The sequence below is a fragment of the Tenrec ecaudatus genome, chromosome 4 (assembly GCF_050624435.1).
Source record: "Tenrec ecaudatus isolate mTenEca1 chromosome 4, mTenEca1.hap1, whole genome shotgun sequence".
NCBI lineage: Eukaryota > Metazoa > Chordata > Mammalia > Afrosoricida > Tenrecidae > Tenrec > Tenrec ecaudatus.
The window spans coordinates 199,975,612-200,047,700 of NC_134533.1; the positions used below are offsets into that span (position 1 = coordinate 199,975,612).

Here is a 72,089-nt window from a genome sequence, read left to right on the forward strand (position 1 = left end):
CAAGAGTTGTAAGAACCCCCAATAAAATGATTAAAACAAATTTTTTAAAGGCAACACATTTAGAAAACTTTCACATTTGAATACGTTATCAGTACATTTTCATGAATAAATGGCCTAAACACATAAAAACAAAAAAGAAAGACCAACATCCTCATAACTGGACCCTCAGGCAACATCGTGATAAATGGAGAAAAGCTTTAAATTGTCAAGGATTTCGTCTTGCTTGGATCCACAAACAATGCTCCTGGAAGCAGCAGTCAAGAGAGCAAAAGCCACGGTGCATTAGGTAAATGTGCTGCACAAGACCTCTTTAAAATGTTGAAAAGCAGGATGATACTTTGAGGATGAAGGTGGGCCTGGCCCAAGCCATGGTCTTTTTTTTTAACCTGCCAAATAAGTTTAATAATCATAATAATGCTTACATCATAGGTAGACATCATGGAAATGAAAAGATTGTTGCAGGATCTGATACCTAGTAAACAATCTACATGTTTTCCTGTTTTGTTTGCTTTTGTTTTCCTATTCTTCATTTTAAAAAAAAATCATTTTATTGGGGGCTCCTACAACTCTTAGCACAATCCATACAAGCATCCTTTGTGTCAAGCACATTTGTACATTTGTTGCCATCATCATTCTCAAACATTTGCTTTCTACTTGAGCCCTTGGTATCAGCTCATTTCCCCCCTCCCTCCCCCTCCCCCTCCCTCATGAGCCCTTGATAATTTATCATTTTTTTCATATCTTACACTGTCTAACATCTCCCTTCACCCACTTTTCCATTGTCTATCCCCCAGGGAGGAGGTCACATGTAGATCCCTGTGATCAGTTCCCCCCTTCTACCCCACCTTGCCCCCATCCTCCCGGTATCGCCACTCTCACCACTGGTCCTGAAGGGATCATCTGTCCTCAATTCTCTGTGTTTCCAGTTCCTGTCTGTACCAGTGTATATCCTCTGGTCTAGACAGATTTGTAAGGTAAAATTGGGGTCATGATAGTTGGGGGTGAGCAGCGAGCATTAAAGAACTAGAGGAAAGTTGTAGGTTTCATCGGTGCTATACTGCACCCTGACTGGCTCATCTCCTCCCTGCGACTCTTCTGTAAGGGGATATCCAGTTGCCTACAGATGGGCTTTGGGTCCCCACTCTGCACTCCCCCTCATTCACAATGACATGATTTTTTGTTCTTTGATGCCTGATACCTGATCCCTTCAACACCTCATGATCACACAGGCTGGTGTGCTTCTTCCAGGTGGACGCTGTTGCTCTGAGCTTGATGGCTGCTTGTTCAGCCATGGTCTTTTCAATTGCCTCGCATGCATGTGAAAGGCGGACTTTGAAAAAGAAGACCAAGGAGGAGTAATGGATGCTTGTGGATGGCGGTGCTGGAGAAGAGTCCGGAAAGTGCCACGGGCTGTTAGCAGGACTGCCCGATCTGTCTTGCAACAAGCACAGCCAGAGCATACCTCAGAAGCAAGGACGTACATGGGACATGTCGTCAGGAGAGGCCTGGAGAAGGACATGGTGGTTGGTAACGTGGAAGGGCAGCGAAAGAAGAGGATGGATTGACGCTGGGGCTGCAACGTGGGCTCGGGCCCAGGACCCATTGTGAGGATCGTGCAGGCCGGCGGCGTTTCGTTCTGTTGTGTAGAGGGTGGTTGTGGGTCGGAACCGACTCAATGGCACCCAACAGCGACAGCAGATAGGTGTGGGTGTAAATTGGTTCAGTGTTTGAGAGAAATGGATTTGACAATATCTAAAATGATTACACACGTGTTTCCCGTCACTGCCCTCTCCTGAGAGGATGGGTCCCATTCAGGAACAAGGCTGTGAAATGCTGTAGTGTCACCTCCACAAAGAAAAGGCCAGTCCAAGAAGAGGCTGGTTAAATAGCGGATGTTCTAGTCACACAGAGAGGGGAGGCCTGGTAGCATTGTGGGTTACGCTTTGGACAGCTAACCACATGGTCAGTAGTTCAAAACCACCAGCTGCTAGAGGAAAAACAACAACTAGGTTTTAAAGAGTGACAGTCTTGGAAACCCACAGGGGCAATTCTGCCCTGTCCTAGAAGGCTGGCGTGAGTCAGAATCAACTAGACAGCCGCGAGTTTGGTCTGCTGTTTGGTTTTATTTTCAGTTCTATCCACACAGAATGCACGCGGTAGTTTTCAAGTCTGAAGAGCAGCTCTAGGCGCAGACACAGAAGGGTCTTCCAGTCATGTAAGTTAAAAGAAGAAGAAGTGACTGAGTACCTATATTGTTGGGCTGTTAGCAGTCCATGAGCGGATTCGGACTCCTCGTGGCCCCAGGTGTGCACACTAGAAGTGCCCCAGGGGGGTTTCCAGGCCGTGCCCTTTAAAAGCAGTATGTTTTCCAAAGCATCTCCTGTCGCTGACATTTTGGCTAGCAGCAGCGGGGCACTTAACAGTTTGTCCCACTTGGGGACCCAGGCACCAAACTCACTGCCAACGAGTCAAGAACTGCCATGGGGTTCCCAAGACTAGTTATTTACGGGGCGGCTGGTGGTTTCTAACCGCTGACCTTGTGATCCCCTGTCTAACATGAAATCCAGTATGCCACTAGGACCCCTGTAAAATCCTCTTTATTAAAAATACCCAAGAGTGCGTAATATAAGGATGTTAATATGGCGGTTGGGCTGCACAAGAGCACTGGATTCTTCACGTTGAAGTTGTTGGACCAGAGAGGGTTTCGTGGTGTATATTTTTGCCTCAATCAAAAAAATAATTACACGAGTAACAATGAGTACAAAGAAGAATAAAATGTTCTGAAACTGATTGTCATAATGGTTGTTCAGCGCTTCTCAATAGGACTGAACTATTGAGTTGTGGGCTATGCGGATGAAGTGCCAATTGAACGGTTTGTTTTTTTAAAGGCTGCTAAGCGATTCTCTCTAGGAGGAAGGAGAGCAGGGTGGGCTGTGGGGTGGATGCCACAGAGAATTGTTTTCTTCCTCGCTGTTTATGTGTGAACCGTGGAGGTGTCGTGGGTTATGAGAGGACACAGGTGGCAGGCCAAGGTTCCTTCCCTCTGCCCCAGCCCCGCTGCTACAGCAAAACAAATGACCAGCCCAGACTCCAGGGAGTCTGCTGGCCCAAACCAATTCCAGGAGGCCCTGCCCGCACATTCACTCAGCCCGGCCACAACCAGGGATGAGAACAGAGCCAGCTCATGGTCACACAAGTTTAATCCACTCTCTGGTCTACAATAGCAAAGCCCTTCTAGGCCCTACTGCCCTGCTCCAGGCCCCCCAGGGCCCAGTCATCCATCCTACCCCTCCCCGCTGGGGTGTCCAAGCAGGACCCAAATCTCCTGGGGACACTCCTTCTCCCCTCTGGCTCCTGTTGAGTGCAGACACATGGTCCTGGTCTACCTGTGATGTGGGGGGGGGGGGCCCTTCGGCAGAGGGTGCAGAGGAAGGCAGAAGAGGCAGGAGGAGAAGGGAGTGTGGGGGTGGGGGTCAGGGGCCCATCTGGAGCTGCAGCAGCCGGGACAGAAGTAGGAGCCAGGGGGAGGCCCGGGGGCTTGCGAGCCCCCCAGCAAGCTGATTGCTGATCCACCTGCTGTATCTGGTGACCCGGATGTAGACGCCTGGATTCTTCACTTTGGAGCAGGCCTTTTCCCAGGACAGCACCCCGGCCAGGATCCATTTGCCCCAGACTTCGCAGGCCAGTGGTCCCCCAGAGTCTCCCTAGGCAGAGAGAGAGGGGAGTGGTGGGGACTCTGGGGCCAACTGGACCCACCAGGCCTCAGGGGGCACAGGCTGCCCACTCCGAGTGCTGCTGAGAAGACACATTCAATCCTGGAGCTCCCGACAGATGGAAAGATTTGCCCCTGGGGGGGGGGTTTCCTTCAACTCCTCAGCGGGGGGCCCCCATCCCAGGCACTGACCAGCAGCTCTCATTCCAGAATATCAGGCAAAGTCAGGCTCACAGTGCACAGAGCACGGTGAGGTGGTGGGGACAACGAGGAAGGCCAGCGGGACGCCTCCCTGGGGTATACTCCCCCCTCTTTACGGAAGTCATGCCCAACAGAAGCGAATGGCCCAACCCTCCCCGAAACTTACATAGCACAGATTTTCCCGGTAGTCGGTGGCACAGACCATGTCCTCCATGACCAGTGGGATGACGCGGGGGTACAGGGACTTCTTTTGGTAAATCTGGTCGCACCTCTTGTTGTCCATGATAAAAACCTCAGCCTCCTGCAGCTCAGGGCTCAACGTGGAGTCAGCTGCAGGGGCGCCCCAATGGGAAAGTTACTGGGTCTGAACTCACCCCCCAGCCTCGACCTCTGCCCAGCCTCTCACCTCAGGCCCCACTGCACCCCTTCCTACTCTATCCACCCCTTTCACTGGCGGCCTTGCCCTCTCAGTCTGTGTTTTGGGGACTTCTTTTCTGGGAAGTTGTCCCTTCAGGACCAAGCAGGTGGCTATCCAAGTTCCAGTGAAGCCACTCAACCATGTACAAGTTGAGGCCCAACCCCTCCCGCCACTGCACTTGGCCCTGCCTGTTCCCGGTGCCAGCTGATGGACACGGGCTTCTCCTGCAGGCACCTCAGGGCAGCTGCCCTGCCCAGAGCTCATCCTGGGTCCTTCACGGACCTCAGGACCGCAGAACCAGATCGTGGCCCCTCTCCGACTCCAACCCTGTCTCCAGTCCCCTGGCAGGCAGGGCATGAGCAAGGAGGCTTCAAAAACGGCATGGAACGATAGGTTGGAAAGAGAGTGGCATTTGCCCACGGGCGTCCTGAGGCCCCTTTGTGGTCTCGTGGCCGGGTCTGTCCAGGGAAGGAGAGAGTTAGCGAGGGAGTGAAATGGCCACGCTCTGTCACTGAGCTTCCGGAAGAAGAGAACGTCGGGCAAAGCCGGGCCAGCACAAGGCGCCCACAGGTGTAAACTGTGATGGCAGCGGGCATGTGAGGAGTGGTGCTAACACACCTGGAGAAGTCAGGGCCCGAGGGATGAGCCGCAAGCTGAGAGGCTCCATGGCTGGGCCCAGACAGAATCATGTGCCCTGCATTACCCCCACCCCCACCTCCCACCCTATCCCACTCACCTGAGAATCGCTGCTTAATCTGGCCCCAGCCGGTCACCCAGCACGGTTTCCCGACTTCCAGGTGGAACTTGGGCTCTGGGATGCAGATGGGCTGCACGTACTTACTCAGGTTGGCAGGGGTGTGGAGCTGCAGCAGGGCCACATCACCCATGATGAAGGTCCGCCCCCAGTACTTGGGGTGCATGATGATGTCCTTCACGGGGATCAGGAGGGCCTGGCTGGAGCCCTGGGGCTGCAGCTCCGAGGTGCCGAGCATCACCGAGTACTCTTTGGTGCTGCAGGAAACACGAAGACCAGGGAGTCTCCAAGCAAGCACTGTCCCTGCCTCCCCCGAGGACCCCCTGACTCAGCAGAAGGCCTGCCCGGTCTGCTCTGCTCACCCATCGTGCCTAGTGTGTCTGGGCATCTCAGCCGTCAGGCCCACACCTGCCTCCTCTCTCCACGCTGGATTCAAGGTGCTATGTGTGCGGCGGGAGTGTGCACAGAGGCCCTCTTGGAGGGGGGAATGGGCTGTGTGGGCTCGATTTTCCTCGCCACCCTGCTTGGCACTTGTGGCAGTTACATAATCAGGGGTCGACTTGTGAAGGGGTAGGGGCTAGCCTGTCAATCAGGTCGCAGCTTGATAACCTCATTTGGAGGCACCATGGAGATAAACAGCTCACTGGAAACCAGAGACACACAGACTCTCTGCTTGTATTCCTGATGCTAGAGCCCTGGAGTTGAAGGAGCCACGTGGAGACCCATGCCAGCTCTGAGATGCTTCCACTGCCACTGGATCCACAAGACTTTCCACCCACTGGCCTGTGATCTTCCTGCATTTGGCATCATTGCATGTGTTGCATCAGTCTGAAGAGGAATTCATAGATTGGTATCGGACATATGGGCTAATATCAGACTTATGGACTTGATCTGGACTGGGCTGGGATGTTTTCTTAATATTCAATTGTTCTTGTATGTAAAGCTCTTTATTGTACACATGAGTTTCTATGAAGTTGTTTCTCTAGTCCACCCAGACTAATACAGCACTCAAGTTTTTGTCACTCTGGGCTCTCCCCAGCACAGACCCTGGTTCCTGGGAGATCCCAAACATGACTCTTTCCTGTTCCACAGCCCCCTCCTCCCTACACCCATCTCCCCCTGGTTTTGCGGAAGGAGCAAGGTGGGGTCGAACCACTGCCGCCCTGGATCTCCGGGCCCTGGACACACTCACCTTTGGATGCAGTGGGCAGCAGTCACCACCCAGCTGGGGTCAATGAGGGACCCTCCACACACGTGTTCATTGTTCAGCCGCAGGCTTGCCTCCCAGGGCCAATGGCGGTGCGCGCCCACATCACTCGGCCACCAGGGTTTGCCGCAAACTTCAGGACCAAGCGTGCCGGGCAGACGCGGCGGCCGCAGAGAGGATGACAAGAATGACCAAGCTCGTTTTCACAAGCTTGTCGCCTCAAGGGCCTGTCCTCATCTTACCGAAGGGAAGGCTAAGTGGGAGTTTGGGGTGGGGGTAGGGGTGGGGGTGGCTTATCCCAAAGCAGTGAGCGGGACAGAAAGCGACAAAGACAGATGACAAAGCATCAAGACAGAGACACAGAGACGGTGCCAGGAGAGAGGGAGGCATGCTGGAAGGCACGGGGAGCGATGAGACGGTGGCCTGGGCTGTGCGTTGTGGGTGCAGGGATGCAGGTCTGGGGCACACAGGTGTGGTAGTGGACAGGGGGACTGAGGTTGGTTAGGGAACGGTTTCTTGTGAGTTGGGTGATGGTGGACGGAGCAGGGCAGGTTTCCACGTCCCAGATCACACGCCTCCGGTTTCACCTCATTGATCACTGTGCCCTCAACGCCGGATGGCGAATCCCACGCCCTCCTTCCTGGGCGTCTCCTTTTCGCTTCTCCTTCCCTGCTGACCCTTCGGAACGTTGTCCTTGTGTCCGTGCTGCCCTACTGGTCTCAAGGGGTGGGTCTCAGATCACCACCCTAGGAACGAATGGAGCTACGGGGACCAGCGTCCTTCCAAACTTGAAGGGTGACTGAGGGCCGGAGGCTCGGAGGTTCCCCCAATCTCATCTCGCCCATCAGCCTCGTCTTTCTTTAATGGTTTTGATCCATGATTTCCTTCCACTCTATGCAGGGTCTTCGGATGTGATCCTTTTCAGAGGAATTGGTGGTGGTAGCTGGGTACCGCCTGGTTCATCTGGCCTCGGGGTCAGGGGGACCCCCACTCCAAGGCCCGTTAGTTCGTTGGACTAGTTGTTTTCATGCATCTTTGATTTTCGTCACACCGCTTCCCCCCACACAGGGAGAGACCAATAGTGGCCCCTTGGACGGCCACTTGCAAGCTTCCAACTATAGTCAGTCCTCACCCAAGGGGGACACAGCCCTGGCTCTAGGGGCTGTGTGATGCCAACTGACCTCGCTGTCCCCCAAAACCATGGTCCTGAGGTCCCAGGCCCAGCCACTCAGTGCTTCAAGGTGTTTGCTTCATTTTAAGAAGTTTTCATAACTTTGTCCCTTGTGTGCTCCGTCCCCTTCACTGACAGGTTTGCGGCAAAGGTAAATATTCATGAGCAATGTGCTCCGCCAAACTGCTGTGTGCTCATGGACCCAGTCTCTCTCCCCCGCGGCACCCATTCTGCCTTCGTGTCCACCCCAGCATCACCTGTCCATCACTGGGAGGAGGGATTTTACTTACTAAAATTTAAATCAAAATTTTAAAACGGACTTTACTTTTAAAACCAGGAACATTGCTCTACACCAGCCCAACTAACTAGAAAATGGATTCAGAATCAGACAAGGAGGAGGCCGCGAAGGAATCACAAGACCAAGAACTGCATTTTCTTGTGCCTGAAGACCCGTCCGTGGTGGTGTTCCTGAGAACTACCAGGCTTGCTGTGTCTCTGAGAGGCCAAGGCCTCCAACCCTCACGCTGTCCCGAAGTCCAGAAACAGACCCTCTAGCACGGAACCCCCGACTCACAGCTCACAGGCTCTTCGCATGCACATAACTCTAAACCATCACGCTCTGAAATCCTACTTCCAGAGCCCATCCAATTGGGGGCAGTCGACCAAAGGGATGGCTAAGCACGGTCATAAGAACAAGAGGAAAATCCGAAGGTAAAATGAGAGAAAATACAACTCTGAAGCACAGATCTAAGGAGCCCTGGTGGCCTAGTGGTTACGAGTTGGGCTGTGGTCCACATGGTTGGCAGTTCAAAATCACTAGCAGCTCCACAGGAGAAAGACTGGGCTTTCTGCTCCTGTGAAGAATTACAGCCTAGGAAACCCACCAGGGTGGGGGCGGGGGGGTCACTGTGAGTCACACGTCCTATGACATTAAAGAACAGGCAAAATGAATCCATGCTGAATGTTAGAAGCTAGGAATAATGCTACTTCACAGAAATAAAGCAGAGGAAGTTACACACTCTGCTGTATAACCATCAGCCAGGCCACTGATGACATGTGGAGATGTTTCCATAAGATTGCCGCCTTGGGAACCAAATGGGGCCACATCCCCGTCTCACTGGGGCGCTGTGCATCAGAATCAGGTCAGTGGTAATCGCCGTTGCTGTATTGCTCTGTTTCTTGACCTGAGTGATGGCTGCCCAGTGTGTTCAAGGCGAGAATTCTTTGATCTGGACACTGGTGGCTTGCACACTACTTGTATGTATGTGTGTGTGCACATGTGCACACATGAGCATCTACTCATATGTGTATTCCTTAGACTATTTTCATGTTTGCAATGTTTTACTTAAAGTAATTTCCAATTAAAACTTTGTTTTCACTAGGGTTGGATGATGAGAGTAAGGACACAGAAAGATCTGGAGCAGATGCCACGCATGTCAGTTAAAAACACAGAAACAACAGCATATGTGTTTAGAGGAACACGTGCACACAGAAAGCTCCTCCCTGGACACAGAAGAAAAGCTGAGTGGGGTGGCAGGAGGCATGGACATAAGCGGGAATAAGTAACTTCATCAATTAACCAGCAATCAATACCAAATTAGGATGGACCAGTGACAATGGAGACCCATGAACCCAAGAGCTGGAGCAACCCAACTCTCTCATTGAGGTCGAAGGAGAAGGAGACAGAGGAGCTGAATTCTACAGACCCAACTGAAGAGGGGTCCAAGTGCACCTGAGGGAACAGGTAGCCCAAAGACTCTTCTGTGGGAAGGGTCTTTGTAAGCTTCTTGGACGGTTTATCTGCAGGTGGGCATCACATCCTGCCCAGATTGGCTCAGATGAAGCCTGCGCTGAATTAAGAGGCTCTGCCTTCCCACAAGAGGTTCAGGGACTGGTGTCCCTGTATGTCCTGGCCACCCCAGGCTGTTCTGTAGAAGGCAAGCCCCACCCCCATTCCTGTCTCCCCAGACCCATAATCTATGGTGTAGTGAGTGACAAGCTGAGCTGCTAACCACAAGGTCAGCACGTTGATCCCACCAGTCGCTGCAAAGGAGCAAGAGGAGGCTTTCTGGTCCCATAAGGATCTACAGCCTCAGAACCCAAAGGGGTGGTTCTAGCCTGTCCTATAGTCACTGTGAGTCGGGATCAACATGACAGCAAGGAAAGGGAGTTTTCAGGTCCAGAAACTATTGTTGTGTCTATGTGGTCCTTTTGAGAAAAAAAAACAAAAACATCTGGGCCCATGGCAGCAGGGACTCACCCAACCCACCTGGCTGGGTTTTGTCTTCTTTGTAACCTGCGGGAGAGAAGAGGTGCAGAGATGAAGTGGGCATAGAAGTATTCTTTCATTCGTCCATAGAATAGTAAGTGCCCATTCTGTTCCCAACCTGAAGCCTAAGGCTTGGGGGAGAGATGTGTCCAACAGAGCCTGCCCTTGAGGTTACATGCTGCACAGTAGGGAGACAGACGTGAACACCCAATCACCGGCATGAGCTGAGTCTGGGGATGGAGTCGTAGGTGTCAGGTGAGCTCAGGAGCAATGTTGCACAGGAGAGCCTTCTGGGAGAAGGTATGATTGTGTCAAGACTTGAAGAGGAGAAAAGTAAAGCAGACATGAAATTGGAAAATGGCATTCCTCGCTGAAGAAACACCACAGTGTGTCTGGCTTCTGAGGGCAAAGGGTCAAAGACCAACCACGGAGGGCCTCATAGGCTGGACAGACTGGACAGACATCTGACAGAAAGGAAGTCAGGAGAGGTCTCACCTGGTTGGGTCAGGGCTGTGTTATGAAGAGGGCATGGAGCACCAACAAGGCGGCCAGGCTGGTGACAGTGAGGTCTAAATGGAGATGCTATGTGACCCAGCCAAGAAATTAGGAGACCCGGAACATGACCAAGAGAGGGCAGGGAAAGGGAGGCGGCTAGGACGACGCCCGTTTCTGGCTTTGGAAAAGAGTGGAGCTCATCTTCCGAGTTAGGGAACAGACTAAGATTTGTAGGAAGATGAAAGCTTTGGTTTGGGGCACCAGGGCTTGAGATGTTTCTCCGCGTTCAGGCGGATGTGTGCAGCGAGTCGGCACACAGCCTTTTGGGAGGCCCCGCCATGACCATGGAAGCTCAGTGCCCAGGGCCAGTGAATGCCCGACTGCAGCAGTGAAGAGTGACCAGCAAAGGCCGCCCAGGCAGCGCCTAGGGGACCACCACACCCATCAGGGATAAGGGCAGCATCGGTGGTCTGGGAGGGGCACAGACAGACGGATGGAAGAGAGAGTTAGCCTGGAGGTAGAAGCCTATGAGAGAGAAGCCCAAGGGCCAGAGAAAACCAACACGGAGCAAACTGCAGAAAGGTCCACTGGCAGTAAGAACAGAGGCACAGCAAGAACGCGCTGGGGATAACGTGGGAAGTGAGGCGGTGGGGCGTCTTCCTTTGAGAAGACTGGCTGTGAAGCGGTGGGAAAGAGGGTGGAGGACACAACAAACAGAAAGGAGGAAAGATTTATGCCAGAGGGTAGAAAGCGCCTGAAGAGTAGGCTGACCTTGAGGGATGCCCGTGTGTCGGTCAACAGTAGGAGAGGCGGATTCGGGAGCAGCCAGGTTTGAAGAGGTCCTCCCTCGCCGCCCCCTCCTCCCCCATAGTCAAAGGAGACAGTACTCCCGGGCCTCCGTTTACAAGAGAGTGGAAAACAGCTACTAGGGAGGTGCACCGGGTAGGGATTGTGGGCTCGGACAGATGGCGACTTTAGAGAGCCGTGGATGCGGTGGATGGACAGACGCAGGGCAGGCCGAGGCTGGAGGTGTGGGATGTGCTGCAGGTGAAGATGCTGAGATGTTGGGTTGCCCGGGGTGCTGGGCAGTGGGGGTGCTGGAGAGAGGGCAGCCCAGGGTTTGGGGCGCCATGTTCAGCGTGTCCCAGAGAAGAAGCCGAGGCCCTGGGGGTGCGGTGAGGGGTGGGGGGACTACGGGTCCCCAGGCGGCTGCAGGGGAAGCGGGGTCCCAGGGAAGTGGCAGAAGTTGAGCGTCCCCGGAATCACCTCGCGAAGCCCTGGCGGGGAAGTGGCTGGGCGGTGGGGACGAGGGCACAAGGGACAGCCCAGCCTGCGTGGCGGAGAGGCAGGGGCCCTGGGTGGGTGCGGGCGGGGAGCTGGGGGCGCCCCCGCCTGCCTCACCCGGGTTCAGAGGCGGCAGGAACAGCAGAAGCAAGAAACGGCGGCTCCAGACCCAGAGCGGCGGGGGCATAGCCATGAGGCCCCCCCACACCAATCAGCTGCGGCTACAGGCCGGGGGCGGCCCTTGACGCCCTTCCGGACACGTGACAGGCTCAGCACGTGACGAGCTCGTGGAGGCTAGGCACTGAAGCCATCCTTTCTGGGCTGTCAGAGCTGTGCACTTGGGGGGATGGCGCCACTGCCCCGAGCCTGATTGCTCCCGTGTTGACCTAGTCCATGATGCCCCCCAAAGTGCCCAGGAGTCCTGACCCTTTGAGTGCCCACCCTGGCTCCCTGGAGTGGACACATGGTCAAACGTCAGGGTGCATAGCGATTTGAGAACCAGGAAGGATGGGGGAAGCACAGCAAAGAAAAGGAACTGGAACGATCGGGAATCAGAGAAGACGTCTTTGAGAGTGCGGCATTTCTGGACCTAAGCCCTGAACAGGGAGCTTCGGGGTTGATATGAGGAAGGAAGGGCATTTCTGGGACTTGACCCTGGTCCACAGGCCCCCAGCAAGGTCCCTCCCTTCAACTGAGAGGGATTGGGGCTCGTGCTAGGCCTTGAACGTTCACAGGTACCTCGTGGGCATTTTGCAGAAGGACGCTGGCGTTGGAGCGGCTAGCAGAGGCAGGGAATGGGCAGTGAGGAGCAGGTACTCTGGGGACCGCGATCTGAAGAGAGACCACAGAATGAGCTCCCACGAATAGGAGGGAAGTTGGGTGTGGCCTCTGTGCCAAGGCAATCAGGGGGTTCCCTTCTCCCTTTTCTATGTCGTTGAACTTTCCATAGGGAAGGCTTGAACCAGCAACAGTATCACCAGGGAGCTTGTTAGAAATGCACATTTTCGGGTTCCATCCCAGACCAAGCAGATTGAAAACCCCCAGGATAGAAACCAGTAATTTGTGTTTTAACAAGTCTTTCAGGGGCGATATACTGAGAGCCTGAACCAGTAGGAGTCAGATGATGGAGCGACGCTGCCTGCTGACCAAGCGTTAGAGGCTTCTAAGAGATAGTGGGCCTGGCTCATGCCCGAGAGTGCCACTGAGCAGGCCTGCCAATCATTGCAAGTTGAAGCTAAGGCCTCCGTGTCTGCGGGCCTTCTTGGGTGCAGGCGGACTGTGTGAGGTCTATGCTCCATGGAGGGTGAAAAGAGAAGAAACTGGAAAAACTAAACTACTGGGAAGACATCATAAACCAATTTTCATCAGTGAAAGTAAGGGACCATCTCTGGCTTTCATATAGTGCCATAATGTGTTCCGTCACAGATGAACCACCTGACTTGAATTTGTGAGCTGATATTCTAGGAACATTGTCTAAACGGTGTCAGGTGTATCGCACGGCCATCATAGTGACCCGAAAGGGTAGAACTATAACTCTTTTCTAATTTACTGTCATTCTTCATGAGAGTAGAATGGAGCTGGTAACCACAAGGTGAGCAGTTCGAAACTACCAGTCGCTCCATGACAGGAAGAGGAGGCTTTCTGTTCCAGTAAACAGTTACAGTTTTGAAAACTCACAGGGGCAGTTCGACCCTGTCCTAGAGAAGTCAGGATGAGGCAGCCTTGACTGGAAGGCTGAGTTTTTCCTCCCTCAGCGTGGCTGGTGGTTTCAAACTGCTGACCTTAGAGTTAGCAGCCCAATGCATAACCTCTATGCCACCAGGGATCCTGTCAGATGTATAGACAGGCACAATTCCAGTGCTTGCTGTAGGGCTGTAGGTGCTATTTTCCATAGAGCCAACTCTGCCAAGAGCACTTGACCAGGATGTTACAGGAACAAGAAATTAAATCTATTTTGCTAATCCATGAATATTGCTAACCCAATGGTATGGGTTTTGTTGTCTGGTTGGTGGTTGGAAAATAGGTTCTAATTATATCATTTCTCTTAATTCACTGGAAAACAATTATAAAGATTTTGGATTACAACCTAATTTTGTGGGTTTCAATGCACTGCAATTATGTCCACTGTGGTGGATAGAAAAACATGGCCATCATATTTGGCATCTTCTCCTATCACAAAGTGGAGTTTCTTATTTGCAAGACCCCCATCCCCACCCCAGAGGAGCAGAGATGCAAACACACGGGCAACTCTCCAAGTATTTATTCAGGTAGCATCTTAAATCTCTACATTAATGCCTCAACACACATTGGGGCATCACTGGATGTGAAGAACAGGGTTCCCAGGGAGGTTGTTCCAGGAAGGCTTGTGGGAAGAGGCTGTCCACTCACAGAGAGTCCACCATAGCAGGTACGGGAAACTTCTCATGGCTCCAGACAACTGCCTCAGATGCAGAATCCCCAGGCCTCGATCCTCAGCAGGGGCATGGTGACAGCCCCAACGCTCTCACTGGACACTTCCAAACTGACTGCTTCCACAAAGTCTTGGGGAACCAGGGCTACTGCTGGTTTCCGCACAGATGACGTCCAATCAAGCCTCCCTCCTCTGGCCGGTGTTCTCCAAAACATCAAGGAGCCATCCTGCTTCACCAGAATGACCATCCCTCTCTTTCCCAGGGTTCAGGCCCACAGTCAAGGTTTATCCAGGTGACCAGTGCATCAGGCCAGGACCCTTTCTGGGCTCCAGAATCACTGCCAATGGCTCCCAATTTGAAGGCAGGGCATTGAGAAGAAAGGGGAGATTAAAGGAGATGTAAAGTGAAAGGCTCAGAGACAAGAGGGGCAGAGGCAGTCACAGGGTCACCAGGATCCTAGAGGCAGCACCGGAAGAAGCAGAAGCAGGATGAGGAACGTTCCAGGGTCCAGAGAAGAAGTTTGATTCATTTGACCAGCGAGCCAATCTCTATAGTAACTAACTTCTGTATAAACTGTAGGAACTCCTGGATAGCCACAGCCAATGCCCCAGCTCACGATTCCCACCTGCATCCAGGTGTGGTTCAATTCACAGACTAGGGGTCCTCCAGAATCTCCCTGGAGAAAGAGAGAAAGAAACCACAGGAATGGGAGAGGATCCACATCACAGCAGACACACGGGGGCTTCCCCAGGTTCCCCACGGGCCCTATCAGACCTTGGTTTCTGTGAAAATGCGACCTGAGAACTGACGTTTTTCACATAAAAACTGTCTACACGCTCGAAAAATGGTGTACAGTTAACTTACAACTTGTGGCTCATTTCCTCTTTGGGGCCATTGCTGAAACCGCAGCAAACAAAATGAAGTTCTGGCCCTTTGTGACTTCTGATGGGAGCAAAAGCCGTAAAGCGCTTATCAGGGCACCTTCCCACACTCGCAGGAAGGTTCTGCCTTCCCCTCTCCCCTGGGATCGGAGACAGAAGTACCATGTTCTGTCCATGGCCATCCACAAGGAGGATGAAGTGCAGGCTGTACCAGGACAGTTCAACGGCCAGCAAAGTGGGGAAAGTGGCCCAGGTTGACAGGGAGAGCGGTGTCATCCCCCGTGAGTGGGGGCAGGGAGCAAAAGCTCGTGGCGCGATTGTCCAGGTGGGAATCCCCCCCAGCCAGGGAGTTATCTCTGGCCTAAAACCGGACAATGGCCACAAAAAGATCCCTGAGCGGAAAGCCCACTCTCCTCAAGTAGAGGGGAGAAAAGGCCTTAAAGATAAGGAAGAGACTGCCTTGAGAAGGTGCCAGAGGAAAGCCACCTGGAACACAATTTCCACGAAAACCATCAACACACAAAAATGTGTGTAGTAGTTGTATGAGACAAAGGAACATGCACATGGTAAAAAATATGAGTAACATGCCTTTCTGAGTTCACTGCCTGCCAAAAAGAAGTCAAAGAGATGAAACTGATGTTAGTACTACTATTACCTGCCCAGATCTCCATCGTCCCCTCTCTAGGCAATATCACTAGTTCTCTTGTGAAAATGTGGGCGGACGAGTTCAGCAGAGGCTGGATCGTTTGCCCAACTTGAAGAAACAATGGACGGTGTATTATCAAATAACCCAGGCCCATCGGCCTCAACTATATGACCCCATGAATTTAGAGACCATCTCACGAATAGATTTGGCCCCCCGAACACTAACCATTGAGCACCAGATGAGTTGTGGAGTAGTATCAAGATCATCATCCATGAGGAAAGCAAAAGGTCACTAAAAAGACATGGAAGAAAGAAACGCTCCCACGGAGGCCAATCTTAAAACTGGTCCTGAGCATAAAGAAGCGAAAGCAAAAGGAAGGAATGACGAAGTAAAAGAGTTGAACAAAGTGCTTCACGGGGCAGCTTGGGAAGACTGCAGTCTTTTAAAATGTGCAAAGACCTGGAGTTGGAGAAGCAAACGGAAAGAGCAGAGTGTATCTCAAGCTGAAAGAATGGAAGAAAAAAAAACTCAAAGCTTTGAGTCACAGTGTGGAAGTGCTGAATCATACCGGAGACACGAAAAGACAATGGAAGGAATACAAAGAGTCACTGTACCCAAAAGAACTGGTCAATGTTGCACCATTTCAACAGCTAGCATATGATCAAGACCCAATGATAACGGGGGAAGAAATATAAGTTGCACTGATCACATTAGCCAAAAAAAAAATAAGGCTCCAGGAAATGTTTCAACAAGCCGAGGAAGCGCTGGAGACAATCAATCATCAATTCCAAGACATTTTAAAGACAGCTACCCAGCCAATCGACTGGAAGAGATCCATATTGGTGCTCATTCCAAAGAAAGATAACTCAACGGAACAAGGAAATCATCAAACAGTCTCATTAATATCACCTGGCAGTAAAATTTCCTGATGATAATTCAGCAAGGGCTGCAGCAATATATCCACTGAGTGCTGCCCAAACTCAAGTTGGATACAGAAGAGGGTGTGGAATCCGAGCGGACATTACCAACAACAGATGGATCCCGGCAGAAGGCACAGACTACAAGAAAGATGTTTGCAACAAAAACAATCATTGTGTGAGCACCTTCCTCACATAATCGCTGAAGATGAAAGTGTGCATAAGCAAGTGTGGTGAAGAAGGCTGATGGTGCCCGGCTACTGAGAGATATAGTGTCTGGGGGCTTAAAGGCTTGAAAGCAAACAAGCGACCATCTAGCCCAGAAGCAACAAAGCCCACACAGAAGCAGCACACCAACATAGGTGATTGTGAAAGGCAGAGGAGACCAGGTCTCAAACAACAAAGGTGGGGTGGTGGTGAGAATCACATCACCGTGAATGAGGGGGAGTGCGTGATGGGGACCCAATGCCCATCTGTAGACAGCTGGACATCCCTTCCAGAGGGGTAGTGGGGAGGAGATGAGTCACTCAGGGTTCAGTGTAGCAACAATGAAACTCAAAACCTTCCTCTAGTTCCTGAACGCTTCCTCCCCTCCCAATTATCATGACCCCAATTCTACCTTGCGGACCTGGTTATACCAGAGGATGTACAATGGTGCAGTAGGGATCTGGAAACACAGGGAATCTATGACGGACGAACCCCTCAACACCCGTGGTGGGAGTGGCGACACCAGGAGGGAAGGGGGTGTAGAAAGGGAGAACCAATCTTGGAGATCTATGTGTGACCTCCTCTCTGGGAGATGGGCAATGGGAAGGTGGGTGAGGGGAGACACCGGGAAGTGTAAGATAAGATATAATAATTATTTATAAACTATCAAGGAACCAGGGGGAAGGGGGGAAGCAGGGAGGGAGGGGGAGGGGGAAAAGAAAAATGGAAACGGAGCTGATTCCAGGAATCCAAGTGGAAGGTGAATTCTGAGAATGACGAGTGCAACGAATGTATAAGGGTGCTTTGCGCAATTGATGTATGTACGGATTGTGATAAGAGCTTTATGAGCCCCAATAAAAAGATTTATTAATTAAAATAATAATGAAAGAAAGATGTTTGCTTGTGTTTTATTGATTGTGCAAAGGCATTTGACCGCGTGGATCATAACAAATTGTAAAGAACACTGCAAAGAACAGGAACTCCAGGACACTTAGTTGTGCTCATGCGAACCCTGTACATAGGTAGATAACGGAGCTCTGAGTCGAAGAAAACAAGTGGACACTGCATGGTTAACAGTCAGGAAAGGTGTACAACTAGGTTGTAGCCTTTCACCATATCCATTCAGTGCGTATGCTGAGCATATAATCTGAGCATCTGGACTAGATGAAGAAGAGTGTGGCCTTCGGATTGGAGGAAGGCTTGTGAACAACCTGCAATGTGCAGATGAACAACCGTAAGTGCTGAAAGCCAAGAGGACTCTTCAGTACTTGCATAGGAGGAACAAAGACGATAGCCCTCAGCATGGATTACACATCAATGTAAAGAAAACCAAAGTCCTCACAGCTGGACCCGCAGACAGCATCGTGATAAATAGAGGAAAGATCCAAGTTGTCAGGGGTTTCATTTCACTTGGATTCACGATCAACACTCATAGAAGCAGCAGCCGAGAAATCAAATGACGTATTGTGTTGTGCAAATCCCCTGCATAAGACCTCAAAGAGCAGCGATGTCACTGTGGGAATGAAGATATTCCTGATCCAAGACTTGTCATTTGCAGTCCCCTCATAGGCATGTGAAAGCTGGCGACAGAAGAAGGAAGACAGGAGAGGAATCGCGGCATGTGAATTATGGTGTTGTGTGGGATACAGAAAGATTTCTCCCAAGCTGTCTCCCCCAAATATATGCCAAACCCAAGATGCTGCTTGCTACACGTGGTAAATGACTATACACTAAGAGGTCAATGAAAGCAGGTCAGAGGTCATTCTCCTTAAGAGTGTCTAGAGCTACCAGGCTGTATAGTCTGACTCACCCTCAGTAGGGCCCACTCCCTTCTGATATTGCTCCTTAAAGGAGAGCCCGAAGGCAGGCCTGGGACCACTCAAGGATGACTGACGTTAGGCTACTATATTGAGTCTAGGGTCCGCCCATCTTGCCACGTATGTACCCCTATTCCCTCCCTTTACTATTGCGTGTACTCCCCTAGGGCACCCCCCTCCTATTGCTTGTATTGCCTGTGTTACAACCTCTTCCTATGACATAGATTGTTATCTGTAACCAGAGAACTTGAATGCCCCCAAAGATATATAAACTTTGGTTAGAAATAAAACCTCATGATGCTCTCTCTCCTGCCCGCTCATCCCCCACCTCCACGTGGACCACCCAGAGGAGCTGAGTTGAGCATGCTACCATGAAATGTGCTGACTTCTTTGTTTTACTCTCTCTCTCCCATCTCTCCCACTCCTCTATGACTTTACTATAATCTTTTTCTATCTTAACCGTACAGTTGCACCTACTGAACCCGCGATTAGTTGTGGGAGGCTGGCTACCCCCACGGTGTTGGTGAAGAATACTGAACTGCCAGAACGTGTAAATCTGTCTTGAAGGAAGTCTTCACAGAATGGTCCTCAGAAGCCAAGTGGGAGAGACTTTGTCCAGCATGTCATCGGGAGAGACCAGTCCCTGGAGAAGGACATCATGCTGGACAAAACAGAGGTTCCCCAAAATAAATGAATGAATGAATGAATGAATGAATGAAAAGAAAAGAGGAAGCGCCTCAATGAGCTGGATTGACCATGGCTGTAGCAATGGTCTCAACCGTAATGGCTACGAGGACAGCAACGGGTACGGAAACTGGTCCTGCCTGGTCCTGCCATTGTTCGCAGGCTCCCTCTTGTACACAGTGTCACCTCGAGGCTTCCAAGCAGCGGCCACGACCACCTCAGACAAGGAAGCTGGGAGAGTTAAAATGCAGGAGTGTCAAGGAGTGTGTGAACCAACCTGGCACGAACTCTTTCCTCGGTTACTATAGGCGCAGATAGCACCTTTCTGGACCAAGGATCCACTCAATGCCACGTATTTCTTGAGGATCCTATTACATTTCTCGTGGTGAATAATCTTTAGATCAGCCTCCTGAAGTAGCATAGGTCTGAACGTATCTTTTGAACCTGCAGAGAGAAAGTTAGCAGTGGATTTGTATCCACTCTGGGGCTTCGACCCTGTGTTCATAACATACACCCCTTAAGGCAGTGGTTCTCAACCTTCCTAATGCCTTGACCCGTTCATACAGTTCCTCATGTGGTGGTGACCCCCCCCCCCCCCCGCCAAGCATAACATTATTTCCGTCGCTACTTCATCACTGTCATTTTGCTCCTGTGATGAATCAGGCGACCCCTGTGAAAGGGTCATTCGACCCCCAAAGGGGTTGCAACCCACAGGTTGAGAACTGCTGCCTTATGGGAAGGCAGGGCAGTGGGTGGGCTTCCCATTGGATATGGGAAGAAGTTGAGGCACAAAGCTGGCATGGGAACAGGGAATAGGATGCAAAGCTGGGCTGGGAAAGAACAGCCCAAGAGGGAGAGGCAGATGGAAATCTCAGTCACCCAGAAGAGCAGGGGCAATGGTGACAGGCTCTGGGCCTCAGCGAAGCACCTCGGCCTTCTAAAGCAGGGTCCCAGTCTCTAGGCTGACAGTCCTCAAAGATGCCAGCCACATCCAGCCCCTTCCCACAATAGCAGGTCCAACATGCTTAAGGACAGGGACCCTCTGCATCTGCCTGCACACCCACGGCTGGAAGCTCCCCCACCCACTTTCAGATACATTCACTAACGGGCCATTCTCACAAGCAGACAATTTGTGGTCTGCATTGGAATTCACCGTGGGAAGAATCCCACTATCCTTGGGACCCAATGCCCAGGCCCTGGCTTATAATTTGTAATACAACTGATAAATTAACCCCTGCATCGTGGTCTTACTCCACCCTCCTCATTCATCCACTAGGAACTCTGCTCCCCTGCCCCCGGCCCCTTTAGCTTGCAGGCCAACCCTAGGGCAGCTTCTCCCCTGATTGAGATATCTGTAGTCTTGCTTTGCTGACTCACCACTTTCTGCTAGTAGGCCCCATCCGGTCACCCAGCACTCAGTTTCAGCTGGCACCAGGAAAGTCTTTTCAGGGAGACACACGGGCTGGATGTGTGTGGTGTAATTCACAGGGAACTCAAGCAGCACGAGGGCAATATCGTTTTTAATTTTACGAACCATACTGAAATATTTATGGATAACGATGTCCCGAACTGGAATGCTTACTGCCATGTGAGATTTGTGGTTCACGTGAATGTCTCCAAGCTTCACCGTGTAGTTCAGGAAGCTGTAGAAAGATCCCAGAGTGTTTCAGCTCCATGCCCACACCTGCCAAGCAGTTCCCATCTGGCCCATCCTCCCATGAGAGAAACACAGCCACCTCCCTCTCTCTAAACCAGGGGTTCTCAACCTTCCTAATGCTGAGATCCTTTAATGAAGTTCCTCAGGCTGTGGGGACCCCAACCATAAAATTATTTTTGTTGCTACTTCATAACTGTATTTGCTATTGTTACGAACCACAATGTAAGTATCTGATACGCAGGCTGTATTAGGTGACCCCAGTGAAAGGGTCATTCGACCGCCAGGTCCATACGCACAGGTTGAGAACCACTGCTCTAAACCAAGTCCTTTCCCAGGTCCCCCACTCAGCTAGCTCAGTGGCTCTCAAAGAGCAGTCCCCTGGGCAGCAGCATCCATGTCACCTGGGAAGTTTCTAGAAATGCTAACTCTCAAATCTGGGAGCTGGACACGGGCCATCTGTGTCTTCACAGGCCTCTGGAGGCATTTCTCGTGCTCATTAAAGTTTGAGACCCAACGATCTAGCCTCATCGTTCCACTAAACACCATTCCCCTGAAGTCTCCCTTCTCAGCCATCTTTTCCTGCCCACCATCTCCCAGCTGACAGTTTACCCCCACTTACCACTTGAAGGCTAATCAACTGTGCTTTGGAACCCACCTGGGGGCCTTGACCTTCTGGGCTCTCTCTCCAAGGGCTCTGCCATCACCTGCCACTGACAACAGCCTGCAGCGAGGGGGATTTCCCAGCCTCCCTTCCTCCCCACGAGAGAAGTGGAGGAGCAGGAAGAAGCATGCAGACTAGTCTCCGAGTGGCACCGACTCACCGGGCCGGCCCTGGCACCAACACTCACCCATGTATGCAGTGGGCTGCTGTCAGCACCCACCAGTGGTTGATGAGGGACCCTCCACACAGGTGATTGTTCCCAATCTGTAGGCTCGCCTGCCAGGGCCACTTCCTCTCTGCAGCCGGCAGGCCACCGACCACCCTCAGGTTGGGATGGCCACAGTCTGGGGCAGGTCAAGGGAGGGAGGGGCTGGAGGTTAAGGCTCTGGCCTCTCAGCAGCCCACCACCCCCGGCCCAGGCCGCCCAGGCAGGCCTTGTCCCTGCAGAGCCGCAGGGCACAGCAGGGGGCTGTCCACTGAGATGTCCAGGAACGGACAAGGGCATCGCCCTGAGACTCTCCCTGGCCCACAAACCTCCTGAAGGCAAGGCTGCTTCTCCCATGTCGCCCGCAGGTGGCTGTCCGTCAGGGCCTGATGGAGGACCAATGACGGGACCTGAGGGGGATAACGGCTCCGAGGGGCTTTCTGTGCTCCTGCCCAGTGCAGGGGCCTCCGTGGAGCTTGGCCGGGCAGAGCCAGCAGGGGCGTTCTGTGGCCTTACTCCTGGGCCCTGTCGGCCAGCCCCCAGCAGGGCCCCCTCCTCACCCGCCTGGGCTGCGCTGAGCAGGGCCCCGAGGGGCAGGAGCGGGAGCAGGAGGACCAGGGCTCCATGCCCGCTGAGGGGACAGTGCAGGGACGCCATGGGCGCTGTGTTGGAGGTGGGGAGGGGCAGTGTAGATGCAGGCTGCTCCTGGCGCCCCCTGGCGGGCGTTCCTTCGGTGCAGGGGGCGGGGCGTGCAGGCTGCTCCTGGCGCCCCCTGGCGGGCGTCCCTTCTGTGCAGGGGGCGGGGCGTGCAGGCTGCTCCTGGCGCCCCCTGGCGGGCGTTCCTTCTGTGCGGGGGTGGGGCGGTCCTGAGCAAACCCAGGGGCCCAGGAGTTATGCAGTGGGCTGTGATCCTCAAGGTCAGCAGTTCGAAGTAGCAGCAGGCCCATAGGCAAAAGACGAGATTTTCAACTCCCCTCAAGAGTTAGGCTCAACGACTCACAGGGGAGTTCTACCCTGTCCTATAGGAGTCCCTATGGTCCAGCACCCACTCGACGGCAGCGTTTTTGTTTGTTTTTCACTCCCAGTCTTTGGCTATCTCTGCGTGGACTCGCTAATGGGGGCTACTCCCGTCCTCTCGGCGTCCTCCGGGCCTGGTCCCTGGCCACACTGCAGCTGCTAGTAGGTGCCACCCGAATCAGATGTTCGCCCAGACAGCTGTCCAAATCTCTCTGTTGCAACACGGGCCTTCCCCAGGGTCACGGCCATGGCTGTCCGGTGCTATGGCGTCAGCTCCCCTTGTACAGGCGACCCTATCAATGAACAGCCACCGCGGGTCCATCTCCCCAGGGTCTTCCTCAAGCACGAAGCCCTTGTCCAAGAACTGGCCCGACATGGCACAAGGCCACAGCCGTGAGACGGGTCCCCGTGCTCCTTCCTGTACGGAGAATGAATGCTGACATACTCCCAGACGAATTGTGGTCCCTCGTTCTCCTCTTCCCCAACCTGTTTGCAGTAATGTCGGCTCCTTAGCATGAATGTGGCAATGAATATTACTAGCATTCTGTTAAGGACGCGAGTACTCCCCTTTAAAAAAATCATGAAAAGATAGTCAGCATCATTAACTATTAGGAACATGCAAATTAAAATTATAATAAAGTATCATTACCTACCTATCCAAATAACTTTTTTGAAAGGTTGGGGCTTTTTGTTGTTTGTTTTGAAGATCTGAGAAATAGGATCACTCTTGGACATATTGCTGGTGGGTGTGTAAAATATTCCAGTCACTCTGGAAAACAGATTGGCATTCTATTATAAGGCCAAATGTTGAATCACCAAATGACCCAATCCTTGCCATCCTGGGCATTTATCTCAGAGAAATGACGACTTAAAGGCACACACACACACACACACACACACACACACACACACCTTGTGCAAATGTTTATAGTAGCTCTACTCATAAGAGTCAACATCTGGAAATACCCTTGTGGTGATATTGTGGCTTCTCAAATATGTCCAGTTCATAAACCCCAGCACCCATAAATAAGTTAACTTTACAGGGCACAAGGAATATAATTATTAAAATAAGGATTTGGAGATGAGTAAATTATCCTGAATTATCCATTGTGGTCCATGTAACCATCAGATCCTTGGCAGAGAGAAAAGTAGACTGGGACTTAGAGGAGACTGGATGACAGAAGCAGAAGTCAGAGTGGAAGAGAGACCGATTTGAAGATGCTTCCCTGCCAGCTTTGAGGATGGGGGAAGGAAGTAACCCAAGCCATGGCAACCTCTTGAAAATGGAAATGGTAAGCCAAGCGACTCTTCCCTAGGGTCTCCACAATAACCCAGCCCAGCCAGCACCTTGATTTAGGGTTTTTAACTCTCCAGAACTGTCGGATACTAAATTTGGTTCTGTTTTAAGCCGTGCAGACTAGTGGAGATTTATTGCTGTTATGACAGGAAACTAAGACAAACCCAGTTGTTCCTCGGGGAATAAGTGATTAACCGAACTAAAGCACATCTATCCCATGGGATTGCTTGCTGGCTCGAAACCCTGACTCATAGCAACCTGTGTACAATGGAAGGAACCACTACCGAGTCCAGCGACATCCTCACAGTTGGTCGTGTGTTTGAGCCCAGTGTTGCAACCACTGTGTCCATCCATCTTGTCAAGAGCCTTCCTCTTTTTAGCTGCCCCTCGATGTTCCCAAGCATGATCTCCTTCTCCGGGGACTGGTCTCTCCTGACAACACGCCCAAAGTACATGAGATGAAGGCTCCCCATCCGCGCCTTCGAGGAGCATTCTGGCTGTACGTCTTCCAAGACAGATTTGCTTGTTCTCTTGACAGCCCAGGGTACTTTCAGTATTCTTCCCAGCCTCGTCCTGCAAACGCACTGAGTCTGCTTCGATTTTCCTTATCCAAAGGCCCCTGTCACATGCATTTGAGGCGATGGAAAAGACCATGCCTTGGGTCAGGTGCACCTTCTTCCTCAAGGTAACTTTCTTGCTTTTCAACACTTCAATGAAGTCGTAGGAGGCAGATCTGCCCAGTGTAGTACATTGCTTGGTGTCTTTACTGTCCCTTCCGTGGCTGATGGTGGGTCCAAACAAGGTGAAATGCTTGCAATTTCCATCTGTTATCTGTTTGTCAGGATGTTGCCTATTAGTCCAATGGTGAGGATGTTGACTTTCTCTGCACTGAGTTGTCATCCATCGGGACGCCTGCACTCCTTGATCTGCATCAGCACGTGCTTCAAATCCCCCTGACTCTCAGCAGGCAAGGTGTGTCATCTGCGTATTGTAGGTTGTTAATAAGCCTTCCTCCAAGCCAGAGTTCTCACCAGCAATAAAAAGCAACAAATCATTAATACGTTGAACAACTTGGAGGAGTCACCAGGGAACAATTCTGAGTGAAAAGGATTCCATTTTTGAAAAGACTAAGCTTTGGGTTCCCAATCTCCTCCATGGTCTTCTACAAATTTTTCACAATTTAAGCTCTAATTTAAGCCTCTAATGCTTTTTCTATCGTCATCTTTGGATCACACAAGTTGGTGTATTTCTTCCATGTGGACTGATTTGTCTCTTCCCTTAGATGGTCGCTTGTTTGAATACAAGCCTTTAAGACCCAGTCACTATTCCAATTGATAGCCTGGCACCATCTGCTTTCTTCACCACACTTTGCTTCGGCGCCCTTATCTTCAGTGATCATTTCATGAAGGTGAATCTTGAGCAGGCCCATGTTATCAGAACTGACTGTTCTTGGGTTGAGGCTGGGGTTCAGTGGGGCCCCAGAATCCATCTGCTTGTCCAGGGGTTCTGTAGGACTCTGGTTTACTTTGATGGTTGTATTATGACAAAAACCTAAACCCTTAAGACCAATTACATCAACAATAGCAACAAACCGACCAGCAAACAAACAAAAGGCGGTAAAACAAACCCCCATAGAAACAAAAAAGAAAAGCATTGTCAATCACCCCCCGGATATAAGACAATTGCATTAATAACACCCACAGTTTTCCAAGGACACAGCTCTCCAGACACTGTCAGTATGAGGAGTCCATCAAAGTACAGCTCCACCGTGAGCTGCAACCCCTGAGTGTGGCCCTGCACAGTAAATCTCCTGCTCCATTGAGCTCTGTTTACCCTAAGATGGGCATTGGTTCAGGGGTAACTTCCTGATGAAGTCTCATAAGTGCAGATCCCTACCCAATTGATCAAAATTTGTTGTATCGATGCAATGGGAGCATCGAGATACTAAATATATGGTGATTCTGGGTCCCTTTCCATTGGAAGGAGCCCACCTTCGCAAATAACAATGTATCCTTTCAACAAATATATCTTAAAACAACAAGCCCCCCCCCCCAAGTCAGCTTCATGCCCAATGGATCATCTTTCCCATCCCTCCCTGTAAAAGAAGCATCCTGCAATGCGGTCTGACCTCAACTTCCAAGCTCTAGACCTCAAGCCTGGTTCAGGCAAGACTTCTCACACTCTGCTGTTTTCCTTCTCTGCATTCGGTGAGTTCATCCCAATTACAGACTGTGGTACTTACATAATCTGCTATCAATCTGAGACTCAAGAGTGAAGGGGTGGAGTTTAGCCTGTCAATTGGATCACAGCTTGAGGTGCTAAAGAGAGAAAGAACTCGCTGGAGGCGGGACACTCACACACTGCCTGCAAGACATTCCTGTGGACAAAATAGAGATACGCTAGAACCCTGGGGCTGAAGGAGCCAGGAGATCCCTGCCAGCGCTGACATGCTTCCACCGCCACTGCATCCACAAGACTTTCCACCACTGGCCTGTGAGCTTCCTCCATTTGGCATCTTTGGATGTGTTGCATCAGTTGAAGAGAAATTTATAGATTGGTATGGGACATATGGGCTAATATTGGACTTATGGACTTGATCTGGACTGGGCTGAGATGTTTTCTCAATATTCAATTGCTCGTATATATAAAGCTCTTTCTTATACACATATGAATGTCTGTGAATTTGTTTTTCTAGTCAACCCAGGCTAACACACAGACTTATCAAAGAACAATCTTACTTTGTTTATCAACCACCATAACCACATGGAAAATGATACTTTTTTAGATAGGGGATAAGCATATTGACCAATAATTGTAATACTAATATAATAAGTCTCCTCAATAAAAGATATACTGACTATATTTGGGAAGCCATTTTAAAGCAATTGTCAAAATTTAAAATATCCTCTTATATAGAAGTTCTGCTAGCAATTTATTGTATACAATAAAAAAAAAAATCCAACCGGCTGACATTGAGCTAATTCTAACCCAGGCCGATCCTATGCACTTCCAAGTGGGACTGCACTCCATAGGGTTTTCAGTGGCTGTGGTCTTTCAAAATCAGATCTCCAGGCCTTTCTTCCAAGGTAGCACACCAAGTGTACAAGAATGCGTGCATGCCAAGTGTACCAGAACACACAGTGCCCTTAGAGCAACCATTTGTCAAAGCGAAACACCACAAACAACATATATTTTTATCAATAAATAGCAGATTAAAAGGGAATGTCTTCAGGATCATGGGTTAGGGGATGATGCCTTTAAAAACCAACCACAAGCCTTTCAATTGAAGGTTAACCAGGTAGATTGGTTTTCCATTCAACAATTCATGCGCCTTTTGGTTCAGTCATTGCTTGCAGTCCCCACAATGTTGCACCACGTATCCCACTTTTCTGTGTTATACATTTTCGCTGCTCCTTCTTTCCTTATCCTCCTGACCTCTGTCCTGAGGCAAATGTGGCTCTTTTGAGCTCCCCTGGTTGATGATTCTAATGTGAGCATCCCTCATGAGGGATACAAGGGGACTGAGTTCATTTCCAGACATGAAGCGCAACTAAGGGCCAGAGTCTCCGTGGTTCTACCAGCCTCTATTTAACTAATGAGCTTGGTCGGCTTATGACTTTGAGCTCTGCTCTAAACTTTTCTCTCACTCTCGCAAGGACTTGCTAGTATGAGCAGTTGGTGGTGGTAGCTGAGCACCACCTAGTTCTCTGATCTCAGGGTCACGGAGCCTGACATTCACACGGTCTATTCGTCCATTGGACTAATCATTCCCATGGGTCTGCAGTTTCCTTCATTACTCTTTCCTCCAGAGAGGGAGAGACCCATAATTGTTCTTGGATGGTTCTAAGACCCAAGTCACTACCCTTCACCAAAGTAAGACATGTAACACTGTCTTCGTGTTCTCTGTTATGCCATTTGAGCTCGGTGTCCACCAAGCCCATGGCCCTGAGCCCCCAGCCCTAGGACTTGGGAGTGATTTCTTAAACAAGATACAAAGGCAGTAAATATGACAAAGAAAGACTCAGAGGTGGAAGCATTCGGAAAAAGACAGTTTCCTTCCAGGGTGCAAGAAGTCCGACTCCAGAAGGAGTAACTTGCTGAGGCCCAAACACAAGTGCTGAAAGGAGAAAGCCCACAAAACTGCCAAGACCGCCAAGTTCACATTAGTCTGTAAATGGCACCTTCCTCACATGCTTGATATGTTCACAAAGGCCAGAACGTCTCTGTAGACATCAAGAGAGTAAAATGGAGAGAGAAAATCATTTTTGTGGTGGGGCCAAGACTTATAGGCGTTTTCAATGGGCCTACAACCATTACACTTGGGCTTATTTCTAGGGACAATATGTTTTTATTCCTGTGCTGTGTAAGAGGTCCTGTGGTGTAGTGGTTAAGCACTTGACTGATAACCAAAAAGTCAGCAGTTCAATCCCACCAGCTGCTCTTTGGGAGAAAGACGAGGCAGTTTGCTTCTATAAGGATTTGAGCCATGGAGCCCTGAGGGGGCAGTCCTGCGTGACCGCACAGGGTCGCTGTGGGTCAGGTTTGACTGGACAGCACTCACCACCCACCTTGCAGTGAGCGGTCTTCCCCTAAAGCAGATTGACCACACGAGTTACTCTGCGATATTCTGAGTGTCCTTGCTTCCGTCCTTTGTCTTTTCAGCCAGCTCATTTGCATAGGATGCCCAGGAGGTATCATTCACTATATAAAGACCTTGGGGCGGGGGCGGGGAGAGGGCTGCAAACATGGTCACGATACTTTGCAGTTGCCCCTCTCAAGCGATGGAGTCAGGTCAGGGTGTCAGTAGGGTGGGTGCCACCCATGAGACTTATGTAGTCAGACCACACAGAAGCCTTAGTCATGGCTATAACCACTTTTAACCCTAGAGCAGTGTGTGATGAGTATGGTTACACCTCTGTGTTGAACAGCTCCAAGTTCAACCTTTCCATTACGCGAACAGCGTGAATAGTTTGAAAAAAATCTACAAAGTTTGAAAAAAATCTACTCGGTGTTTGTAACTCAATAGTCTAACCGAAAAGATGACTTATAAAAGCCTGCGTGGGTGTGGGTGGGGGGGTCGTGGATGGGATGAGGAGTAGACCTCATTCTGGTGTGCCAGTCCTTGAGGGCAATGTTCCTGCTCAGAGCAGCTCGTTCCCAGAACGAGGGCTGGTCTCACCTCTTGCCGGGCCGGACTCACCTCTCCCTAGATGTCAGGACTGCAGATACAGCTCGGGGAGAGTGACCATTCTGACATGCCCACATGGGGGCAAGTCAAGAGGGGAGCAAACAGACCAGTGATGGGAGCAAAGTCACAACGTCACCAAAGAATCCTGACCTTAGACTTCTGACTTGGGGCGGACAGCACTTGGCACCCCATCTGAACTGGTTGGGGATTACTCATGGGGGGCCACACTGAAAGCCTAAAGGTGTAAATCTGAAGGTGTGATGGGGTGGTGGACGGACACTGGACCACTCCATCCCTGATGGCAGGAACACCAATGGGGACCTTTAGGATGCTCGCCTTTTACACACGATCGCTGAAGACTAAAAGGGTGGATGTTGTTAGGTCAGTGGGACCCGGAATGGGTAACCCTGAAAGTGATGGGGACTAGATTGATGGTTTATATGATGTACTTCTCTCTGTTTAAGAGAGAGATTCATCTGCTCTACGTCAGGATCCCTGTGAGACTTGTTACAATCTGTCTGAGTGCTTTTTGGTGTTTATCTACACAAGAAAGGCAGGATAGGCAATCTTACGGAGACAGCGACTGAACCAATGGTTTCTGGGGGGCATGGAAGGTGAGGAGTGGGGGAAGGTGAGTGGGGATCCAATATGAATGGGTCCAGGGAACAGTAAATGTTCTAAAATTGATGGCGAGGAGGGTGTAGTTTCTCTGGTTGAGTTTAATCAATCAAATTATATCCAAAAGGAATTACTGAGAGGGGAGTGATGGGTAAACATAATAGTGAGTAGGAGTAAAGAAAAGAAGAAAGAAAAAATATAAATGTGTGTGTGTTTATGTATATATATGCAAATGCAACAAGGAAGCAGATGGACTTTGGGCCTCTACTTAAATCCTATCTCTGTATAAGAACAGTCTGTTCTAATACTGTGGCATTGTATGATACTCACCTTCCTGACATAATCGCTGAAGACAAAAGCAAATGTGGTGAAGAAAGCTGATGGTGCCTGGTCGTCAAAAGATAGAGAGTCTGGGGTCTTAAAGGCTTGTAGTTAAACAAGCGGCCATATAGCAGGGAAGCAACAAAGCCCACATAGAAGAAGCACATCAGCCTATGTGATCATGTGGTGTCGACAGGAAGATGTATTAGAAGTTCAAAACAAACAACCAAATCTATGTGAAGGGGCTTGGATGTAGTGAAGACCCATAACTGACCTGTGGATAATTGGGCAGTCACTCACAGAAGGACCGCACGGAAGGGATGATAAATCCAGGGTCCAGTATGGCACTGATGAACCACATAACTATCCTCTAATTCTTTAATATTTCCTCCCCTTATGATCAAGGTTTTTACTTATTTTACCTCATTAATCTTGCTAGATTGTGAATGTTCATTTGTATATTTAAGATCATTCGGTTCATGAAAATCAAGATAGATAACCCATCAGAAACAGTAACAGGAGTAATGGGTCCCTGAGGGTACAGGAAGAGAGAGACGGTGGGGGGAAGAAGGGGGATGGAGAGCTGACAGCATTGAAGACTGTATAACCCCACTCGATGAGATCGAACAACAGAATTGTATGTGAACGGATATATTGGATTGTGCAAGATATGGGGGGAAAACTATTATATGTATATGCTTGTGTGCAATAAGAGTTCCTGGGGGGCAGGGGTAGGGAGGGAGGGGAAAGAGATCAAGGAGTTCAAGAAGAAAAAATTTTTTGAAACTGTGGTAGTTAGCGTACAACACTGCTAGATGTGATTGAACTGTGGGATGTAATGATATCGTTAGGAGCTCCCAATAAAAGGGTTAAAAACAAAACCCTGCACAGGCTGAGAGTGAGTCACACGTGCAGTGTCATCTCAGACATAGAGGGTGATGCTTCAGGCGAAGCGCTGCCCTCCCTCAGGGAGCATTTAGTGCTTGGTTAGCGTGTCCAGAGTGGTCACTGCGCTTTCTTTTCCTTTAGCACTTATCTGCATGAAATATCGTCACCATGGCTCCCAAGAAAGTGAATGATCCCAGCAGTAAAGATAAGAGGACAACCGTGAGAACCGCGAGACAGTTAAAGAAAGGCAGCATTCGGTGCCCGGCTGTCAAAAGATACAGCCTCTGGGGTCTTCAAGGCATTTTTAAAACATCATCTGCAAAAAGCACATTGGGAGGTTCAAAATGCATTCGCATCGAGTTTTAGCCTCGTGGGTATAGTGATACATGTAAGCTGGGTTTACATGTATGTTTCGGTTGTCATCACTCATTACACGTGTTTTAAAATAAAAGACAATGAATTTCTACTGGAACACCGAACAACAATATTCCAGACAGTATTTCGGTGCCATGTCCTCTGATAGTGCCACCAGTGTGGTCTGCACCCCCGCAGCACAGGTGTCACGCCACTGCGAGACAAGCAGCCTTGCCCCTCGGGCCATGTGACCTGGAAGAGCCCTTGGTGCTAGAGATAGTTGGTGGCACCATGATTATATCAACCTCCTCCCATCCTTGACCAAAAACCACCGCCACCGAGTCAAGGGTGCCTCACAGAGACCCTGTAGGACAGAATAGAAGTGCCCCTGTGGGTTTCCAAGGTGTCACCTTTACAGAGCAGTGACCCACCTTTCTTACCAAGCTGCTGGTGAGCTCACACCACCGACCTTTTGGTTAGCAGCTGAGTGCTTCAACTTCTGTGCCACCAGTTTAGCTTGGCCCTTACTCCCTTTGCCAGCGACACTACCAGAGAACTCGTGGAGTGCCTATTTTATCATCAGTGAATCCTGCAGAGCATTGCCTTCAACCGAATGCAGGCTTTCTGTCGAGAAGGTACAGCAGCAGGCACTTGACCATCGGATCTACCAGATCTATTACAAACCACATTCTACAGAGCCGGAGGCCGGGTCAAATATGGGAATGGCCCGTGTTCGTTTTTCTTGATGTGTAACAAACTTAGTGACCTAAAATCACATGCATGATCTCGGCTTTTGTTGGTCAGGAGTCGAGGCAAAGCTTAGCTGGAGGCACAATTGTTGAACAGTTAGCTCCTAACCAAAAGTTCAGCTGTTCGAACCTGCCAGCCACTCCCTGGGAGAACCAGGGGCAGTTGGTTTCAGGAGAGAAAACCGCAGCCGTGGAGACTCCATGGGGTGGCTCTTCTTTGTCCTAGGAGACGGAATCGGCTTGACAGCAGTGGGGCAAGCTTGGGTTTGGGTTTCCAGATTGCAATGAAGACGTCCCCAGTGCTGACGTCTCAGTGGGAATCTGGTTGGCTGACTGGCCAGCTGCCTGGGGGAAGCGTACTCTTCCAAGGCTCTCTGGTTTTGCCTGAAGTCATTTCTTTGTGGATGGAGGACTCATGATGGCTTGCTTCTTCAAAACCAACAACAGAGCAGGAGTCTAGGGTGAATCTGATAGCAAGAGCCATCACAGATTTTAATGAGCCACATCCCACTCCTGGTGGGTATGAACTAGGGGTCAGACTCACTCTTAAAATATCCTTAATGGGAAAGGAAAGAGTAATAATGTTATTGTGGGCTGGCCTTTAATTCTCATCTACATAAGAGTCTGTGTCATGAAATGAGAATATGCACAGAGTATTTGTGCTACATACAGAAGGATAGAGAATGATGTTGCCTCGGACAACATGTGCAGTTGTGAGGTGGACTGGCTGTTTTTAATCATAGAACTCATTTTTTAATGACTAATAGTCAAAGTTGGGTTATTATTAGTCATGGGCATTTGGAAGATATACCCGCCCCCCCCAAATAAATAATAAAGTTAGAGTCTGCGCCTTTAAGAAAAACAACCAATAGCATTTGCCACCAATGGTAAAATGTAAGCTTTCGATTGAAAATTTGAATTTTGGAACATGGGTATTTACTACCATGCGCCTCTCCGATGACAGTGCTGGTAATGTGAGTGGATGTGATTTTGATATATCGAACGTGTCGACATTGGGACTGTGGAACCAGTATTTTCCAACGATTTCAGAGCATTGTACGTGGATAAGAGATGCCTCCAAAGCTCCCAATACACTGATGGACAAACTGGTCAAGAAGTTTCCAGCAACAAGTACCCTTCTCGAAGTTATCACTTGTCACGTTGTAGTGCCGTGAGTAACAATACAAAGAGTACACGTCGCTGTTTGAAAGGCTATGCAAATAGGCCTCCCTTTCCAACTGAATTTCTGTGTGAGGACAAGTTTCTCCGTGCACATCAACCCAAACAATAAATTAAATGCAGAAGCAGAAGAGAATACAGCTGTGTGCCATTAAGCCTAACATTAAAGAAATTTGAAAAATTATAAAACAATTCCACTGTTCTCACTGATTTTGCCCTTTAGGAAAATAAAGTTCTGTTTTGTGTTGGTTCGTTTCACAAGCTGGGTCCCCTAAAACAGATCTCTGGGGCGCTCAAGCACCTTGAGAGCGTAAGGTGACCCTGACACCAAGTAGGTGGAGGATGTCTTTATTTCTGTGCAGACACTATTTCATTGATTTTCACTCTTGCTTTTAGGTCTCCTCTGCTTCATTTGAGAAAAGCTCCTTCCTCTTTTTTTTAGCGTCTCTAAGTAGAAGCATAGATGATGGGTTTAAAATCTTCCTTCATTTCTGAATACGTATTTAAAGTTGTAAATTTCCATCTGGGCAACTGTTTTAAATTCATTCCACAACATTTGATAGGTCATGTTTTCATTATCATTCAGTGCAAAATATTTTCTAGTTTCCCTTGTGGTTTCTTTCCTTTTTTTCTTTTTAAAAAGCTTTTATTATGCTTTCAATGAATTATATAGCAGTTAGGTTCGCATTCAACAATGTTTATACATGTTGTTCAGTGACGTTGGTTGCATGCTTCAAAATGTGTGGACATTCCCACTGTTTCTTTTCTGGTTATTCTATCTCCATTAATCTAGTTTCCCTGTCCCCTGAGAGTCTCATTGTTGTAAAGTTATTGATGACTGTTTGGTCTTACACAGGTGATTTTTAAGTGGGAGCCAATTTGTTATTTAACTACAAGATGACCTTAGGAGTTTGTTTCAGACTCACGGTTTGGAGAGGACCTCAGAGCAATTGTGTTGGGGAAGCCTTCCGTATTGAGCAGCCCAGTAGGTCTGGATCTTTTTCTCTGTATGTCTATGCTATTTTTTTTTTTAGAAATTTGAGAATCTAATTCACATTTTCTTCCCATTCCATCAGGCTCCATCTTCTATGGGCCTGATTAGAATGATGTGGTAGCCAGAAACCATCTAGTTCATCTGCTCTCGGGGTAGATGAGACTGTGGGCAGTGTAGACGACTTGTTCTCTGGATCCGTTCCTTCTTTGAGTGATTAATTCTGTTTTCTCTTTTGCTTTGGTCAAGATGATTGATTACGCTACCACCGGGGTGAGTTCAGTTGCAGACCTGAAGGGTAATTATGGTAGAAAATTCAGGGGTCCCACCTGTCTCTAAGCCTGGTCTCATGACTTTGAATGTTTGTTCCACATGCTCTCCCACTCTACCCAGGGGATCCGTTCCAGTGCAGTTGATAGCGGAGGTCAAACACTGTCTGCCTAGTTCCTCTGGTCTCAAAATTTTGGAAACTGATGTTTGCAAGGTCCACTGTGCCCTTGGGCAATTGTTTGTATCTTGGATGGAGAGGCCAATAGCTGCAGCCTAGAAGACTGCTCACTAAGCTTTTTTAAGACTGCAGTCACTATGCTCCAGAGTAGGCTATCAGTTATGGTGTATTTTTCATACATGGGCTATTTAGAAGTTTTTCATATAATCTCCATACATTTGAGATTTTCTAAATATTTATTTTATTCCTTTGTCATCAAAGAATGTACACTTTATGATTACCATCACTTTGTATTTATTGAGGCATATTTTATGTCCCATGTGTACTTGAGAAGAATGTGCGTTCAGCTTTCTGGTAGAATATTCTATACATGTCAACCGAGTCAGTATCTTCACAGTACCACTCAAGTCTTCACCATCCTTAATGACTTTTTTTGTCTATTTGTTCTCTCAATTATTGAGAGTAGAGTACTGAAATGCTCTGCTCTCTCTGTGGATTTGTCTATTGTTCCTTTCCATTTTGTCCAATTTTTGTGTCATCGATTTTGAAATTCTGCAGTTATTTATATTTGGGATCGTTCTGTCTTCTTGTTGAATCATACTTCTTATCACTATAAAATGTCTCTCCTTATGTAGTACCAAGCCCAAGGAGCTTCACCTGCAGGAAAAACGTCAGCCGAGACCATTTCTCCCTGTAGTTCTGCTTTTGTGTTTCCATTAATCATGACTCAGGTCAGCTTTTTCACCCCCTCATATTTAATTGCAAATAAATAGCCGACAGGTTAAAGAAGTTCACTAGACTTTGAAACCCGCATTAATGTTTGGTGGATCTATGGTTGCATAGATTTAGTGAGTCACAGCAGTACTGTGAGGAGACATAGGGCTTCCTGTATTTCTGTAGACTGGAAAAGATGAATGACATTCATGTGGCAGATGGCCGATGACAGAGGCTAATAACTCATGCAAAGTTCTTTACATTGGGCATTAACATGATATATAGGAGGGGGGTTCTTATTTTTAATGATTACTTTTATTTGAGTGACATCTGAGTGTCCCTTGTCATTTTTGATTGCCATAGTTTACAAATGTCACTGAAGGTAAATGTCAGGCTAACCCTGACACCTGCCGGGGTGAGTGATGCAGACCAGTTGCCTTCGTTCCTTAAACTCGACTTCCTAGTGAGCCTCGACTTGGCTTTAGAAAGGTTGAGGGCAGTGGTTCTCACACTTATTGGCCACGGGACTCTTTTACCCTCTTAAATATTCTGGCTTTTGTTCACATGTTATCACAGTAGTTGTCATATTCAAGTTTAAAATTGAGAAATGTACTTTAAATAAGTATTAGCTTATTTGAAAATAACAGTGAACTTATTCCTGTTCACATAAAATAAATTTATAAAGTGCATGTACTTCTCTGAGATGAGTACCCTGAAATCCTCTTTAAGCCCGAAGCCAGTATTATGCCCTGAAACCTGCTTGAAACCAAACAATTCAGTGACTGAGGACTAGCATTCTGCTCTTAGAAGATCTAGCTATCGAGCATCAAACTGACAACAGCAACTGGGAAAATTAAAGCAGAGCCTTAGGGGGCAGTGAGTTTATGTGACCAGAGGGAAACCCACTCAGAAAAGGCGTACAAGAATGGTCGTGCAACTCAGACCACGTAAGCCTGCCCTGACTTGTGCATGTATGAACTGTCGGATCGGTGTGTGTTTTTGCTGAGTCTGTTCTCAACAATAAAATAAAATATTAAAACAATGAATAGCAACCAAGTTACATTCGGAACTTGTACATGGGTCAAGAGGCAATTGTGCGAACAGAACAAGGGACTACTGCATGGCTTAAATTCCGAAAAGGTGTGCAGCACGCTTATGCCATTTACCCTTCTTATTCAATCCGTATGCCGAGCAAATCATCAGAGAAGCTGGATTGGATGAAGAAGAGTGTGGCGTCAGGATCAGAGGAAGGCTTATTAACAACCTGCGGTGTGCAGATGACACAACGTTGCTTGCTGAGAGTTGAGGACTTGAAGCCCTTGCTGATGGAGATCAAGGATTGCAGCCTTCGGTATGGATTGCAACTCAATGTAAGGAAGACCAACATCCTCACAACTGGATCATCATGATAAACGGAAAAATGGGTTGAAGTATCAAGGATTTTTGTCTTATTTATATCAACAATCAATGCTTGTGGAAGCAGAAGAGATCAAAAGACGTATTGCATTAGGCAAATCTCCTGCCCTAGCCCTCTTTAGAGTGCTGAAAAGCAAGGATGTTCCTTTGAGGACTAAGGTGCGGCTGATCCAAGCCATGGTCTTCTCCGCTGCTTCCTATGCATGTGAAAGCTAGACACTGAGTAAGGAAGCCCACAGAAGAATAGGTGCATATGAATTTTGGTGCTGGAAAAGAATATTGAAAGTACCATGGACCGCTAAAAGGGCAAACCAAGCTGTACGGCAAGAAGTAAGGTCAGAGTGCTCCTTAGAGGTCAGGATGGCAAGACTTCATCTAACATACTTTGCACTTATTATTAAGAGAGACCAGTCCCTGGGGAAAGGCATCATGTTTGGTAAAGTGGAGGGGCAGCAAAAAAGAAAACCCTCAACGACATGGACCGACACAGTGGCTGCATCAATGGGCTCAGGCATAGGAGCAATTGTGGGGATGGCGCAGGGCTGTGCAGTGTTTTGTTCTGTTGTGCACAGCGTCACTCTGGGTCGGAGCTGATTTGATGGCACCTAACAAGTTACCAAAAAGAAGGCTCTTTTGAAAAGACAATTATAGAAGAGTGGCAAATAAATATATAAACTGCATGTCCTGTACTGCTTTATTCCAAATCTGAAGATCTGTCTTTTCATTGGATTATTCAGACCATATGCACTTAAGGTTAAGTATTGATATCCTTGAGTTCACCCTCTACTTGCCATTTGTTTTCTGTTCTTAGTTCTTTAGCTTTCCTCTTTTCCCATTTTTCCTCGTTTCCTTATTTTGAATTACCTAAGCCTGACTTCTTTCCTTAGTTCCTTCTTTTCTTTCTGTGGATTCCAATTTATATTTCCACTAATGGTTTATTTGATATGCCTTTTATTTATCAATGGGTGTTGTGGTGTTTTAAATAAACATTTATTAATTATCAAAGATTACCATCAAATAATATAACATTTCACATGATATCCTATCTTCAAAAAATGTCAAGATGAAAATTTTTTTAACAAAGTTCATTTTTTCCATCTGATGTCATTTTCATCAACCTAAAGAGCTTTAAAGAATTACAGTCTCAGAAACCCATGGGGCAGTTCTGTCCTGTCCTATAGGGTCGCTATGAGTTGGAATCAAATTGGTAGCAGTGCGTTTGGTTTGGGTAAAAAACTAACATTACCTCAAGTGCACACATCCCAACAAGAAATTTCTCTCTGTCCGTGTATATGTAATGCATCTTTGTCCCAGCTGCGTTCAAAGTCTGTCACTCTCTTTTTTAGACACGATCATGTCTAGCAGTGTGGGTTTTCTTTGTGTTTAATTTGCTTGAGATGTTGTGCTTCACTTAGAAATGTAAACCAAGAAAGAAGTTTGGGCATCCTAGTCCTTCCTTCTTCCTCACCACTCCTCTGAGTACTCAATATACAAGTGACTGGTAGCCCACAGCTTTACAATTGTCCTTGTTTGCAACTTAGAATCTACAGAGGAGTAAAATATGCCTGAAAACAAAGCCAGATTGTAATGCTTATGCTGTTAGCACAGGGGAAGAACCGTAAAAGTCACTGAGTGAAGATATAGCACCTACATCAAAGATGTCAGAAGGTAAATGTTTAAGGATAGTCCTCCGTCAGCATCTAGAAGGTTCTAAATTGTCCTTCAACTTGGAAGACTACATACAGCCTAAATTGAGGGGATGGGTACCTCATTGAGCCTTTAAGTATTAAAACAACTGACGTGACCAAGCAGAAAAAAAAGACTTTTCATGTCTATGTATATAAGACAGGCAGGATAAACAATCTTGAGAAGAAAACAACAGTACCGATGGTTCCAGGAAGATATGGGAGAGGGCGAGGTGGGGCAAAGGGTGGGGGGAGCCACAAACCCAGGAAGAAGGGAACAACAAGAGATCTAAAATCAATGGCAAGGGGATGTAGGATGCCTGGTGGGGTTGATTTGATCAAGTGCAATGTAACCAAGAGGAATTACTGAAAGTTGAATGAAGGTAGAACATAATAGTGGGACAGAAGGAAAGTAAAAGAAAATAGAGGAAAGAACTAGGAGGCAAAAGGCATTTGTAGAGGCATAAATACAGAATGTATTTTTGTTTTATATTAATATATAATGATAGGGATATAGGCCTATGTACATATAGTTATATGTTACGTATCAAGGTAGCAGACGGGCATTGGGCCTCTACACAAGTCCTCCCTCAATGCAAGACACTTGGTTCTAATAACCTGGCATTGTGTGATGCTCACCTTCTCAATACAATTGCTGAAGACAAATGGGTGCATAAGCAAATGTGGTGAAGAAAGCTGATGGTGCCCAGCTATTAAAAGATATAGTGTCCAGGGTCTTAAAAGCTTGAAGTTGAGCAAGCAGTCATCTAGCAGGAAAGCAACAAAGCCCACCAGCCGGTGTGATCATGAGATGTCAATGGGATCAGCTATCAGGCATCAAAGACCCAAAACAAAATATCACATCGATGTGAATGAGGGGGAGGGTGGAGCAGAGATTCAAAGCCTATTGGTAGACAATTAGACATCCCCTTACAGAAGGGTCAGAAGGAAGAGATGAGCCAGTCAGGGTGCAGTATAGCACCGACAAAACATATAACTTTCCTCTAGTTTTGTAATGCTTCCCACCAACCCCCAACTCTACCTTACAAATCCAGCTAGACCAGAGCATGTACACTGGTACAGATTATAGCTTGCAACACAGGAAATCAGGACAGATAAACCCCTCAGGACCAATAATGAGAGTAGTGATACCAGGAGGGGAAGGGGGAGGTGGGAGGTGAAAGGGGAACCGATCACAGTGATCAACATATAACCCCCTCCAAGGGGGATGGACAGTGGAAAAGTGGGTGAAGGGAGACAGCAGTCGGTGTAAGACATGAAAAAAATAATAATTTATAAATTATCAAGGGTTCATGAGGGAAGGGGGGAGGGAGAAATGAGCTGATACCAAGGGCTCAAATAGAAAGAATATGTACATACGTACAAATGTACTTGACACAATGGATAGATGTATGGATTATGATAAGAGCTGTAAGAGCCCTCAATAAAAATGTTTTTTTTAAGATTTCCAATCTCCCTGCATCTTCTCCAACATTTGTTTCTGCTTATGTTTTTTAATTGGGCTAACCTAGTGGATGTAAGATATACCTCACCATTGTTTTGGCTTGCAGCTCCCTGATGACTACTGATTGTGAGCATTTCCCCGTGTAATTTTTAGCTATTTGGCTGTCGTCCTTTGTGAATTGTCTGTTCATATCCTTTGACCCACCTTTTAATTGTATTATTTGTTTTTCTTTTCTGATTAAGGAGTTGTAGAACTCTATAGATACTAATAATTTATCCTTTTTCTGTTATGTCACTGCTACAGATTTTTTCCCAATCCGTGGATGCAGCCTTTTGATGTGCATAAGTGTTGTATTTTTATGATCAGAGTGGATTCATCAGAGGCTTAATCAATATGGGGATCTTGCAAATGGATTTTGCACTTCCACTGCCATCCATGGCCTTCTGCAAACCAGCTGTTCACAATTTAAGCTCTGATGCCATTCTCTCTTTGGATCACTCAAGCTGGTGTTCTTCTTCCATGCGGACTTAGTTGACATGTCACTGAGATGGCTGCTTGTTTGACGATAAGCCTTCAAGACTTCAGATGCAAATTCTTTCTGGTAGTAGGACACTATTTGGTTTCTTCACCACACTTTTCTATAAGATCTATATCTTCGGTGATCTCTTCATGAACAGAAGTATGAAGTGAGGCCGTCTCTTAAGAATTAATTGTTTTTAGGTTGGGGCTAGAATGAAGTGCAAGCTTAAAACAAATTCATATATCTCTGCTTTACATATATCTCTGGTTCACTTTAGACACATTATCATTTTATGATAGAGAATATTATAAAAATCATCCCCCACAGACATACGGTAATTCTATTGATAGCAATATTTAGCCAATGGTATAGAATTTAAAACATGGTTGAGAAAAAGAACTTATACAAGTATGGATTGATTTCAGATTGCAATAAATGAATTATTGACGGAGAGATAAAATCCTTAAGTAACTGGACACAATTTATACAAACAACGGGGGTTGGTAATAGGGCAAAACTTTTAATAACACTCATTTATAAAGGCAGAGCCATGCCTGCCAGACTAACACAAATCATAAAAGAGCAAGGAAGGAAATAAATTAGTAAATACATGGTAGTCCCAGGCCACCATTCATTGGGTACCCTGAAAGCAAGAGCTATGAATTGAAGCCCAACAGAAAGAATAACGTGAAAAATAGTGAAGGGCCTTATTTGCAAAGAAAGCTGCAAATAACTATATGTGTCGAGCAGTGGGCTCCAAGCTGGCCTAACTGGACATGTCTTTAAAGTCAGTGACTTACGACTTCCCACCTTCAGCTGGAAGCTAAAGCCCTGGCAAAGGACAGAGATGGATAAGATGTGTATCTAGCCCAGGTCACTGTGGGGCCCTATGTCACTGGAAAACTGGGGGAAAGAACCCATTGCACACACTCACACAGCGAGCCTCTGTGACACTCTCTACTTTGAGAAGTCAGCTCTTTGAATTCAAGACCAAGCCCCTGTTGTCTCCTTAAGGCACACAGAAGCAGGACAGTAGGGAGCGGTACTGAAGGGAAAGACTGTGTCATGCCCTAGCCTCAGGGACTTGCTGTCCTGTTCCTGTTACTGAGGCAGGTGTTGATGTCGACAATGAAACACAGGCAACAGGACCCACTGACTAAAGCCATCTCTCAGCTTTACATCTGGTCATGCAGGCTCCTCATCTTTTGGTCTTCTAGAGTTTAGGAGAGAACATAGATATTCCTTAGCTACATGGGACGTGAGTTTTTTCAGAGTGTGTTATTTGGAAACTCACCTCAAGATGAGCAGAGATGCGAACACACAGGCAACTCTCCAAGCATTTATTCAGGTAGCATCTTAAATCTCTACATTAATGCCTCAACACAACCTGGGGCATCACTGGATGTGAAGAACAGGGTTCCCAGGGAGGTTGTTCCAGGAAGGCTTGTGGGAAGAGGTTGTCCACTCACAGAGAGTCCACCATAGCAGGTACGGGAAACTTCTCATGGCTCCAGACAACTGCCTCAGATGCAGAATCCCCAGGCCTCGATCCTCAGCAGGGGCATGGTGACAGCTCCAACACTCTCACTGGACACTTCCAAACTGACTGCTTCCACAAAGTCTTGGGGAACCAGGGCTACTGCTGGTTTCCGCACAGATGACGTCCAATCAAGCCTCCCTCCTCTGGCCGGTGTTCTCCAAAACATCAAGGAGCCATCCTGCTTCACCAGAATGACAATCCCTCTCTTTCCCAGGGTTCAGGCCCACAGTCAAGGTTTATCCAGGTGACCAGTGCATCAGGCCAGGGCCCTTTCTGGGCTCCAGAATCACTGCCAATGGCTCCCAATTTGAAGGCAGGGCATTGAGAAGAGAGGAGAGATTAAAGGAGATGTAAAGTGAAAGACTCAGAGACAAGAAGGGCAGAGGGAGTCACAGGGTCACCAGAATCCTAGAGGCAGCACCGGAAAAAGCAGAAGCATGATAAAGAACGTTCCGGGGTCCAGAGAAGAAGTTTGATTCATTTGACCAGCGAGCCAATCTCTATAGTAACTAACTTCTGTATAAGCTCCAGGAACTCCATGATAGCCACAGCCAATGCCCCAGCTCACGATTCCCACCTGCATCCAGGTGTGGTTTAATTCACAGACTAAGGGTCCGCCAGAATCTCCCTGGAGAAAAAAAGAGAGAGAGAGAGAGAGAGAGAAACCACAGGAATGGGAGAGGATCCATATCAGAGCAGGCACATAGGGGCTTCCCCCAGTTCCCCACAGACCCCTTCAGGCCTTGGTTTCTGAGAATATGCAACTTGAGGACTGCCTTTTTTCCCCATAAAAATTACATTAAAAATTGTACAGAAGAAAGAACAGGTATCTAGTTGTAAACGACATGAATAAGGTGTGTACTGAGTTCACTGCCTGTCACAAGGAAATGGTACTTCTATTATTATTATTACCTGCCCGTATTTCCCTAGGCCTCCCTCTATGCAATGCAAAAGCCCTCCTGTGAAGGGCAGAGCAAGTCAGGTCCGGACAGCCTCAGCAGTTTGCCGAACTTGAAGAAGCAGTGAATGTTGGGATTATCAAATAACCCAGGTTTATCTGCCTCAACTATATGACCTTGATTATACTTACTCCACATGATTTTAGAGGTCATCTCAAGAATAGATTTGACCTATTGAAAACTCATGATCAGCAGTTGCTCAGCACTGCATTTGTCTCGGGCACAAAGCTCTGCAAGCTAACCATGTCTATGGCCAGTTGTCAAGTCTTCAAGGCAGGTGCCACTTTGGAGACCAGTGCTGGAATGAACATCCTGGTGCCAGGGGTGCAGCCAGGAGACAACAGCGACCTTGGCATCAGCCCTTAGCTAGTAACAGACATGATGGAATACTCCAAACCAAAGGTACTCCAGTGTCAGCCAGCCATCCAATTTCTCCAAATCTGTGCCATGGCGGGTAAGTGGGGGCAGCAGAGATCAAGGGGAGTCACCACTATGTTCTTCACAGTTTCCAGACAGCCAGCAATACCAACAGGAGGCAGTCTCTCAGAACACATTCATGTCACTCAGCAGAAAGACAAAAAGAAACTTTGGAAGGAATTGTACATCAAAGATATGGAAGTTTGTGAATCATCAGGGCAGTGGGTGGTTTCTAGTTACTCACCAATTAAAGATAAACCTAGTATTCCAGGCACTTATTGTTATGAAATTCTCAACAAAGACACCTGGAAACTAGAGTTAAGTTTTCTCAATGGGATAAAGGAGAAGATTTTAGAAGAATTTAGAAAATCAATAGAAGAGCAAAGAAAAGAACTGAGTAAGGAGATAGAAACCTTAAATAAAAAGCAACTAGAAATTCTGAATCTTAATAATAAAATAAAAGAAATTAAAAGCTTCTTAGAAGAATACAGACGTGAATGAAAAACATGGAATGAAGAATCAATTAACTAAAAGACAAAGACTCCGATTATTCAGGTTGAAGAACAAGTGGATAAAAATGAACAGGCCATAAAGGTTCTGTGGGACATGAAGAGAAATAATATATGCATAATAGGAGTTCCAGGAAAAGAAGAGAAGAAGAAAGTCCAGAAGATATTTTTAAAGAAATAATCACAAATAATTTCCCAAATATGGAGAATAAGATTCTCATCTTGGATTATCAGTCACAATCCAAGTCCATATAGGTTAAACCCTACGAGAAAGGGCCTAAGATATATCATAATTGAATTTAACAGGGACAAAGATAAAGAAAGGCTTTTGAGAGCAGCACGAGATAAAGGAAGTGTCACTTACAAAAGAGCATCAATAAGAATCAGTGCTATTTCTCACCAGTAACTACACAGGCAAGAAGGCAATGGGGTGCCATATACAAAGCCTTGAAAGAAAGTAACTATCAACCAGAAATAATATATTCAGAAAAATTATCATTCAAAAGTGAGGGTGAAATTAGGCTCCACCCCATCACTCAAGTTGACAAGAGATTATGTAACTGCCACACGGACAAAAACAGATTGAATATCAAAGGCTGGCAAAAAGCAACCAACCCAATGGCAAATTTTAAAAAGCAGGAGTTGCAATCCTAGTCTCTGAAAAAAATCGACCTCAAGGTTCAGGTCATAACAAGACATAAGGATGGGCACTATATAATGTTTAAGGGATCAGCAGACCAAGAGCAGTGAGCATAATAAATATATGTGTGCCCAATGAAAGACCTGCTAAATGCATCCATCAAATCCTTCAGAAGATGAAAAAATAATCACAGGTTCAACAATCATAGGAGACTTCAATACACCACCCTTCAAGAAAGACTGATTAGTGGGAAAGATGCTCAACAAGGAGGTTATAGATGTAAACTCTACAATTAGTCAACTTGACCTTATAGACACATTCAGAGATCCTCGCCCAATGGCAAAAAATATTCACATTCTTTCCAAGTGCAGATGGCACGTATTCAAGATAGACCACATGCTGGGGCACAGGTCAACCTTGTGTAAATTCAAACATGTACAAATCACTAAGACTTCCTTCTTCTGACCACTACTCCATAAAACTTGAAATCAACAAAATAAAAGATTTAAAAATCAAGAGCAAATACTTGGAGGATGAATAAATTTCTTCTTCAAAAGGACTGGGTACTGGCCGAAATTAGAGATGAAGTAAGGAAGTTTCAGAAACCAATGAGAATGAGAATACAACATACTCAAACCTACGGTATCCAGCAAAGGCAGTTGTTAGAGGATGTTTGATAGCGATGCATGTACATATGAAGAAGGAAGAGAATCTTACAGTCAACACTCTATCACAAACCTTCAGCAATTAGAAGAGAGTCAACAGAATAATCCTTCTAATAGCAAAAGAAAAGAAAAGCAAAATCAGGGCAGAGACAAACAAGTGGTAAAACAATGTAAAAAAATCAACTCAGTAAAAATGTTGGTTCTTCACAAGTATTAACAGAATTGACAAACTGTTGTCAAATCTAACCAAAGATACGTAGGCACAGACATTAATATCAAGGACAAGGGATGAAACAGGGGAAATTACAATGGACCTTAATGAAATTAAAAGATTAAGTACACAGTACTGTGGAGGTCCGTACTCCACTGAATTCAACAACTTGGATGACATGGACAAATGCTTTGAAAAACAACCCCTCCTCAGATTTTCTCATATAGATGTCAAGAACCTGAACAGACTCATAGCAAAAGAAGAAATAGATATGGTTATCAAGGAACTACAAACTAAAAAATGTCCTGGCCCAGATGGGTCCACAGGAGAATTCTACTACACATTCAGGGAAGAGCAGATACCAAGTCTACATAAGCTCTTCTAGAGAATAGAAAAGGATGGTAAACTCTCAGACATATTCTATGAAGCTAGTGTAACACTGATACCAAAACTGGGCAAAAAGTTCACAAGAATAGAGAACTACAAGCCAATATCTCTAATGAATATCGATACAAAAATCCTTCCAAAATGGTGGCCAATAGAATACAAAACTATATAAAACAAGTAACTCATCATGACCAAGTGGGATCCATACCATTGATTCTGGGTTGGTTCAACATCTGAAAATCCATCAACAACCAAGAAGAAGGACAAGAATCACATGATTATATTTGTAGACACAGAAAAAAGCATTTGACATTCAATACCCATTCCTAATTAAGACATGCAAGAAGATAGGATTGGAAGGAAATTGCCTCAATATATATGAAAAACAACAGCTAGCGTGACAATCCATGGAGACAAGACTAAAACATTCCTACTGAAAAGGGGGACCAGACAAGGATGCCCCTTGTTCCCATTTTTATTCAACATCCCCCTGGAGGCCCCAGCCTAAAACATAAAGCAACGGACCTACATCAGAAGTATTCATCTGGGGAAAGAAGTGAAACTAGCATTATTTGCAGGTGATATGGTTTTATATATTGAAAACCCCAAAGGCTCCACAATAGGAACGCTGGAAGGATATAGTCGAGTGGCAGGAGACAAGATTAACCAGCAGAAGTCAATTGGGTTGCTACATACAACCGATGGGATTACAGAAAACAAGATCAAGAAGGTAGCGCCCTTCACAGTATCTGAGCATGAACTGTGATATCTACAGATATAAAAATAATCAGTGTGACTCAAACTATAGACATTAGGACAAGAAATCAAAAGGCACCTTCACAAATGGAAGAATATCCCATGCTCGTGACTCAGAAGACTCAATACTGGAAAGATGTCAATACTATCTAAGGCACTATGCAACACAATCCTGATACAAATACCAGCATCCTTTTTCAAAGAAACAGAAAAACTTACTATCAACTTCATATGGAAACAGAAGAAGCCCAAAATGGGCAAAGAACTCCTCAAGAAGACGAATAAAGTGGAGGGCTTGCATTACCTGACTGTAAAGCTAATTATACAGCCACAGTTGTCCAAACAGCATGGTACTGCTATGATAGATATGGACCAACGGATAGGTACAGAAAATCCAGAAATAAAATCAGTAGCATACAGACAACTGATCTTCAATAAGGGCCCAAAAAGTATCATGTGGGAAGTGGACGTCCTTTTTAACAAGTGGTGTTGGAAAAACGGAATATCTATCTGCAGAAAAATGAACCAAGATACTTACCTAACCCCATACACAAGAACAAGTTCAAGGTGGATTACAGACCTCCAGGTAAAACCCCAAACTATCAGGATCGTCGATGAGAAAAGTGGGACAAAGCTAAGACCCGTAGAGCAGGGATTACATGGGCTATCAGAAATAAGGAAGGAGACACATTCAGAGGAAGATAAAATAGGCCAGTGGACATACTACAGATAAAACACTGTGTACAACAAAAGACGCCAACAAGGGAGTAATAAGAGAGACCACAGACTGGGAAAAGATATTTTATCATGACATATCAGACAAAGGACTTAAAATCTACAGAATCCTGCAAGTTTAAAAAAACTGAATTTCCCACTGAGGAATTAGGCAAACGACTTGAACTGAAGATTCACAAGGAAAGAAACCAGAATGGCCAATAAAACGTGAGAAAATGTTCCCACTCATTAGCCATCTTGGAAATGCAAATTTTAAAAACTATGAGATACCACCTACCACCCACAAAAATAGCCCAATTCAAAAAAATCAGAAAGCAACAAATGTTGGAGAGGATGTGGTGAAACAGGAACTCTTATTCACAGCTGGTGGTCTTGTAGATACATACAGCCACTGTGGAAAGTGATTTAGTGATTCCTAAAACAGATGGAAATCGAATTACCTTATGACCCAGCAATTCCACTACTGGGCATATACCCAGAAGAAATAAGAAATAGACCACAACCAGACATCTGCACTCCAATGTTCATCGCTGCGCAGTTCACAATTGCAAAGAATTGGAAGCAGCCTAAATTTCCATCAGTAGACCAATGGAGTTTAAAATTCTGGTATATATATTCTGTAATATATATATATTACAATGGAGTACTACGTATCCCTTAAAAAATAGTGTTGAAGACCTCGCCTCATGGAAAAAGTTGGAGGATATTATGTTGAGTGAAGTCAGCGAAGCACAAAAGGACAAAAACAACATGAGTCCACTGAGGTAAGTTCAAACGGCAGAAGGGAAAATGCACATATCCCACAGTTCCAGGGCTGAGGGCCAGATACTCTGGCAAGAGCCAGATCAAACCCAATGATGCATACATCATGAAAGAAAGAAAGAAAGAAAAGAAAAGAAAAAAGATGCAGAGAGCACCTGTACTGAAAGATGTCTCTCCCCACCCCCCCAAGCCTTTTTGGTCCACAGATTGGGGGCGGGGGGGAGAAAAATACATCAGTGGGGGACCAGGGCATGAATCCATCCAGGGGGAGGGTATTGTTTATATCTCCACAGGAAAGGAAGAGAGAGAGTAGACCTCATTCTGGTGCGCCAAACCTTGAGGGAAATGTTCCTGCTTGGAGCAGCTTGTTCACAGTGAGGACTGCAGGACTGGCCTCAGCTCAAGACATGATATCCTGTCCGTAGATGACAGCACTACAGAGGATGGTACTGAAGATACACTTCGGGCACAGCAGCTAGTCTGACCCACCCACATGTGGGCAAACCAAGAGGAGAGTGTAACAGACTAGCAATGAGAGCAAAGCCACAAAGTCCCTGAGGAATCCCAGTAGTAGACTTCTGACTACACCTGCATCTCATCTGAACTGGTTGGGGGTTACTTATAAGGGGGCCACAAAATCTAAAGGTGTAACGGTATGGGGAGGGCACTAGACCGCTTCATCCCAGACCACAGGAAGAGCAATGGGGACTTGTAGGAAAACCCACCTGTAAGATGATTGGACAGTCCATCACAGAAGGACCACACAGAAGGGATGGCATTCCAGGTTATGTTATAGGACTAAATAAACACATAACTATACTCTAGTTCTTTAATGTTTCCTCCCCTTGCTATCATGGTCTTTGTTTTACCTCATTAATCTTACTAGACCTATGAATGTTCATTTGTATAAGTAAGTTCGTTAGATCCATGAAAGCCAAGACAGATAACCCTTCAGAAGCAGTAAGAGGAGTAATGATTCCCTGAGGGTATGGGCAGGGGGTAGGGAGGTGGAGCTGATAGCAGTGATAACTATTACCCAACTCAAGGGGAATGAATAACAGAATTGTAGGTGCATGAATACATTGGATGGTGTAAGATACAGAAAACTAATAATATGTAATAATAAGGGTTCCTGTGGGAAGGGCGAGGGGGAGGGGATAAGAGGGGGCTGATATCAAAGAGTTCAAGAAGAAAGAAAATGTTTTGAAACTGATGGTGGCAGCAACTGTACAATTATGCTTGATCTAAGTGAATTATGGATTGTTACAATATCTGTTAAGAGCTCCCAATAAAATTATTTTTTAAAGGTGGGGGGATGGTAAGGGATCCTCAAAACATAAACCAACCTGGCAGGTATCCTTTCCTCTGTCACTGTAGCCACAGATAATGCCTTCGTGGATGAAGTACTTGGAGGTTCTCACTTTTTCCCTTAGAATTTGGTTACATTTCTCAGGGCGAACAATCTTTAGCTCAGCCTCCTGAAGTAGTTCAGGTAGGATCTGCTCTTTTGGACCTGTAGAGAGATAACTTAGGCTCTGTATAAATTGGACAGAGGCCACCACTCTGAGTCTGCAACCCTGTGTTCAGACACATACACCCCTTAGACTCGGGAAGGCAGGACAGGGAATGTGCTCTCCATTGGACATAGTAGGAAACAGAGGCCTAAAGCTGGCCTGGGAAGAGAAAGGGATTCGAAACAAAACTAGGTGGAGAAGAAAGAATACATCAGAGGAGGGAGAGGCCTACCCAGACTTCTGTCACTCAGATCAGCAATCATAATAGTGACAGGGGCTCTGAGCATCAGAACCTTGACCTTCTAAAGCAGGATTCCAGACTCTAGGGCCTACAGCCCTTGAAAAATATACAATCCAGCCCCTTCCCACAGTAGCTGGCCCAACAGCCTCTATAACAAAGACCCTCTGCCTTTGCCTATACACCAAAGGATAGGCAATTCCCCCACCCACGGAGGCAAGTACTTTCGGTGCAGGGAAGCTCTGACTGACAGACAACTAGACTGAATTGAAACCCACCTGAGGAGAATCCCACCATTAGCGGGACTTATGGCCAAGCCTTGGCCCATCATTTGTAACACAATTGTTAAATTAATTCCTGGCAACAGCATCTTATGCAACCCTCCTCATTCATCCACTAGGAACTCTGCTCCCCTGCCCCGGCCCCCTTTAGCTTGCAGGCCAACTATAGGGCAGCTTCTCCCCTGATTGAGATCTCTGTAGTCTTTCTTTGCTGACTCACCACTTTCTGCTATTTGGCCCCATCCGGTCACCCAGCACTCAGTTTCAGCTGGCACCAGGAAAGTCTTTTCAGGGAGACACACGGGCTGGATGTGTGTGGTGTAATTCACAGGGAACTCAAGCAGCGCGAGGGCAATATCGTTTACGGTGCTTCTAATGTCAAAAAATTTATGGATAACGATGTCCCGAACTGGAATGCTTACTGCCATGTGAGATTTGTGGCTCACGTGAATGTCTCCAAGCTTCACCGTGTAGTCCAGGAAGCTGCAGAAAGATCCCAGAGGGTTTCAGCTCCATGCCCACACCTGCCAAGCAGGTTCCCAGCCTGGCCCCATCCTCCCATGAGAAAAACAACCACCACCTCCCTCTCTCTAAACCAAGTCCTTTCCCAGGTCCCCCACTCAGCTAGCTCAGTGGCTCTCAAAGAGCAGTCCCCTGGGCAGCAGCATCCATGTCACCTGGGAAGTTTCTAGAAATGCTAACTCTCAAATCTGGGAGCTGGACACGAGCCATCTGTGTCTTCACAAGCCTCTGGAGGCATTTCTCGTGCTCATTAAAGTTTGAGACCCAACGATCTAGCCTCATCGTTCCACTAAACACCATTCCCCTGAAGTCTCCCTTCTCAGCCATCTTTTCCTGCCCACCATCTCCCAGCTGACAGTTTACCCCCACTTACCATTTGAAGGCTAATCAACTGTGCTTTGGAACCCACCTGGGGGCCTTGACCTTCTGGGCTCTCTCTCCAAGGGCTCTGCCATCACCTGCCACTGACAACAGCCTGCAGCGAGGGGGATTTCCCAGCCTCCCTTCCTCCCCGCGAGAGAAGTGGAGGAGCAGGAAGAAGCATGCAGACTAGTCTCCGAGTGGCACCGACTCACCGGGCCGGCCCTGGCACCAACACTCACCCATGTATGCAGTGGGCCGCTGTCAGCACCCACCAGTGGTTGATGAGGGACCCTCCACACAGGTGATCGTTCCCAATCTGCAGGCTCACCTGCCAGGGCCACTTCCTCTCTGCAGCCGGCAGGCCACCGACCACCCTCAGGTTGGGATGGCCACAGTCTGGGGCAGGTCAAGGGAGGGAGGGGCTGGAGGTTAAGCCTCTGGCCTCTCAGCAGCCCACCACCCCCGGCCCAGGCCGCCCTGGCAGAGTCGTGGACGCCTCCGAGTGTCTCAGGCAGGCCTTGTCCCTGCAGAGCCGCAGGGCACAGCAGGGGGGTGTCCACTGAGACGTCCAGGAACGGACTCTCCCCGTCTGTCGCTCTGGCCCACAAACCTCCTGAAGGCAAGGCTGCTTTTCCCGTGTCCCCGGCGAGTGGCCATCCATCGGGGTCTGACCGAGGACCATAGACGGCACCTGAGGGGGACAACGGCTCAGAGGGGCTTTCTGTGCTCCCGCCCCGTTCAGGGACCCCTGTGGAGCGTGGCCGGGCAGAGCTCGGGGTGGGGCGTTCTGTGGCCTTATTCCTGGGCCCTGTCGGCCGGCCCCCAGCAGGGCCCCCTCCTCACCCGCCTGGGCCGCGCTGAGCAGGGCCCCGAGGGGCAGGAGCGGGAGCAGGAGGACCAGGTCTCCACGCTCCCTGAGAGGACAGCGCGGCGACGCCATGGGCGCTGCGTTCTGGCGGATCAGCGCACGCTGCTCCTGGCGCCCCCTGGCGGGCGTTCCATCTGTGCAGGGGGCGGGGCGGCCCTTCTGTGGGGGAGGGGCCCTGCACGTGGGGCAGCACAGGCTGCTCCTGGCGCCCCCTAGTGGGCGTCCCTTCTGAGTGGGGGGTGGTGGGACGGTCATGAGCGAGCCCAGGGGCTCGGAGCTGTGCAGTGGGCTGTGTGTGATCCTTAAGGCCAGCACTTCTAAGTACCAGCGGGCCCATGGGCCAAAGACAAGACTTTCAACTCCCCTCAAGCGTTAGGTTCAGCAACACACTCAGGGATGAGGGAACAACAAGGGATCTAGAAATGATGGCAAGGAGGCCTGGTGGGGTTTGAGCAAGTGCAGTGTATCCAAGAGGAATTACTGAGCGCTGAGTGGAGGGTGAGCATGAGAGTGGGACAGGAGGAAGGTGATAGGAAGTAGAGGAATGAAGCAGGAAGCAAAAGCTATTTATAGAGGTATATCTATAGGCATACATAGATGTAAATATATTAATTTATAATGAAAGGTATAGAGACCAATTTACATCTTAAAGTATTAAGATAGCAGCCGGACTCAAGGCCTCCCTAAACACAAGAACACAGTGTCCTAATAACCTGGCACTCTTTGATACTCACCTTCCCAACATGATCACTGAAGACACAATGGATACATAAGCAAATGTAGTAAAGAAAATAGATGGTGTCCAGCTATCAAAAGATACAGCGTCAAGGTTTGAAGTTAAACAAGCACCCACCTAGCAGGGAAGCAAATAAGTCCACATGGAAGAAGCACACCCCCCTGTGTGATCATGACGTGCAGACAGGATCAGGTATCAGATATCAAAAGATGCAAAACAAACAATTATATCAATGTGAATGAGGGGGGTTGGGGTAGAGACCCAAACCCTTCTGTAAACAATTGGACACTCCCCACAGAAAGGTTACAAGGAAGGGACAATTCAACAAGGGTGCAGCATAGCACCGATGAAACACTTATCACTCCTCTAGTTCCTGAAGGTTTCCCCCTCCCACCCCACCCCTAGCCCGTACTACCATGATCCAGTTCCACTTTACAAATCTGCTAGACCAGAGTACACACATTGGTACAGATAAAATCTCTCAACACATGGAATTCAGGACAGATAAAACCCTCTGGAACAATAGTAGGTGTAGCAATATCACAAGGGTAGGGGATGGTGGGAGCGGGTGGGTGGAGAGAGAAAGGGGGAGCCCATCACAAGTTTGGATATATAGCCCACCCTCCAGAGAGACAAATAATGGAGTGAAGGGAGACAACCGAAGATGTAAGACACAAAATAACAACAATGGTATGTAATTGATCAAGGAGTCACGAGGATGGGAGGGTGGGGGAAGGAGGGGGAAAAGAGCTGATACCTAGGGCTCAAGTAGAAAGAAAATATTTTGTAAATGTTGATGGCAACATATGTACAAGGACGCTTAATACAATTGAATGATGGATTGTGGTAAGACTTGTAAGAGCCTCCAATAAAATAATTTTTTTAAAGGAGTTAGGCTCAGAAACTCACAGGGAGTTCTATCAGTGTCCTATGGTTTGGCACCCACTCAATTGCAGTGTTTTGTTGTTGTTGTTCTTGTTGTGTTTCACTTGCCAATCTTTTGCTGTCTTGGCTCTGCGTGGACTCACTAATGGGGCTACTCTCAGCGTCCCCCAGGCTCTGTCCCTGGCCACACTGCATCTGCCTAATTGGTGCCACCCAAATCAGATTTTTGCCCAGACAGATGTCCAAACCTCTCTGCTGCAGCATGTCCCTTGTCTAGGTTCACATTTGTGGTTGTCAGTTCCCCTTGTACAGGGTGACCCTATCAATGCACAATGGAAGGAAACGTTGCCTCTCCATGGTCATTGCTATATTTCAGCCCAAGGTTTCAGCCACCTTGGCAAGCCATCTCCCCAAGGGTCTTCCTCAAGCATGAAGCCCTTGTCCACTAACTGGTCTGTTGTGGTACTCATGTCAACGTTGAGCATATTAAGACTGAAGGGGTAGAATCTAGCCTGTCAATCAGGTCACAGTTTGATGCCTGCTTGTGGGTGTGGCCTTCTCATGAGGATACTGTGGACATCCTCTCCTCCTGCATGGAGGCTGGACTCACTCTTTCTCTCTGCTTCACATTCCAGTGACAAGCCTCATGGAGTCACACTGATGGCAGCCAGAGCCCTGAAGACGCTTCCACTGCCACTGGATCCACAAGACTTTCCACCCACCAGCCAGTGGTCTTCCTGCATTTGGCATCATTATATGTGCTGCATGAGTCTAAAGAGGAATTTATGGACCAGTATCAGACATATGGGCAAATATCAAACTTATGGGCTTGATCTGGACTGGACTGGGATGTTTTCTCAATATGCAATTGCTCTATGATATAAAGATCTCTATTTTACATACATCCATGAGTGTCCCTAGATTTGTTTCTCTAGTCAACCCGGTCTAACACATCTGTCCTTTGGACACAATATCCAAAGTTATAAGGCAAGTCTCTGTGTTCACTACCTTTTAAAATAGTTATTGGCATATCCTTCACATATCATACTATTCAATCGTTCAGTCACATTAAGAAGTTTGTGCAATCACCATCACAACCAAGTTCAGACCATTTTCTTCTGCTAGTCCTTGTTGTTGGCTAGCCATTTCACCCAATCCTACTTCCCGTGCCGGTAGGCAATTATCAATCCAGTGTTTCTACCACTCCTGGATTTCATAGACAGAAAACAATATAAAACCCAAAGAGGAAGCAAACAAGCAACAGAAAAAAATCAAAAAGAAAGCAGAAAATATTAAAACCTGAAACCACTTTAAAACGGGTCCAAAGAGAGATCAAATGATAAAGTACTCCACTTTAACCTATGTGTGCCACCATCAACTTCGCAACGTTGTCGGTCTGATCCCACGGCTGTTCTCATCCCTGGGCTGTATTCAGAGGGAACTCACCAGAGGCTCAATCCGTGCGGGGACCCTGCACATGGATTTTTGGCTTCCACTGTCAGCCACAGCCTCTGCAAACCAGGTGTTCTCAATTTAAGCTCTAACGCCACTTCCTCTTTCAGATTTGGATTATATTATTTATATTATATTTGGATCACACGGGCTTTTCTGCTTCTTCCATATAGACTTAGTTGATGCCTCCCTTGGGTGTCTGCTTCTTTAAAGGCAAGCCTTTAAGACCCCAGACACTATTCTTTCTGATAACCAGGGACCACCTGCTTGCTTCACCAGGAGCATTCTGACTGTACTTCTTCCAAGGCAAATTAGCATCAGTCATTTCTCAGCACTTCTTCCCCCTCACCTCCTACCTCTTTGCAATAATGCCAAGTCCTTAGCACGACTCTTATGTTGAACATTACCAGTCACCCTGTTAAAGATGACCGCATTCGCTTTTTAAAAGTCAACATCCTCAGAAAGAGGTCCGACGTCATGAACTATTAAGAAAATGCAAATTGAAACCATAATGAGATATCATTACCTGCCTATCAGAATAACTTTTTTTTAAGTGACATAAAATGTTGACAGATGGGGAGAAATGGGATCCAACTGTGTGTGTGTGTGTGTGTGTGTGTGTGTGTGTGTGTTACTGGGGAGTGTGTAAAATATTGCCACCAGTCTGCAAAACAGATAGGCATTTTTTATAAGGCCAAATGACCCAATTATTGGACCCCTGGCCATTTACCTTAGAGAAATGAAGATGTGTGCGCACACACACACACACAAACACACCTTGTACGGATATTTGTAATAGGTTCATTCATAAGTCAACATCTGGAAACAACCTTGTGGTGGGATAATGGTTTCTCAAATATGCCCAGTTCCTAATGCCCTTAAATATGTTCACTTTACAGGACCTAAGGAATGCAATTGTTAAAATGAGGATTTTTATGTGGATTAATTATCCTGAATTATCCATCGGGGTCCACACAATCCTAGGGTTCATGTGAGAGGGAAAGGCAGGGTTGGAGTTAGAATCGACGGGATGCCAGAAGCGGAGCTTCGAGAACCAGAGAGATCCGGGGTCCGAGAGCACGGACGCAGGCGACCTCTAGAAACGGAAACGGCAAGGCGGCTAATTCTTCTCCGGGACTTCCAAAAGGAACCCGGCCCTGCCCGCAGCTTGATTTTAAGGCCTTTATCCTCCAGACCTGTAAGAAACTGGATGGGTTCTGTAACCGCGCACGGGGAGACGGACACAAACGAGGCGTTCCTCAGTGGACGAATGGTTAACGGCCAGGGAACAAGTAGAGCACAGAATGGACCGCGTGGTGCCAGCGGGTCGGGTCACACTGATGGAGATCGATTCCAGCAGAAGAAAGCACGCTCCGGCCCTTGGCCACGCGCACAACTGTCCGATGTTTCCGTGCGGGGCCGCGGCCATTGTGTCAATGCTTCTGGTCAACGGCCTTCCGTTTGCTCCCGCCGCTTACTCTCCCAGAACAGAACCCCCTGTGCAGACTCGCCGGTCTGGAAATGCCCCGAGGCAGCTCGTCTGCCTGCGGGCACATTCTACTCTCCCAAGTATGATGTCCTTCTCTGGGGATTGGTATCTCATGACAACATGTCCAAAGTACGTGAGGCAAGGACTCCCAACCGCTAAGAAGCATGTTGGCTGTACTTCTTCAAACACAGAGGGTCTTTCAGCGGCCTAAGTTACTTTCAATAGTCTTGACCAGCGCCACAATTCAAATGCATTGATTCTACTTCAGTCTTCCATATTCAAGGTCCAACTGCCACAGGCAGCGAAGCGGTGGGAAATTCCATGGCTTGGGTCAGGCGCACTTAGTCCCCAAAGTATCCTTCTCGCTTTTCAACACTTCAACGTCGACTGAGCAGACTCACCTAATGCGATGTATCATTTGATCTCTCGATTGCTGCTTCCATGAGCAATGACTGTGACCCAGGCAAGATGGAATCCTTGATAACTTCCATTTTCTCTCAGTTTGTCAGGATGTTGCCTATTGGTCCAGTGGTGAGGGTGTTGGCTTTCTCTGCACTGAGTCGTCGTCCATCCGGACGCCTGCACTCCTTGATCTGTATCAGCACGTGCTTCAAATCCCCCTGACTCTCGGCAGGCAAGGTGTGTCATCTGCATATTGCAGGTTGTGAATAAGCCTTCCTCCAAGCCAGAGTTCTCACCAGCAATAAAAAGCAACGAATCATTAATACGTTGACCAACTTGGAGGAGTCACCAGGGAACAATTCTGAGTGAAAAGGATTCCATTTTTGAAAAGACTAAGCTTTAGGAATGAAGAACAGACCAGAGATTGCCTATAGGTATAGATAGGCGTGGTTTCTGAAAGGGCCACACAAACCTCCTGCAGTGATGGACTATTCTGTCTACTGACCGTGGTGGTGCACACACGGACCTACGTTACTGTGTGGATAAAACCGCATGGAACACACACACACACACACACACACAGAGTGACGTTTTTCTCCCCTGAAGCAGCTGTGGACCTTTTAGTTGGCAGCTACTGACCTTGTCATTCGAAGCCTAATGCTTTAACCACTGTGCCACCAGTTTGTTTTCCTTGTTTGCCTTTGCCCAGGCAAGAACTCGTGGAGTGCCTGCTTTATCATCGGTGAGTCCTGCGTAGCATCGCCTTCAACCTAGTGCTGCTTTCTGGCAGAGAAGGTGCAACAGCGGGTACTTGGCCGTAGCATTTCCTCGGACTATTATAAGCCTTAGTCGCCCGAGCTGAAAGCCGGGTCAAGCATCGGAATGGCCTGTGTGCATTTTTCTCCAGTAGCAAATTCGCTTCTCTGTAACGAATTATATAACTTGGTGGTTTAAAGCAACGTCCATCACCTCACAGTTTTCTGTGAGCCAGGAGTCCAGGCAGAGCTTCCCTCTGGAACGGTGGTTGAGTCCCAGGCTGTTAGACACCTATTCAAACTCGGCAGCCATCGCCTGGGAGAAACCTGGGCAGTTCATTATAGTACAGACTGCAGCGTGGAAACTCTCTGGGGTAGTTCTGCTCTGTCCTAGGAGTCAATGTCAACTTGTCAGCAGTGGGTTTGGCTTTGGTTTTGCCTTTGACTCCACCAGTGTTGGATTCTCACTGGGAGGCTTGCTTGCTTCTTTGGGAAGGGTGCATGCCCAAGCTCACCCTGGTTTTGCCTGAATGTATTTCCTTGGGGATGTAAGGCTCATGACAGCTTGCTCCTTCAAAGCCAACAGGGGAATGAGGGCCGAATGTGAGTCTGATAGCAAGACAGGATCGGATATGTCAATGAGCAAGCGACATCCCACGCCCAGTGAGTGTGGGGTAGAGCACCGAACTCACTCTGACAAGTCCTTAATGAAGAGGGAAAGTAACCAATTTCTTAAATACTTACCCTTAGTTCTCATCTAAGGGCGAATCTGGGTCATGAAAGGGGAAGCATTCATAAAACATTTGTGCCGCATACAAAAGTACAGCAGTGTGATGTTGGCCCAGTCAACATGTGAGCAGTGGTTTGGATTGGGAGCTGGACAAACTGCTTTGATCGAGGAACTCCATTTTTGCTTTGAAAAATGACAAATAGGCAAAGTCGGGTTATTTAGACTTTCGTAGTTGAAAGCTATTTTCCTTGAAATTGAGGAATAAAGTTAGAGTCTGTACCTGTAAGAAGAACAACTGCAACTAACAGCATTTGCCACCAGTGAAAAAATGCAAGCTTTCAAGTGAAATTTTGAACTTTGGAGCCTGTGGATCTGCTACCATGAGCTTCGCTGATGATGGTGCGGGCAGTGTGGGTGGATACGATTTAACAACCCTGGGACAGTGTGAACAGCGCTGTCCACGGATTTCAGAAGAGTACACTTGAATAAGGGATCCACTCAGTGCTGAAGGACAAAGTGTTCAAGAAGTTTCAGACTCCCCAATTAACAACCAACCTTCTCAAAACTACCACCTGTCACGTCTTAATGTCGTGTTTAACAACGAGAGGAACACTGTACTTATTTGGAAAAGCTATGAACATACTCCTCCCTTTTCCAATTGCATAGCACTGTGACACCAACATTTCAACCAAAACAACCCGTTGAATGCAGACAAGAATGAGGACACGGCTGTCTTCAACTAAGCCTGGCATTAAGGAAGCCTGACAAATTTCAAAACAAGTCCACTGTTCTCACTAATGTGGCCCTTTAGGAAAATATACATATTTTAATATAGGATGGGTCATTTATATTAACGTGCACACATTTATTATTTTTATATTTAAGTAAATCATATTTTTATTTGCCTCTTAATTCTTAATGTTGTAAATGTTGAGCGAGAGAGATGTCTCATAAACTAGATCTCTGGGCCACTCAAAGATCTTGAGAGTGTAAGTGAACCTAAACCCACAACGGTTGATAGCTTCTGTATCCGTGTCCATCGACTGTCTCCTTGGATGCCATCGCTGGCCTGCTTCCTTACAGAAGAGGGGCCCAGATGGCCGAGTGGGCTGCACTGTGACGCTCGTCACAAGGTCAGTAGTTGGAAACCACCAGTTGCCCCGAGGGGCAAAACCAAGGCTTTCTACTCCCATGAACAGGGTGTCAGAAATTCATGGGCAGCTCTACCCTGTCCTAAGGGTCGCTATGAGTCGACATTGACTCAGTGGCAGCGAGTTAGGTTTGGTAGTAGGGAATGATTTTCCTCTTTTTCTAGCTTCTCGAAATAGAAGCAAAGATAAGCATTTAATATCTGCCTTCTTTTCTAGGAAAGTACTTAAAGTTGTAAGCTTCCATCTGGTCACTGTTTTAATTCTATCCCACAATATTTGATAGGTTGTGTTTTTCATTATCATTCAGTTCAAATATTTTCTAATTTCTCTAGTGTTTTCTTTTTTAATCTTCTATTATGCTTTCAGTGAAAGTACATACAGCAGTTAGGTTCCCATTCAACAGTGTTTATATAAGTTGTTCAGTGATGTTGGTTACATGCTTCACAATGTGTGAACATTCCCACTATTTCTGCTCTGGTTGTTCTATTTCTGTTCATCTAGTTCCCCCGCCCCCTGACTGAATCGCTGTTTTAAAGTAATCAATGACCGTTCAGAGTTTGTTTTATTTTATTTTTAAAGAAGCAGTACTTACAGGTGATATTCATTATTTTTTGGAGCCAGTTGGTTATTTAACTACAAGTTGACCTCAGGAGTTTTTTCAACTCAAGTTTTGGAGAGTATCTCAGAGCAACTGTCTTGGGGAGTCCTCCAGTCTTGGCCAGTCCAGTGGATCTGGGTTTTTTATCTGTATGTTTTTATTTTATTAGAAATTTGAGAGCCCAGTTCACATTTTCCTCCCTTCCAATCAGGGTTTACCTGCTATGAACCTGATTAGAATGATTCGGTAGCCAGGAACCATCTAGTTCCTCTGCTCTCAGGGTGGATGAGGCTGTGGGCAGTGTAGACGATTCGTCCTTTGGATTTGTTTCTTCTTCAATTCTCTGGTTCCATTTTCTCTTTTGCTCTGGTCAAGTAAAAACTAATAGCTACAGCTTAAAGAGCTGCTCACAAACTTTTAGGACCCTAGATGCGATCCACCAGACTAGGATGCAGAACATAACTTTATGTTCAGAACTGCATTATACCAACTGATTGACAGGTCTCACAAGAATATGGTCCTAATCCTTCAAACCCAGAAATTTAATCTTTCTTTTGGACTTTTTATTGTGAATTAGGTGTTGGTTTACAGAGCATATCATCCTTTTACTTTAAACAACCTTTCAACTCATCCATTGCAATCCCTCAAGGTACCCTCCCTTATTCTACTTCCTCCCTGTGTTTCCTGTTCCCATTCTACCTTCTTTCTTCGCCCTCTGAAGTTCGTCCTTGCATAAATGCTGCCCCCTTCATCTTGGCTATTGACTATTCTACCACACGGTTGTGTTCACTTCCGGACCCGAAAGGTGACTATGGCCCAAAGTCTCAGGGTTCCCACCAGTTTCTGTGTGACCAATAAGCTGGTCTGTTTTATGATTTTGTTCCATGTATTTTCTATACAGGACCTTCTAATGGGATCCCTTCCAGAGCAGTCGGTAGTGGAGGTCTGTTTAGTTCTTCTGGTCTCCGGATTGTGGAAGCTGATGTTTTCATGGTCCCTTCTGCCCTGGGGTTCAAGACATCCCTATTGGATGGGGAGAGATCAATAGTTGCAGCTTAGATGGCTGCTCATGCGCCCGTATGACCACAGTTGCTATTCACTAAAGTAGGAGATGGATTGCACTTTCTTTTTACTACATGGATTATTTAGATGTTTGTTTTCTAATTTACATATGTCTGGAGATTTTCCAGATATTTACTTTATTTCATGGTCATCAAAGAACTTATACTTTATGATGACCATAATTTCCTATTCATTGAGATATATTTTATTGCTCTCTTGGTAAATGTTCATGTGTACTTGAAGAGAGCATGCCTTCGGTTGTTAGATAGAATGTTATATACATATCAACCAAGCCAATATATTGAATGGTGTGATAGGTTGGTCTATTGTGCCAACCTGCCCAATGAACACATGTAGGATTAATTGAAGAGCGGAGAGATAAATGTCTCGGTGAGCCTCACCTTTCTGGTCTCTTGTTCTTTGATGATCAGACCAGTGTGTGGCTGCCTTGCTTGTTCTCTGCCTCAATTTACAAGCTACACTACTCGTAGGACACCCAACCCGTGGACTGTGTCACTATAGTTTAAGGTTCCTTCAAGACCTGCTTCACCACACTACTGGAGTATACACTGCTTGAGCTGGGGACTGTTGGACCCTGTCATCTGGCTGACTGTTGGGGACCTGCCTTGCTGTTTGCTGCCTGTGGCCAGATAGCCTGAATTGCTCTAGAGAGGACTACCCAGTGGCCCTCAAGACTTGAAGGACTGCCAGTGTATTAGCTGTCTCATGGAAGTGAGTTGCACTGAGCCATTTGTACTGCTTTATAGATTAATTAACCTTATTTCTTATTATATATATATATATATATAAATTATTAGTATCCTGGTTTTGTTTCTCTAGAGAACCCTGTCTGACATAAATAGTACTACTCAAGTCTTCACTATCCTTAATGATTTTTTGTCTATTTGTTCTCTGAATTATTAAGATTTTCTTTTTTTTTCTGTTCTGTCCATTTTTGTTTCATGGATTTTGAAGCTCTGCAATTAGGTATATTCAGAATTGTTATATCTCCTTGATTAATTATAGCCTATATTATTATAAAATGTCCAATTTTATGTATGACTAAATTCCTTTTTCTGACATGTACTTTTCTGAAATTAATATATAATCAATCTCACTTATTTCTTATTATGCTTACACATTCTATTCTTTTTCTTTCCCTTTTATCCAAATCTTATATTTAAAGTGCATGTAGTTCCCCAAAATTATTGCCCCAAGATAGTATTTACACCTTAAATAAAAAATGTCTGCCTGGAGCCCTGTGCTCTCTTAAGATGTATCTATATGGGATCAAACTGACAACGGCCACGGGAAAGATTAAAGAACTTCAGAGGGCAGTTAGTTTATGTGAATGAGGGAGGAACAACTCAGAAAAGGAGTGTAAGAATGATTGGACAACTCAAACATATAATCCATGCACATTGGCTTGCACACGTATGAATTGTGTTTTACCATGTATATATGCAACAACAAAATAAATTATTAAAAATTAATAGCACCTAAAGTACACGGTCTTTTTTATTTTTGAGGAGTGATAGACAACTGGCAAATAAAAACAAAACATGAGCTGCATTTCCTGTATTGCTTTACTCCAGACGGAAGATGTTTCTTTCGTTGGCTTATTTAGACCATTTGCATTTAATGTAGCTGGGTCTATCCACTCTCTGTCACTTATTTTGCATTCTACGTGCCCTTTGTCCTAGCTTTCCTCTCTTCCTTATTTTGGATTCCGCAAGCCTGACTGCCTTCCTTCTTTACCTTCCCCGTTCTTCCTCTTTTCTTCCTGTGAAGTTGAGTTTCTGGTCTGTTTCATTTTTATGTACAGATCTAAGTTTCCATTTGACATCACTTTCCTTCAACCTAAAGAACTTTACATTTCTTGAAGTGCAGACATGCTGACAAAAAGCAATTACATTTGTCCCTCTGTGTGTAATGTGTCTCCCCCCGCCCCACCCCCTGCTGCTTATCACTGGGATGGTGTTAGATTTTGTGTCAACGTATTGGTACCTGTGTAGAGGTAGTGGTAGAGTCCAAACTATCCATCAGGTCACAGTCTGATGATGGTTTCCTGAAGATGTGGCCTGTGTATAGAGACAGGGAACTTCTCTTTCACTGCTGCCCTTCACTCTCCTGCTGGCTTGGATTCTGCATCTGGTTCATCCATGGGAGGGGGGGGCCCACATGGCCTGCCCTCCCTGGGAGCTGTTAGCACTCTGCTGTATCCATGCCAACCTTGGATCTGCAGGACTCTGTACCCACCAGTCTATGAACTCCTGGCTTCCAGCATAGACTTCTTGCTTCATCCGTGGGCAGTTAGGTGAGTCTGAGAGCCTCTGGGTAGCATCACACCCAAGGACTTGAGCTGTACTGAGACTTTTGTGACACAAAACTCCTTCTTGACATAAAGTCCTTTCTCATCCATATATGGATGTCACTGGTTTTGTTTATCTAGAACACCTAGCTTAATGTAGCTGTTGCTTACTTGTTTTTAGCAATTCAGTTATGTTCAGCAGGATGGTTTTCTTTGTGTTTAGTTTGCTTGATGTTTGTTGTGCTTCACTTAGAAATGTAGACAACGAAGTGGGAGTTTGGGAGTCTTAGTCCTTCCCTTCGTCCTCACCGTGCCCTGACCGCTCGAGGTACGTGTACTTTGCAGTTCCCAGTAGAAACTCTTTTCCTTCTTTTGTGACTTGTGGCCTGCAGGGAAGTTAAATAGACCTGAAGGGTGAAGACAGATTTTAATACTCGTGCTATGGCATAAGTAGGAATTTCAAAGTCACTGAGTGAAGATCGAGTGCCTGCGTCACGGACGTGATGAGGGAAACTGTTTGTTGGAGGATAATCCTACACCAGCATCGAGAGTTCTGAATTGTCCTTCAACTTGGAAGTCTGCAGACAGACTAATGGAGGGAGGGCTACCTCCTTGTGCCTTTAAAGTATTGAGACTACTGATGTGGCAGGAGAAACTAACTATGCTGAGCTGTTAGACATAGGGATAGAGTGGACCTGAGAAAAATACGGACTCTTAGCTACATTAATTTTTCCAAAAGACAATTTGTTTTTCAAATATATGCTTGTGATATTTTATCACCTTTAGCTGTTTAACGATTTTAATGTCTTCTGAAATTACTTGTGTCTTAAGGAGAGGTGTGACCTTGGCTTCCTGTGATTCATCTGAAAATGTGTTCATGTTTAGTTACTAATGCCGGCTTTTGAAGTTGTTTCACCAGGGTTTGTGGCCAACATGGGTGCAGAAGCCTCTGTGTTGATCCCCATTGTGCTCAGCACTTGTTGCCACAGTAATCAGTGTTTGCCAGTATGGTGGGCCTAAAATAATATCTTCTAGTTTTCATTTGCATTACCCTGAAGTTGAGCATCTCTTCATGTCTTTATCAGATATTTGTACTTCCTTTTCTCTGTGTGTGTGTGTGTGTGTTTATTGCTTACATCCAATTTTATAATTGGCTTTTTAAATATATTTTGATTAGATTTTCATATATACTAATTCTTTGTTGGTAGTGTGCTTTTCAAATCTGCTTTTATAGTATGTGATTTATCTTTTCACTTTCTTTATTACATCTTTAATGAAAGAAAGTTCTTGATTTTTTAAAATGTTTTATTAGGGGCTCATACAACTCTTATCACAATCCATACATGCATCAATTGTGTAAAGCACATCTGTACATTCATTGCCCTAATTTTAAGATGCTCAGAAGCAGCAATTTTTCTTAACCATTTTTTTTTTGTATCTCAGAGTTTTTTTTAAATCCTTTCTAACTCAGAGGTCTTAAACATATTGTCCTATATTTTCTTCCAAAATGTTAATGCTTTATTTTCCATGTTTAGTCATTTTTCTACTTGCAATTTTTGTGTATGTGGTGTGAGACAGAAATTAAATTTAATTTTTTTCCATATGTATAACCAAGTATATGAGCACTATGCAATAACTGGCTCATCACGATAGCATTTATCAATGCGGTCACCTGTTTCATATATCAAGCATCCATATCTATTAGCTCTGTTTCTGGCTCCTCTGTTCTATTTCTCTATTTACTTATCTCTGTACGCTCTCAATAAGTCTCCTGTCTGTCATATGTGGTGGTTTGCATGCTGCTGTGATGTTAGAAACTATGCTATCAGTATTTCGCATACCACCATGATCACCTATCCTGAACAGGATTAGCAGAGCTTCCAGACTAGTACCAGACTAGAAACAGAAGTAAGAGATTCACTTCAAAGGGACTATTGTTAGTGCCATCAAGCCACTTTTGACCTATAGCAACCTGATGCACAAGGGAAAGAAACACTGTCCTGTCCTGGGACACCATCACAAGTACTCCTGTGCTTGAGCCCATTGTGTCAATCCATCTTGTTGAGGGCCTTCCTCTTTTTCGCTGCCTTTCAACTTACCCAAGATGATGGCCTTCTCCACGGACTGGTCTCTCCTGACTGAAATAGTCTGAATACCAGCAGAACACTGTCAGAGAGCATGCCAGGTGATGAGCCCCTAAGGTTAGAAGGCACTCAAAATACGACTGAGGAAGAGCTGCCTCCTCAAAGGAGAGTTAACCTTATTGATATGGCAGGAGCAAAGCTTTAGGGACCTTCATTTTCAGATCAAGCACAACTCAAAATGATGATTGGTGAGCTGAAGTTGACTGGCATTTGGCCATTTTGAATTGGACAATCAATTGGGCATCCAATGCAGGAGGAATGCCATTGGGTTCATTATTGAAAAGAACACTTCCAGATCTATCTTGAAGTATCTATGTTGCATGTATGTGATAAGATAATGATCTATATGCCTACAAGGAAGACCTGTGACTAAAACTATTATTCAGTTTTTTACACCAAATAATAAAGTTAATGATGAAGAAATGACACAATTCTACAAGCTTGTTCAGTCTAAAATTGATCAACCATGCTTTGATTATTTTTGATTAGAAGACAAGTGTTAGAAACAAAGAGTAGTGAGTAGTTTGAAAATATGGCCTTGGTGATAGGAATGAAGCTGGACATTGAAAGATGAAATTTTTCAAAACCAATGGTTTTCTTCATTGAAGAAAATACCTTTTCACAATATAAACAAGGTCTATACACGTGAACTTCATGAGATGCAATACAAAGAAATCAAATTGGCTACATGCGTGAAAAGACACAATGAAGCAGCTCAGTATCATCAGCCAAAACAAGACCAGAGGCCAACAATTGCTCATATGCAAGCTCAGATTTAAACTGAAGAAAATTCAAACAAATTCACAAGAGTCAGAATGTGGCCTTGAGCACACCCCCACTGAAATTTAGAATACATTTGACACACTGAACACTAATGACCAAAGACCAGATGAGTTGTGTGATGACATCAAGAACTTCATATGTGAAGAAAGCAAAGGGTCATTTAAAAGACATGGAAAAAGCAGGCCTCTAAGTGAGAGGTCAGCTACGTCTGCAAAGGAAAAGCAAGCTAGCCTGTGTGGTCCAAAGATAACAAATAATAAAATCCAAAACCAGAATAAATAAATAGATAAAAATTTAAAAGGCATGGGAAAAAAGAAGAGACCAAAGTGGATATCTCTTCTGAGTCTGAAATTTGCTCTTGAATGTAGAATAGCTAACATAATTGCACCTAACAACAAAAAATCACCAATGAGGGTATGGCAGGGAGGGTATGGCAGGGAAGGTTGGCAGGGAAGGTTGGCAGGGAAGGTGGGGAGTAGGAAATGAAGAGCTGAGAACACTGATAACTGAATACAAATACAAAGAAAATGTTCTAAAATTGGTTGTGATGGTGATTGTACAAATTATTCTTGATGTGATTGAACTATTAAATTGTATGATAAGTGAATCATATGCCAATAAAACAATTTTTAAAATCATGGGGACAAAATAATAATTTATAAATGATCAAGAGTTGGTGAGGGAGGGGGGCTGGGGAAGAAGGGGGAAAATGAGTAGTTGATACCAAGGGCTCAAGTAGAAAGCAAATGTTTTGAGAATGATGATGGCAACAGATGTACAAATATGCTTGACACAATGGATGGATGTATGGATTGTGATAAGAGTTGTACAAGCCCCCAATTAAATGATTTTTTTTAATCATGGGAGGAAAATCACCCACAAAGAGATCTAATATAATGTAATCACTCTGACAATAAGATCTGTTATGAGCAAGCCAATCAATTGAAAGGAATTTTCCTTGGGAGTGTGTCCTGTTTCATAGAAAGTTTCCATGGGAGTGTGACCTGCCTCCAATTTGTGTGAATGCTATGGAAAAGCTTGCTTGCTTTTTGCTGCGTATGGTGCCTCATCTGATCTCTGGTTCTTTGGACTTGAGCCAGTGGCCTGCCATCTTCCCTGACAATCACGGGAGTCTGCAGAAACCTGCTGTCCTGCCTTCTGACCTTGGGTTTGTTCATCTCTGCGGCCAGAAGCCTGTTGTCTGACCTACTGGTCTTCAACTCCTCGGCACATGTGGCTACATGAGTGACCATTGAACATGCAACTATTGATTTATCTCTGTCCAGGGGAAAAAGTGAGTCGTGAAAATCAAAGACACATGGAAACAATTCGTCAAATAGACTGAAAGGTCACTCCCATAGATCAGTGTCCATCACCCTGGGAGCCAAAGATCTAGAAGGTGTCTGGCTGCTACCACATTGTTCTGAAAGGGATCATATTAGAAGGTCCTAGATAGAGGAGAAAACTGTGGAACAAACTCAAAAAGCATAAAAAGAGCAAGCTAACTGGGTAGTAGAGAGTCGTGGATCCTATGGGACTATGGACCTTACGCACCTTCAGATCTGGAATTGAACTCACCCCTGTGGCTCAATTTTCAGCCGAACAATAAATAGTTGTGTACAAGGAAGAGTAACACTAGAGGGAAGGTGGGTGAAGAAACGAATTGGATTCGTTTGTAACTGTAAACAGAATCCGTGTGATTGCCATTCTGTTGAGTATGGAAGTAGAAGCGGGGAGGATCTCACAACCAGTAAGAGCCTGGGGTGGAGGGTGTCCTCTGGACCGCAAGATCCCTGCCCATGAACCTCGATGCGGACAACAGCTGTGACATCGGGGCAGTGGCGAGGAGGAGGAGCTGCAGCCGCAGAACCAGGATCTCCAGCGCAGGAGACAGAGTGGTAGACTTCCCAGCCCACAGAGCAAGTCAGGCTGAGTGCTTTGGGGAGGGGCTGAAGGGGCATCTCTGGGCCCTTAATTCAGGGAGCTGGGTTCACTGACCCACAGAGCAGCAGCATGTGGGTGGGCTTTCAGCAGAGTGGCGTGCCCTTTGGGCACTTAGCAGCCCGAAAAAAACTTTGTAACATATCCTGATTGAGCACCTCTCACCTGCATTATGCCCCAATTCACTTCTCTAATCAGCCCTTCAATCGTGAGTATTGTGAGTTTATAGCCATTTCAACGAATTATCAAATGGTAGCTGAAAAGGCCGAGAATGGGCGTGACAGAACACAATCACAAAGGAAGGCCACAGCAGAATGGACGCCCTTGAATCATGGTGTTGGTGGGAAACCACCGGGGCAGTTCTAGCCTGGCCTATAGGGTCACCACTAACAGGATGCACAATGGCAGCAAGTTTGGGTTGTTTGTTTTTTGGGGGGGTGTTAGTGAAGAATATTGAAAATACCATGAACCATCGGAAGAACAAGCAACTCTGTCTCGGGCTCAGTACGGCAGGAAAGCTCCACGTCACCTCATGTGCTTCGGACGTGTTATCCGGGGAAAGGGGCAGCACGCTTGGTGAGGGAGAGGGCAGTGAAAAAGCCATCCATGAGATGAATTGGCACCATGGTTGCAACCAGCCGTGTGCTCAGCCATAAGGCTGATTGTACGGACGGTGCAGGATCGGGTGGTCTTTCATCGTGCTGTGCGGGCGTTTCCACCAGTCGCGGCTGACTCAACAGCGCTCCACCACACGACCACCTGGGCTTCGGCGGATGAAGGTGTGTTGTCCTGCCCGGAGAGACTTCTACAGCGTGGTGTACTCTCTTCACTGCCCCAGCACAGGCACTCCGTGCTGTCGTCTTAAAAGTGTTCGTGGTGGAAGTACTTATAACAATTGACACGAATTACAAAGCAGGGCCTTTTCCAGCCCTGGAGAGGTGATGGTCGCCAGATGACCACTAAAGTGATCGAAGACACAAGATAAATATTACCATGGAAGAAGAGGAGACTGGGCATTGAGGTAGGCTAGCACCTTTGTCATGTTTACCTATTTCTACACACAGACTTTGTGCAGATTTTAAGTGTACAATCAAATATTTTAATAAATGGGGGCAGTTCCGAAAGTGCAGAGAAAAATGAAATTAAGACCATGGAATTTTCCCACAAACTTTCTGACGTCCCCGGAAGCCACCGCCTCAACCAAGATAAAGATCTTGAACCCACAGAAAAGTGGATCCGTGCCCTTTTACCACACATCATCGCTAACCATTGGTCATGTGTTTACCCTGCCATTGATCTTTATAAAAATGGAATCATAAAATTGTACTCTTTTGAGTCTGGCTTCTTCCGTTCAACCACATTCTTAGTTTCATCCACGTTATTAAGTATGTCAGTCATTCTATTTTTACTACTGAGTAGTATGCCATTTTCTATCATTCATTTTTAGACATATATTTTGGCCACTTCCAGATTTGGGCTGTTATAAAACTGCTTTGAACATTCTTTGTAAGTCCCTGAGTGGACACTGTTATTTTCTCCTGGTCTGTGGCTTTTCTTTTCATTCTCTTTAATAGTGTCTTTCAAAGAACATTTCTTAAATTTTATGAAATCCAACATATCATTTTTTCTTATATAAGTCATGCTTTTTATATCCTAAATTACAAATATTTACCTCAGGGCTATACTTTTTTCTCCCTAAGTTTTCTTCTAAAGTTTTTATAGATTTAAGTTTCCATTTTATAGATTTAAATTTTACATTTAGTTCTATAATCCATTTCAGGTTGATTTTTTTTATATCGTGCAAGATAGCGATCAAATGTTCATTTGTTCAAGTGACAGTTATTGGAAATAATATCTTCTCCTTCACTAAATTAGCTTGGCACTTTTGTTGAGCATATCTGTGTAGATGTATTTCTGGACTCTATCCTCGTCTTGCTTGGAAGAAAATGAACATCTTTGGGGGCTTAACACCACCAACGTTTAAAACTGACGACAGGAGTGGTTTGTGCTGGCATCAACTTGACCACGGTGACTTTGGTTTTCGCCATGGAATACAGCTATAGTAATTGAGACTGTGGGTTGGCATGAGAATAGACAAGTGAGTATGGAACAGAATAAGCCCAAAACCAAACCCAGTGGGGCTTCGCTGATTCCAACCCATAGGGAGCCTGCGGGGCACACTGGAACTGCCCCACTGGGTCCCCAGGCTGTAATCTTTATTGATGCAATTGGCCACATCTTTCTTCTGTAGAGCGACTGGTGGGTTTGAACTGCCAGTCTTGTAGCTAGCAGCCAAGAGATTAATCTGGGCCATTAGAGCACCTTAAGGGACCGACTAGAGTCTACAAATAAATGTGTGTGTGTAGTTGATTGATTTTTTAACAAATTACCAGTGTGATTCAATATGGAAATATGTCTTTTCAAGAAATGGTACTAGAACAACTGCATAAGTATTAAACATATTGGAAAAATATACCTTCACAGATAAGAGCTCATGGCACACGGCATCCAGGACCAGGAATGGAAGTAGTGATACCAGGAGGGTAGGGAGAAGGTTGGGAGAGGAGGGGAGGAAGAGGGCACTGATGCCAATGATCAACACATAACCCCCCACCTCCACCCCAGGGGGACTAACAACAGAAACCGTGAGGGAAGGGAGATAGCAGTTGGTGTAAGATATGAAAATAATAATAATTTATAACCTATCAAGGGTCATGAGGGCAAAGGGGGAGGGAGGGAAAAAAGAGGAGCTGATGCTAAGGGCGCAATAGAAAGTAAATGCTTAGAAATTAATGTATGGATTATTATAAAAGCTGTAAGAGCCACCAATAAAATAATCTTTTAATTTTAAAAAAGATGAAAAGAAAAGTGTATATACCTTGATTGCTATCTCAAGTCATACACAAAAATTATAGCTCACACAACTAAATGTAAACTATAAAACTAATAAGAGAAAACACGAGAAAGCAGCTACAATTCCCCCAGTTGAGAAAGACAAGTCACAGGCTAGGAAGAGGCAATATATATATACATATATATATTCACAAGATAAATCAAAACATGACAAATATTTTAAATGACTAAACATCTCAATTAAAAGACAAAAAATTTGGAAAACTACACTACATGAGTTATGCAAATGACCAATAAACACATAAGAAGCTCATCACTGTCATTAATAAAGTGGTATAACCAATTGGGAGACCCCTGGTCATTTCTAATAAAGTCAAGGACGCATCCATTCTATTAGTCAGCGGTTCCACTACCAAGATTTATGTCTAAAAGAAGCAAAAGCGTAGATTCACCAAAAGCCATGCATTAAAATGTTTATAGCACTTTATGCATAATAGTTCCAAACTGGAAACACTTTCGTTGTCCAGTAAGAGCAGACTAAACTGTGGAATATCCCTGCAATGAAATACTAGCCAGCAATGAAAAGTAACTACCGGTAGTAGCAAGCATAGCTGCATGAATGATTTCAAGAGCAGTATGTGGATCGCGCTCCCCAATGCGGTGACGTTGCTGCCTGGGGGTTGCAGCAAGCCAGAGTGCTGCAAAGCAGGCGCCTACACTGTACCCTGCATTATGGGCTAGAATGCCAACGCTTTCATGCCGGGGAGCACTGGGTTTTTTTGGGGGGAGGGGGGTTGTCCTACAAAGAGGGAGGTAGGCCACATAAGTACGGATCATTAAGAAGCCAGACACAAAAGAGAGCCTATGATTAAATGTATATAAATTTCCAAGGCGTACAAATCTAATGGTAATGCCCAAAGCAGCGGTTACCTCTGGGAGTAATTTGAAAAGGGCACAGGTGTGATCAAAGGTTCTACGGAAAA

General features: G+C 46.3%; 1 protein-coding gene across 1 annotated transcript; it reads right to left on the minus strand.

Moving 5' to 3' along the window:
- Positions 1-3,473: 3,473 nt before the first annotated feature.
- LOC142446163 (putative serine protease 45) lies at positions 3,474-11,704 on the minus strand. The gene is made up of 6 exons (XM_075547907.1): positions 11,494-11,704; positions 9,733-9,759; positions 6,278-6,425; positions 5,068-5,342; positions 4,080-4,243; positions 3,474-3,704 (listed from the first exon to the last, which is right to left on the minus strand). The coding sequence occupies exons 1-6, from the start codon at positions 11,702-11,704 to the stop codon at positions 3,474-3,476; spliced, it is 1,056 nt and encodes a 351-aa protein (XP_075404022.1).
- Between the last annotated feature and the right edge of the window lie 60,385 nt (positions 11,705-72,089).

Coding starts and splice junctions, on each gene's coding strand:
- LOC142446163 (XM_075547907.1), bottom strand. CDS start 11,704: ATGGCTATGCCCCCGCCGCTCTGGGTCTGGAGCCGCCGTTTCTTGCTT. Junction 5,343..6,277: donor GCTGCCCACTGCATCCAAAG/GTGAGTGTGTCC, acceptor TGTTTCCTGCAG/CACCAAAGAGTACTCGGTGA. Junction 3,705..4,079: donor ACCGGGAAAATCTGTGCTAT/GTAAGTTTCGGG, acceptor CTCTCTGCCTAG/GGAGACTCTGGGGGACCACT.